This window comes from Nothoprocta perdicaria, unplaced genomic scaffold (genome assembly GCF_003342845.1).
Source record: "Nothoprocta perdicaria isolate Ctin4 unplaced genomic scaffold, notPer1 scaffold_5, whole genome shotgun sequence".
In the NCBI taxonomy this organism is placed as follows: domain Eukaryota; kingdom Metazoa; phylum Chordata; class Aves; order Tinamiformes; family Tinamidae; genus Nothoprocta; species Nothoprocta perdicaria.
The window spans coordinates 1,224,858-1,296,946 of record NW_020455754.1 but is presented as its reverse complement, the minus strand read 5'-3'; the positions used below and the strand labels follow the sequence as shown (position 1 = coordinate 1,296,946).

The window sequence follows — 72,089 nt, the reverse complement described above, 5'->3', positions numbered from 1 at the left end:
GGTAAAACAAGAGGGTGAGGAGGAGGAAGGTCTTGAGGAAAAACAAGAGATAACGCCTTTCCTCCTCTCTAGATGAAATTTGATCAGTTCTAGCAGCTCCTTGGCTTTAAATACATTCATAATTYTTTTCTTTTTTTACTTAAGAGTTTTACTTTCATTTTATGTTCTCATTTTGCTATTTCATTTCAGGCTTTCTRTTTTGTTTAGTGTTCAGAAGTTTGACTTGATTGAAGCTTATTGCTCACATCAGGTCTGTATATATAGTCTATGGATTCATATAATATCTTGAAAACTTTSCATAGTGCAGAGAATTTGTTTGAAGCTGTGAGGCAGATGCCTTTGCAGCAAGAAGGAGCAAAACAGTGCTTTTGTACTCTGATTCCTGAGTCTGTAGAGTTTGATTACATGGATCATTAGTGGTAAAGTGGAGAAAAAAAATCAATTGAATCTTAGCAAGTTAGCACAAGACACTAGCAAATGGGTTCAGGGAGTTCTGCAAAGTGGATTTTGGCACGACCGGTATTTTCCATTTTTCATGTTAGGTTTTATGTCTTACCATTGAGATAGCTGTAGGACTTTACTGCCCACGTGAAGCAGATGGCAAGAGCAGCACTCAGCAGCAGTGAGGTGGGACACAGTGTGCACAGCCACTGGCTGTAGCTAGCCCTGTTCCAGCCGTTGTGTTGTAGGTAGCATGTTGTGTCTCTTTTGCCCCCAGAGCAGTTTCAAATGTTTTGCCCTTGCAAAGGGGCACATGCCTTAGACCAGACTGGTGTTGAGGGTCAGCAAAATGTGTGCGCTTTGCATGAGTGAGCTTGTTACCTGTGCCATGCCTAGTGAGGCCTGAGGTCTTGCTTGGGTTTTGTCAGAGGATTTGCACTTTGTGGGGAATCTTATTCAGTGTATTTTTCCCTTCTAATAAATAAATACTCCTGATTACCAAAGTTATCCCTGTGTGTTTTTTTGGTTGTGGTTTTTTGTGTGTTTTTTTTTTTCCCTAGCATGAGCATGTCACGCAACAGCATCCCTGCCAAAAATACATGAATAAATGCTACTGGTATTCTGGGGTAGCACCATCTCCAAAGATGAGCCAGATGAAAATATCCATCCTTTCCTACTTGCTCTTAGGTAGCAGTGATGTTCTGGGTGCCTGGGAGGTTACTACCAGATGAAGCTGCTCTATTTGGGGGATCGCTGCTCATTTGCCCTGGTTTTACTCTGCCTTTGGAAGGTATTTTGTAACATGTTTAATATTCTGTAATACTGATGTAAGGTTATGTGAAAGCTAACTTGGGAGAATTTTTGTTTCTTTTGGTAAGATAAGCTTTCTTCAAGTAGTATGAAGGAGCAGGTAGAAATTACATCTATTTAGAGCCTCTCATATGATTAGGCATCGTGCTTATCAGCCCAAGATCCTGGGTCACAGAACAGCCTCCCTACTGTGTTCTAGCTGATTGGGGAGGCGGAAAAAAAGGAGGCGGTGTGTGGAGCATCGTGCTCCCTTTTGAGTTTAACTTYAATTACAGATAATGTTGAATACCTAGTGGTTTGGTATTACATYTGATTTACTGGCTTCATTCATTCTCATGGAAGGGTTCTGCTTGTTGGGGTGCTGAGGAGGAGATAGCAATGAGGATTGAAGCAATTTCTCCTTTCATTCCTTATAGCTATTTTTCGTTTATGTGGAGCAGCCACTGGTTTGATGTGAAATATGAGGTTTATTATTATGTATAATTGTCTTTGCATGTGAAGCATTCATGGAGGACATCCTTTTCTGGAGTAGGGCTCGTAGATGAGCTCTTCATTGGCTTGTCCATTTTTCCAACAGTGACAATTGGCATTCTCAGCAATTATTAACTATATGCATAATTCACATGATTGTGAAATTGTGAGGTGGATAACACTCACCAAGTATTATCCTTTTGGCTTTATGTTATAATATGAGAAGAATCATATTTTAAAGCAGCTCTCTGCAATCTGTATACTAGCTTGGTAGCTTTTGCCTTGTTGAGTAAAGTAAACAAATGCTCTTGGGGACTTGAGGATTAATGGTAGGGAATCATGTGACAGCACAACATGTACCTTGAGGGAACAGATCAAGAGGAGTGTCATTCAATCACTGGCACTTAGGCAAGCTGTTAATTAAATCGTGAACATTGACTTGAGTTGTAGATTTTGCTGGAGTTTGGGAGAATTAAGTCCTATCTGATAAATACTGGCTTGTTTTAATGAGGCTTTAGAAAGATTAAATGGTTTTAACTTTATGACTTTGTTTTTAATTATTAATAGCTTTATTTTTAATATAAAATTATAGAGGTTTTACTGAGGCTTAAGAGAGACTGGTGAATACGTAAGGTGGAATCAAGTATGACGCATAAAGTAACCGTGTCTAYGAGCTCCTAAGTACGCTCTTTTCTGGAGACATGCACTAGACATTCATATAGAAGAACATTGGGAAGCAAACAAAGGAGTTGRGGGTTCTTTGTTTTTCTCCCAAAGGGAGAAAACATTTTCAAATGGATGTCCTTCTCAAAAAATAAAAGTATTAACATGCAGACACTGTGTTTGAAATAACGAATCTGGAAAGGTTCCCCTCTGTGTATGGCCAGCTAATATGATGGACCGAAACTCAACAAATATCTTTTCCTCCCTTGCAGTGGATTTGGCCCCAGAGCTCCTACTAGGAACTGTGTTCTTCAAAAAATGGTGCTATTGCTGTGCATGGTCTCTGTATGATTAAAGCAAAAAGGAGGTTTATTGAGGCCTTTAGAATTACTTCATTGTGTTTCATTGTAGGGACTGCCCAATTTTTGTTTCTAGGAATACGTGCCAAACTAACGAGTGTCTCTGTTCTCTGTTCATAATGCTATTTATCGAGTTGGATGTGTGTCCTAGACYGGGAGACTCAGACAAGTAATTAATTTACTCTGCCTCGAATGACCTACTGCACAAGGTTGTGTAGTGCTTCAGAATGGGCTGTGTACCATTTTTTTCAGGCTGACCCCTCGTCTGACACTGAGAACAGTAATGAAATCAGAAGTTAGCTGTGGGAGTACCTCTAATGGGCAACTTTGAAAGGATGGCTCGCTAAAATGGCTCACACAGGAACAGACCTTCAGAACTGATGCTATAATGTGCAGTTTGGTTGGCCKGACCAAGCGGCACGTGAAGTGGTGTAGAGCTGGCACTGCTGGCCAGTGCGCAGCCTTGCTGTGTAGACTGAATGACAGCAGTGACACAGGGGTCCAGCACACACAGATCACAGCGAGCTTTCCATCCCCACAGGTTTGTCTGAAGAGCTCCCCTCATCCTCATGCACAAGTTCTCACCCTGTTGCTGCGGGAAGGCAGTTGCACCCAAACCCAGGGCTCTGCTGGTGGATCATGTTAGAAGGCCGGTGCGTGATGACCCTAGATAGAATAGAGCAATGTGGACATGCCTTTTCTTAACAATGAATGCATTTATATTCATTTTATGTTTTGATCTTTTTGCAGTGTGTAAAAGTCATCGTCCCTTACATCATTTCTGTTGACTTGTTGTTGGGCTTTACTTAAATCATAATGCTAAAAAATTATCTGTTAGATATCTATGTTGTTTCTCAATGCCCAGTGAAAGGTAGAGCCTGTATCCCTCCCAGCTAGGTCTGACAGACCATTTAAAGTGTACCCTGTTTTTTTGATGTCACCAGTTGRTTAAAGCTTGCAATAGAGGTTACTTCATTTAAAACTGGGGTTAAAAAAAAAAAAAAAAAAGTCTGTCCTAAGCTCTGTGGAGACTGCCCTTCTTGATTAGGCAAGTTGTTAGCAATGCAAGAACTGGAATGGCATTGCAATAGTCTTAACTTGGTTTAATTGAACTTGGGAGCAGGCCTTAAGTCAAGAAGCTCAGGGAGCTGTGTTCCCAGCCCTCTGTCAAGCTGGGCAGCACAGGTCCCATAAACCCAGCGTGAGCAGACACTGGAGCCCACTGTTTCCTTTTCTTACGGCTTGATAGTTGGGTTAGAACTAACATCTTGGGAATCAGGTGATGCTGAATTGTTTTATACTGTTATTGCAACTGCATAAAATATAGAACAATATTTCTAGGCAGGAAATAGTCCATGTGCTGGAGTACTTTGTCTGTAAGTGTACCTATCCTTGTTGTGAGGAACCCACTGCAGTGTGAAAATGGTCTAATGTCCAACTCGTGGGACTTGGACCAAGAACCATGGTGGTTAAAATGACAGTTCGGTAGGTGATGTTACTGACTTGATAATGTGTCTCTGAGAAAAGCCATCCATCTCTGGGTTTACTATGAAGCACGAGACATCCTGAAGGCAGAAATCRAAGTGAGCCTTGCAGGAGCCAAGGAGCCGGGGTATTCACGAGAAGAGCCCTGGCTCACGATCCCTGTGTGCGTGGTGGCCGCCGCCTCGCTGGCTGGGGYGGGTGCGTGGGCCGCGTGCCGGGCTGCTCACGGTCGCACCCGGAGGCCCTGCCCGGAGCTCCCTGCTCCGTGCGGTGCTGGTCCCTGGTGCCCGAGCTCCCGCGGGCCTCCCCAGCCGCCCTCCCTCCCCGTCTCTATTACCATGGATATTAAAGAGCTGCTCCAYAGTCAGCTCCAGGTCTGAATGTCAAGCTATTCAAACACCTTGTAATCGCTATTCTGGGGATAACCAACTTCCCTCTGTCCGTACTGGCTGCRGCAAGTTCCTTTTCAAAGTAGTAATACCCATAGGGTGAGTGTGTAAATCATCCCGCTGCAGATGCCGTCTGGTCGAAGCTAAATAACAGATGAATTAACAGGGAGATAAGCATTCAGTTCAGTTCTGCACACTTCAGTCCTCAAAAAACTGTTTTTATTCCTTGTTACTCTGGAGAATATTCAGCTTTACRTTGTTTTTTATCTTACTAATAAAGGAGTTTGGGTTGTTTAACATATTCTCTGGAGTCCATGCTCCAAACTTTGCCCTCCAGTTGGTATTACGGTATCAGTAATTGCTGCCTCATGTTAACATTTATTTAAAGCTGCTGATTTAACATTTAAAAATTCTGAGGTTAATGGATCTGTATTCACAGATCCATTAACCTCAATAAAAACAAATGGGACCTTTAGTGAACTGAAGTAAGTGCAGATCAAGGATACACTTTCACTAATACTTACTGATAGCATTTAGATTGTACTGTTAAAATGTCAGGTCATAAAAAGGGCTAGTAATGTAGTAATATTCAAGGTGAATTTCAGTGTTTCGATCACTTATGTGACCTGAGATAGGATAGTTTAAGATCAAGCAAGCTTCATGTTCAAATTGCAAGAAATTCTTGTATATAAATGGGATATTTGGGGAGTTTAACTGAGTTTACTTGAAAAAAAAAAAAAGTCCTGAATACTTATTTTGTCCCATGAACAAACCTTAATAGTAAAATTAATTGGACATTTATATAGTAATTGAGTCCTCTAGTTWRMARMAMARGARAAARTTTAAAAATGYTTARAAAAMAAAAAAAAAAAAAAAAAAAAAAGGAGGCAACGTATTTCTTTATAATAGAATTGTCTTGCTTTTAATCTTGGTGTTTAATGTAACATTGCCATGAAGGAAGCAGAAACCTAGAATTGCCATTTAGAAAGAAACATCAGTTCCCTAGTTCATCTCCTGCCTCATAAAGCAGCAGATTGGCTTTTACAGTAGGCACGTGCAGGAAGGCGAGGTGTAAACCCTGAGCAGAACCTGGTGCAGATGACCCAGGGTACTGCATGCTGAGTATCTCTCTGCATCTCTCCTCTTSCTCAGCGCTCGTGGATCAGAACTTTCTCTTTCAAGTTCTCATACACGTCCATGTGTACCACATAGAAGCTGAGAGTATTTTAGATTGCTCAGTGGTAACACAACAACATGGACTTAGAGCCAGTTGTTACTTCTGTTTTTTATGAAGGTTGTGAGAGATTAAAATAGCAACCCTGTGTATTTATGTGCTTAAGGAGTTAAGTATTATCATTTGTGCATGCTTATACCTGAGCTTAGACCTGTTCAAATAGTAGATACAATAAAAATATCTTATTGCTATTTTCAGCACAGTGTTATTGCTATTTTCAGCACAGAACTGCAGAGTGCACGGGTCCACATAAATATAATTTAATAAGATGTTCAAGAAAGCCTTTAATGGATGGTTATGAAAAAATGTAATGTTTCTAATGTGGTAACCAACTTAGGCAAAATGTCAAAAAGCACCTCAAAGTTTGGAACCCAAGGTCCTGTTGGAAAACCCATGTGTTTGCTCTATCAGTTCACTGACTTAATGTGGCRTATCAAATAAGGCTGAGAGATACTTTCATACAGAACTACAGCAATAGAGACTTTATTTTTGGAAAAACTGAATTTAAAAATATGAAAAGCATTTAAAAGTTCATCTTTCTTGACATRTGCAATTCTCAAAGTGCATTAGTCCATTGTACTTCAGGTTTCTATTCTTATTACTGCAGACTTKGACAATATTATGTAGATATAAATGTACTTTAAATCAGGCTTGTGTATGAGCAGGCTGCATTTCACAGCCTTTGTTTTCAAAAATGGATGTTGAATACCTTGTGCTGATCACAGCAAACAGCTAAATAATAAAATATAATCAGAAACAAAAATAAATACAGACTGTCACTAGTGGTATKCAGGTGACACAGTGATGGCTTTCAAGGTGTAAGTGCATAACAAACTAAGCTCTAGTTGCCTAACAAAAGAAGGGAACTATAGCTGAATATTGACATTTCCTATGAGTTGTTTATATCTACTGTCATAATATATGTTTTAATAAATCAAGCCCAACACTGTTTAAGAACAGAGACAAATTTTTATCAACTRCTTCTCTATTTAGCAAAATAGACAATGTCAGTTTTCTGCTGCTGCGATTTTGTTTCAACTCTGCTAAACATCAAGTAGATTGGATTCTCATGTTGGAAACCCGAATGCATCGCCGTGCGAATTGAAATGCATTACTCTGTGAATTGGAATGAGTTAGGCACACTCGAGTGCACTGTTGTCCTGTCATATTTCTGCCTTGCTAAAAATGGCTCTTGGAAGAGTTTACTATTAAATCTAGGACAACACTTGAAAAAAAAAAATGTACTGGAGTCTTGCATCTGTTAAATTTCATTACAAGTAATATTAGTTTTTTAATGATGTATATATATTTTCCCATGAAATTGCCCTTCATTCACATCAGCTGAGATGGTCAATGTCTTAAATGAAGAAAACGCCTCCTTTAAGGAGTAGCAGGATGCATTCAAAACTGCAGCTATGGTTTGATCCCTTGGCAGAAGACAGGATTTTTTTTATACCAGCGTTACAACTAGGGCTCTCCAGCCTTTATCCTTGAACCGGCTGGCTAAGAGTGTTTTGAAAAATCTCATCCTATATTTTTAAGTCGGGAAACCATCAGCACAGTTTCCAAATCTATTGTTGGAACTATATTTTCTCTGTTCATTTTTGGAAAAATCACATTGGGTGATGTTTCAATCTTGAAATCAAACCTCATGAAGGTTTACTTGGCAATTAAGATGATTATCTTAAAAATACCTTTTTACTTAATGGCAGGAACTTTTGCACAGACCTCTCGCTCTGCGGTGGAGGCTGATGGCTGGTACATGGCATCCTGGCCCAGGCRGGCACACTGTTCAAAGGGAAATCATAATTATGGCACAGTACTGTCTTGTTTCCTTTTCTGATGTGCATCTAGACTATACCACGTTGATTCTGCTTCATTTTCTAAGAGTGTATCTTCTGTGACCCACATCTGAGGATAACACATGACTTAGGGGTAATACACCCAGGTATATTGCTTWCCATTCTACTCCTATAGTCTTTTATTAATGGGATGTGCTCATGAGAAGACATGTTATTGATTATTGCATGTTGGCCCTGCTTCAACTAAGCACTTCAGCACATTTCTAACTTGAARGGGAAAAGCACAATATGTACTGTTGGAGTCCACTTCAACTGAGGTACATAAGCAGCGTGGCAAGCTGGAGTTTTTATAAATCGAAGAGTGAAAGAACAGACACGGGGTGAGCACATGCTGCTACATCACAAGACAAGTGTTAGTCTTAAATTTTGCTAGTCTTAGTAATTGGGGATTCTTGCTAGATTACCCTAAGCACACTTGGTTTTAAGAACGAAATGAATGCGGTTTCTARTGGTSCTKTGCTTGCCTGTGGCAGTATGTATAAACTTCTGTTTTCATCTTCCTGGCTAAAGTTAAAGACAGGACAAAGTGCAGCAAGCTRTTCAGTGAAATATTTTTATAAGCTTTTAGCCCCRGAATGGTAATAAGYGTCATAATAGTGCTACAGTATTTGTTGTCTATCCTTTTACACATCCATTACTCTTTTTTGTTTTAATCGATTTTTCTTTTTTCCTCACAAATAGGTGGACATTCATCTTAATGTCCGTGGTTTGCCACTGCTTAATACTACCAAGCTCAGGAAGCTACTCTTTTACTTGATTAAACGAAGACTSTGGAACTGTAATAATTCTGATTTGCCAGGGCGATTTGAACCTCTCATGAAGAAATAGGTAGTATGCTTATRAGGGTTAGAAAGATGATACCTATAAAACTTTTAAAATAACATATTGTGTTCACTATGGGCCCCTTTATGAGACTAACTTCATCTTTGTCAGATTCGTAACTCAAAAATGTGTAGAGATCATTATTATATCTGGTGGCATATGATCTATGGATAGATATGTGTATGTTTTCAAATGTAACAGGAGTTGCACGTTAGTCTCCAGCTTGCTTAAAAACTGAGCTTCAGTGTGTGAGTACTGACATCMGGAATATTCCGTTCCTGTTCTGGTGTTGAAGAGGGCAGTGAATTTCCCATTTCTGTTGTGCAAGCATACCATGTAGTCAGAAATCAAATCCAGGGGGATAATTGCCTTGAAAAGCAACTTCATCCTTGAAATGAACCTTTTTCCATTATTTGCATGTAATTTTCAATATATATGTACTAATRAGCTATATAGTGTGCTTGCAAATTCTTGTGCTTGAAACTGAAAACAATTCTGTACATTCAGTCTTATCCACAGTCRGTTACAGAGTGAGCAGCTCTGATAAGCATAATTGCTATTGTATCTATTATTTATTACCAGATCTGATTTTTTTTTGAGCTGGTAGTTGCACACCACATGACCTGTACACATGACTAGGGTGCAGTGATTTGCTACTTTATAAATKCTAAGTATCTACTTGAAAAAACTTGAAAAAATACAAAACACGTTYAGATCTATGTAGATGACAGGTTTATCTTGGTAGAGTTGGTCAGCATGCCAGTGTTGCTGGAGATGTTGAGTGGCCCTTTTTACATGAGGCTTTTTCTGCTGTGTGCTGYGCGTGGAGAAAATAAAGATTGGCAGCCAGAGTCACTGTCATAGATAGACACAATTAATTTATCCATGCTATGAAACTTGAATTTTGAGTCAGCTTTCTCTGACTCGTGTGTAGCAGTTACATGGATAAATCATGGATTTCTCTAGTTCATTTGGTTAGTGCAAGGTGAGGCACTGCTTTAGCATTGTTAGAACTCTTCATTTTTTTTTTTTCTATTTCACCATATAGTGAAGTTGTACAGGTGGAATTTCTGGTATTTCAGTGAATCCCATGGTCTCTGTTCTCGTAGCCTGTAGCTATCAAAATCAGCTTGACTGGAGAATTATGGTTATGTATGGTATAGACCTATCCGAAGATGTAAAAATTGTTTGGATTACCCTGGGGAGTGCCCAGGCACATTGCTATAGTCACACCTCTCGTGGTGCTTGTTGCTGTGTTTTGTCCATTAAGAACATCATTGAAGTATCAGCTTGAAAGTGTGAGATATCTGCTGAATGAGTCGAAAGTATCCAAAAAGGATCCAGATAGAAACAAGGCTACTTTCTCTTTCCTTCTTATTTATTGCTTGGTGAGTTTTCTGAGGAGGTATCTAAAGAAATAAGAAATTGAAGGCTTTGATTTCCTTATATTTATTCGAGTCCTTGATGAAAAAGACTCCTGAAAGGAATCAGATATTTAAGATATGAGACATTTCACAAATCTGATGAATAGTTTGAAATGCATGGAGTGAGGATACAGATCCATTATTCTTTTTACATGATGTAGTGGGGTACAGTTTAGTTAGAGCCTTGAAGATTATATACAAATTGCTACTGCTAGACTGAGAGCTCAAGGGTGAGGCTAGACTCCAATGAGTTTGGCTACTTCTGAGCTTCAGTCTCTGGTATTCATTTATTTCATGTTAAGAATGACAAGACTGAAAGATATATTCCTAAACATGAAAAGAAAAAATATGAAGTTTTTATTTCTTCTCATTAGTTTGGAACCAGGTATACTACAGAAATATCAGCTACTTTTTCTTTCAYGTGGAAACTTAAATGTAGTGGCTTAGAATGTAAAGAATACATTAATATGATGCTAAACAGTTTATTTTCTCTGAAATGTATAAGATAGGTAACATACAGATATAAGTTTATCTGCCTTAAATAGTGTTCTAAGCCTCCAATATTTTGTGAAATTTGTTTTATCCAAAGGAGTACATCTGTTGATCTCCTTGCTTCTCCCTTGATTGATAATCCACTTGGAGATGATGACTGCAGTAGGGTTGAGGAAGTTATCTGAAATTACTTGTTTCCATTTTTCAGTTTCTGTTTCAGTTCAAATTTTGCTATTGAAATAAGTCAAAAATAGTCCTTGATATATGTAGATTGAGCACAGTTGTATAGTTAYCTGTTTCTCCAGCTGCACCTAATTTCTCAAATGGCCTGTGGTTTCTCTTAGAGTTGCCTGTAAGGGGCTGTTCAAGGCACAGCTGTTTAAGTAATTATCTACCTGTTGAAGGTCATTTTTCTTGTTTTTTTTTTTTTTCTTTTTCCTTTTGCCCCTGCTGTAACATGCAGTAGATGACCCAACGAGAGCAGCCTGCTAGCAGGCTCCAAGTTGTCATTTGCCCACCTCTTCTGTGATGCTGCAAACCTGCTGCATGTGGCACAGCAAGGCGGGCATTTCACAGCACATCTTGCAGGGTTTGTCCCAACAGCGATGACTTGGGAACTGGTGATCTCGATGCCTGGAGACCATCTTTCTTGCTGTGTTCATGGGTTCCCTTGTTAGAGTTTTAGATTTCGCTGTGTGAACCTGGGTTGCACAGTGATGATGAGGTCTTTTATTCCGAAAGGTCTGTCTCTAACCATCCCTGTGCCAGGCAGTTCATGGGATTTGGAGCTGCGGTTTGCTATTACTACAACACTGATTTAGAACGTATGTACTTTGTCTAGTCTTGCTTTTATCTGTTGTTTTGGAGTGTAATGACTGAAGCACCTAATTCCAAGAGAGATTATTAAGTAAATTAATCATATTGCATTTCATGATAATATAATCAATATGATATTTCTCTGGTAATATATTACCATTTTATAAATAGTTCACAATACCTGACTGTTTAYGTATATTGGCAAATATTGTAACATTCTGGAAAAGTAACTCAACACGATGATCAATGAGTCTATCTTTTCAAAATTATATAATATAACAATAGCCCAGGATTTTACATAGGTGTATACCGTTCATCGTTCAGTGAAGATGAATGCAGCATAAACAGAGATGGTAAAGCAAAACTCTGTGTTCTTGTAGAAAAATCATCTTTTGATTTTTTTCATATCTGCCTGTGTTGATATTTCACAACTCGGTAAACCTGCCAGGCTTCACTATCTTGTGTAAAGAGAATAACAGCTTATTAGCTTTCTTAAAACCATTCCTTTTTCATGATTTCACAAGCAAATGCAGCAGCCTTCCTTCTCACGCTCTGAAAGCTGTTGTAACTAAATAAAAGTAAACAGAATCATAAAATAGCGAATCATCTTCTCGTGTTGAAAATGCTGAGCAAAATTACCCACATTACTTGTCTGTCTGCCACACAGCATAAGCAAAGCRGAGGTTGGGATGTCTGTAAACTGTTTTCTAATCCACTCCCCAAAAAAGAAATCACAGCCATCCATAATTCAATATTCAATAAAATGGAATCTTGAGATGTTCAGAGTAATTGAATTATGCAAGCACTTGGTTATAGCAGTCACTGTGTAAGTAGCACTTTCCAATAAGCAGATGTTGGCATGCAGCAATAATGGTATCCCTGGTCTGCCTTGGTTATACTGACATAATTACACTGATATTTTAATCTGATAGAGGATATGTGGCTTCAACTTCAGCTGGTATAAATCAGTATAGCTTTTCTAATGTCACCAGAGATGAATTTTCCTTTAAGCAATGGAGCTAAGTATTTGCACCTGCTGCTGATTTGGTCCCCAGGATCTCTTTTCCTTAAATAAGGAGAACACGGCACAGGCTGGAGAGAGGGGAACTGTGGTTTGGAAATGTGCTGCAATTAGTGTTGCCCCTTGTGAATTATAAACTGTGTGAACACCGCTTGTGACAAGGCTTTTGTAACTGGCCTTCCTTGGTAAGCGTTACTAGTAATTTTTCTGCACAGTTGTATTAGGTATTGCACCTGCATTTTGGCGCTTGATGTATATGATGTGGCTAATGTTGAGGATATATCTGCAGCTTGCTTTGGCTGATTGTTTCTCATTGGGTGAACTTCGTAATTGGTTTTCTTAATTAGCAAAATATCTAAACCAAGTTCTGTCTTGGCTGGTTTAAAACTGTGTGGACTTGAGCAAATTTAGATGTTAGTTGAACTTTGTAACAGTCTCTGAGCTCTGTCTGGAAGTATATAACCGAGCATACTTCTGTCTCCAGCACTTGACCCGATATTGATCTTTGCTGCTGCTGCCTTGATTCCTCACAGGTCCTAGACTGTCATTAATGTTAAGGAAGAAAACTTTTATTTGTGTTGTCGTTTGGTCTGAAACAGTGTAGAGCTTGAAGTCAAGTTTGTGGTGCTTTGTAGTCAGCTCTGTGGCTAGGAAGGAGATGCAAAGAAAGTAAATGCACCYAACTTTCATTGTTTCTTTACTGAAGCTATATTCAGTGACCAAAAGGCTTCTATGGGCTTCTGTTAAAGCCCACTTTTGCASTTTTTTATGCTCTTTCATGAACTGCCTTCTGGAGCTACTGGTAGAACCCAGCCTGTGGAAGCATGGCAGAGAGGTGTCCCTTCTGAGGAAAATTCTCTGGAGTGCAAATAAATTAAACTCAATTTTTCTCTTAATTGTTTTAATTTGTTCCCCTAATCCCATCCAACACAGCAGGAGTAGTAACCTGATGGTAAAGCCCTGCTGTCCTGGAAATAGAGCCCTGAAGAAGGCCGAGTATTAGGGCCTGTCTCGTGGATAAGGTATAGTTTTTGTCTCCTCTGAATGATAAACATGAAAATAGTTGGATTTGTGAATCCATATTCCTTTATTAGAGACAGAGTRTAGTCAGATATTGTAGGCCAAACATTGAAAGATATCTCAATATTTGAAATAACACCCAAATAGTTTTTTAAGAAATTGTCAAAGTACAGAAGTGCTAACACCAACAGATACAGATGGAAATTAATGGATGGGAGTTATAAAGATRCTGCTTAGTGCTTATAGACACTAAAATACCCTAAAGAATTCAGTATTATGAGTGGTAGGTTCACTTTCAAGTGGAAGCTAAAGCTTTTAAACTATTTTTTTTTTCAATTTCAATGGCTTTGTATAGTATTTGGAGTTATTATTGCCTTTATAGGAGTCAAAATGAAAAAGGCACCTCATTTTTTTAACAAAAASATTTACAGAGAAAACTGGGGTTTAAAATTCTCTTTTTAAAGACTTTCACTTATTACAAACATGAAAGTAATTGTAGCAATTAAAAACAAAACCAAACAACTCCCCAAAACCTGCAAGACATTCCCTGATGCTTTACAATCTGCATAAAAGTCAGGTACTACTTGATTGTTGTTATTCCAATGCGCACACCTTATGTGCTGTCTCCCTGATGTACTTTGAGCTCTTTGAAAGAAGCTGATGCGAAGCGACCGTTCAATCCATTTTGCTATTACCTTTATGAAAGCTACAGTGCACCTTGAGAAGAGCATGTCTGACCCAATTTGATCTTTCATTTCTAATACCATAGCTTGCTGACTTTCTAAAGGATAGTCAAGAAAGGCTTATTAGCAGATGTTATCGCTGGAATCACCCTTTCTGAAATAAGGCCTGACAAGACCATCTGTTCAGTGTTGCTTGATAACCTGAGCTTCCGTGTTGTCCTGGAAATCCTGCTGATAGATCTATCTCCATGTGGTCACATAGCATTGATCTGTTTGGAGTGGATTTTTGTGGAGCAGAACGGAAAGAGATGGAAAACAGAAACACTGTCTTAACAAGCAGACAGCAAAGACTGCTGTACATTGTGGGAAGAATTTTTGGTAAGCCTAMGTGATTTAGTACAAGGAAGTCCATTGACTAGAAATCAAAGCAAAGCAGAGAGAGTGTGTCCTTGAAAATTGTCCCGTATTGGTTTCTACATCGGAAGAAGGTGAATGGCTCGTTACTTAAGCATTTAAATGCRCCTGATAAATGTATATCAAAACAAGCAATAAGGCTAAGAACTTCTCTGAAAGTACAAAGCAARCACTGAAATCTCTGTGGGAGATGTAACTGACCTTTTTTTAATTGTTAGCTCTAGCAGAGAACGATTTAAGCTTACTAATTTAGCATTCTTTTTAATGAAGCAGGTGTGACATCTTCACTGATAAATATTTAGAGGTGGTTTAAGTGTGAAGTCTAAAGAGTCTATAATGTTTTAATAATGAATCAATAATACACATGCCAAAATTGAAGAAAATGCAGGAAATGTGGTTTGAAATTATTGTGGTGGGTTTTTTAGTCATTCACATCTTTGACCCCCATAGTCATTGATGATGATGTTCCTAAACCAGCAATGMTCTACATGTTTTATACTGTTAACATCAGATGTTGTCTATGCTTTCACCTCTGCAATACTGGTTTCTAGGTATCTTCCTCTACCCAWCTGTGACATACGGCAAGCAGAGGGATGAGAACGTTAGCAATAAGTAAACAAAATATTGTGAGGTTTTAATGCTTGGCCAGTGCTGGGTAGATCCTTACAGAATTATGAATATAAATCACTGAAACTTTAGACACTGTCCATAGTTCAGGATCTCGCTATGTACATAGTGAAAACTCCACAGTTATCCAAAATAGGAGAGCTCTGTATTTTCAATGACTTTGAAGATTACTTCTCTAATAGTCACCAAAGGAATGCTTCCTGACCTGCATTTGAGCAACTGTAGGTTTAACTCTAGCATAAACAACATTGCCTGAATAACATCTCMATTGATTTGTCATTACATTGTTAGAAAATAATTAATCTATTGAGTTGTTAGTCTAGTTTTCTTCCCATTAGTCTAAACAGGGGAAATGAGATGAAGAAGAGTTAAATTTTCTTAATATTATACAGGAATTTGCTTTCTATTTAGGCTTTAAAAAGTGCAATGAAATGTCTGCTTTTTGTTCCTTGCTTACTCTACACTTTCAAATGACCAAACTTAAATGCAACAGTATCTAATAAATATGAACGGCAATGTTGGATGTAGTTTCATAACTACCTRTAGCAATGAGACTCTGCTTGTACAGCTAGAGTGAGAAGGCCAAAATTATAAAGCAGTTGGTGTAAATGTAAGCCGTTACCTTTCTCTGAACGGTCTGTACATCTAATAATAATGCACTCAATTGTACGCATTAACTGTAGATATTCTATAACYAATTACTCATCCTATCAGGGTTTATTTATATGCCTAGGCTTAAAGTATGAAGAATCTCTGCCTGTACTCTTTGAAAATCATGATTGGCAAAGAGGATTTCCACCTTTAAAGTTATAAATTTGTTTGAATTAAAAATCCTTTAATTCAAGAAAGTCTTTAAATAATGTGCAAGTTTCTTGCATTTCAACAGTTAAGATTGTTTGGTTTTATGTCCTATTACTAATACTTTTTATTTGTAAAGATGATGAATGCAAGATAAATTTTTAACAAGTTAATAATTGTGCATAAACAATCATAGTTTGTTTGGACTCCTTAGACACCTCAGGGTTTTTACTTGGTAAGATTAGGGATATAAGTTAAGAAGGCAGAAGGACATTTGGTCACTACTCCCCTGTCTGCTTTGTATTAACGTGGAAAAGTCAAGTACTCGAAGATGTTACGACTTTAAATTATGCCCTCCTCATCAAGTAGAAATTTCTGTTTTGTGCTCTTAGTTCCATGGTGACAGTTTTTTTTTTTTTTTTCCTGCTCTTTTTAGTTTAGGCTTTCTCCTCCTTCAGTTTGCTTGTGTATCCTCGAATTTAATACAGCCATTTCATCTTGAATTTGTGTGGCAATATCAGCTAATAGCATTAGTTAAAAGCRTCAGCAAGTCTATAGCAGATGTATTGGATGTTCTCCTTTAGAAAGAAGGAAGAATATCTCACAACAGCATTTTATATGTACAACATGTGTTTCTCCGGAAAGGCCTGGCATTTGTGACTCGATGGCTTAAAGCCAGATTTACTAGGAATAAAGAAGGTAAGGAAATCCTACTATTTGTAGGAAATAAATTTTCATTACATTTGTATTATAGAAATAATGCCTAAAATCTGTAAGAGGATCCTGTTTGAATATTTTTAAAATGTTTTTTTGTTAAGGTTGAAAGAACTTCTTGGAAATTATGGTCATCTGCAGCATTAAAAGCAGCCATGATAGAAACAAAAATCAAATCTATTGAATTACTCAGACTATTTATTTTTGAAAGCATTCTGATTTCGTTCTGAACTGGGAGACAAAGAAAACGTTTGATTTGTCTAAAATGTTCAGAGATGGGAAGTTTTGTCAGCTTTTAGGTGTCAACTGTATTAATACCGAGCCTCATTTTCCATGTTCACCATGCATAGTGGCCTGGCAGCGAGTGCTGAGGTGAGGAACGTGGCAGGGAGCTTGGGAGTTGATTGCTCTTACTGCATGGTCTCTGCAGAGCTGCTTTGTGCTCAGTTCTGCTGTTTTACTTGGTTCTTGCTGGTTTCTCTAAACTGATGTGGTCTCTGTAAGATACGGAGAACATTGGTGTTAACTCCCATCTTTCAACCTCACATTAAGGTTGACTGATTCCTGCACCTGGTAGGATCAAAGTATATGGGCCATGTGCAACCATTAGGGCCTTGCAGGGCTGAGAATAGAGGGGGAGACAAACACTTGTTCTTTGAGGAAAGGCCCCAAGCTCACACCAGGGTGTTTGTCTGCCTCGTTGCTTCCCTTCCTGTGTGGGCCCACGTCAGGCCAGCACAGGGCCTCTCCAAGACATAGTCTTCCAAGCCCTGTGATGGTGATGGGCTGTGGGGTGGGAGAGCAGCTGTTTTTGGTCTTTACTGCTGATTACATGCGTGYGAGTGACAGAAAGCTGCTGTCCTCCCTGCAGGAACACAAGGATATTTCCTCCTTATCGTGTTATCCTGGCAGAGTAGTGTCTGTCTGCAGCCATGAGCGTGGCGGGCGCCTGCGGGCGCAGGCAGATAGCGGCACGTGGTCGCAGGACGGGGAGCAGCCGCCTTGCTGCTGGGGGCTGATAGCGGCCTGCGTGCACGTTCCCAGCCCGGGGACGTTCGCTGTTCCCATATACTGTTTTCAGCACAAATTGGAGCCTTTCAGTTTTGCCTCAAACCACATGGGCAAAGGCTTAACTGAGTCGGAAATGAACTTCCCAAATGCGGTACCTCGTCATGTCTGCATGTGCAGATAGTTCTGTGTTGTGCCTCTGAGCTTCTCTATTAGTGGTTAAATAACATAAGCCTTGGGTGGGCAACAAGACATCTAATGCATGCAAACAAGAAGTAGATGGTGTTTAATATCTCAGGAATAATATAATCCATTTGTTTTCTGGCATGCAGGGTAAACAGGCAGCCTGTGTACTAGAGAACAGTGCTCTTTTTGGACAGATTGGTAGAAGAATGTTTTTCACTTAAAACTCAGTCTCTTTCTTTTTTTTTYATCAACTTTTTTTTTTTAATTTCTGTCATGATTGATATCTGCAGAAAGAAACCTGTTTAGCCAAAAAAAAAAAAAAAAGTGGAGTGAGGGGGCAGGCGAGCTTTATGACGGAGCATTTCAGGTGGCTGTCAGCTTCCTTACCAGGGAAGCTATAGTTTGAAATCAAAAATAAATAAAAAAAAWTTAGTCTTACCTTAGTAGGAAAAGGTGGGTTATACATTTGTTTCTTAGTAACCTGTTTGCAAAATAGAGGCAGTTTTATATTTAACTCTAGTTTTTCTGTTTGTCTATTCAGCAATAGACAAACAGTAAGCACTTTTTAGTCTAGAGATGAATTCTGTGTGAATGTACAGCAGCTAGGAGAATAGTGTACCAGTTGGTTAGAGGGCTTAGATGCCACTTAGCTGCCTCGAGTCTAGTCCTAAAGAGCCTGATGTTGTACTAATACTGTACACTATTGTTTCTTGTAATCTATTACTGGCCAAAAGGTTTTTGGGAAAAGTTTCCTCTGTACATGGGTTGTGTTAGGAGGCTCACACATTTGCTCATCTATTTTTTGTGTATCTGAGCTTTTGGATTCCTTAAGAGTCTCACAATGATGGAAGAGAGTATCTATGAAACTTAGGGGAAAAGATTTATTTTGCAACCAGCTACCTGGACCATTAAAAACAACTATCTTGTGCAGGCTCCAACCAAATGACTGAAAACATACAGCTGTTGTATCTTCAGGATTAGATATAAGATAAGCAATGCTCTTAATTTATTATCTCATAAGAAAATGTATTCAGGATGAAATCATACCAAAGAGTTTGGGCCGCGTTATTGGCCCATACTTTTTAAGAGCACTAAYTAACACAGAAATCTTTTTAAAACCAGTAAATTGTGCTGTTAATTGACTGACTATGGCGAAGGCATTAGTCTTTTTTTCTTGGCAAATGATACGGTTCTGCTTTCCCTTCTTTGTTATAAATTGCAAGCGCCTTAAATCCGTGCTTGGCAGTGGAGCAGCGCCTGTCGAGGAGAGCATTACAGCACACAGCAAAGGTGAAGAAGACTTCAGAATCATTTTCTTGCTTTTCGCATTTAATTTTTCAGTTGGTGCTTTAAAAGGCATCTCAGACAGGAGGTATTCTCAAGGGCTTATTGGGTTCCTCTGCTGGTTTAATAGTGATCGTGACACTTGCAGAAGTGGGGCACTGAGAGAATTAGTGAACTCATCAGAAGGAAGGAAAGAATGATCAATTATTCACCACACGCCATCAACTACAAGAAGCCTGACTGCTATCTGTCTCTCTCCTTTACTTTCTTCTACACTATCACAAACTCAGCTTATRCTATTTGTGCAATTACATTATTTTCATTCAAACAATCTCTAGAGAAAGCTGTTTATTTGAGTATGCTGGAACATTCATCATTAGAGTATTGTATCAAGTATCCTTGACATTCACTGCTCTATGCCTCCTGCATCTTCCTCTCTAATTATTGTAGTTCTTGGGATAAAACAACAGAAAGATCTGGTTGATTTACCAGAACTCGTGGAGATAGTTATAACTTGAGCTGTTGTGGATGATTTTTTTGTACAATACTTTTTGCTTGCTCTCTAGRCTTTTGCACTTGAATGTATTTTTTAAGGGGAGGTGTTTCAGAAGCTTTCAGGTTTTCACATGTAAGTGAGACTTTATGTTCTTTGTCTCTACTCATAACTCAGAAGGTCATTACATTTTCATTCATTTTGAAATATTATTCCTGTTTGACAGAAACTGACAAAAACTTTTTCACAATAAAAGTTATAAAAAGGAAAACTAGTTAGTCCATTCAAAAATGCTGGTTTACATGCCAGGGGGAATTTGAGGTATTTGAGGTAGGATACCACGTATGCTGTTCTTAATTGAATATCCTAGATATTCAGCGTCTTTTCGATGATCTATCCTAGATGCAGCATCTTTGCAATGATTTTTTTTTTACTGTTAAATCTGATTATCCAAAAAATAAAAATAAAAAATAAAAAAAATGCAAGTTTAAAGAATGCATTGGTTTAGAAATGAATAACTTGCTGAATGTTGCCAACAATTGTAGATTCTGGTCAAGTGAAATCTTTCCTGAGTAACTTAAAAAAGGACACAAGAACCAGGGGCATAATTGTGAAAGAGGTCTGAGTCAGAGGATAGGATTAATACTTCCCTTAATAATGAAACAGAGTTTTGATATAATGGTGACTTCTCCATGGACCTCTTGGACACTTTTGGCCTTTGATCAAACATTGTGGAGCAGTAGTTGTGTAGAAAGAGCAGCGCAGGAGGTGCCATCCTCATGGGCTTTGTGTGTGAATCTGAATAACTGAGGAATTTGAATAGTTCCAACACTTCACTATGSTGTAACACTGCATATAAACACTAGCTGTAACCTATCTTGTGCAAATGCATGTTTTGAGTTATTACTTGAGCTCTACCTGATCCTTTGTGTGTAAAGCAGTCCACGATGACTACGCACACAGCTGCTGTGAGGACGAGCCATGCTGAATTCTCAAGTAGATACCACCTACTGCCAYGCTCAACAGCAGTTCTCGGCTGTCATTTTGCTCGTTGCTCTCAGCATACCCAGCCCCACGAAGTGTTTTAAGCTTCAGCTTTAAACTTGCGCTGTCCAATTTGCTTTTACCAACTTCTATTCTGATATTCTGTTTTATTCATGTGCTTGTGACAGGCAGAACGCGCAGTCTCGGGGTAGCCCTGCCGTGTTGGAAGCTCTGCTGCTCCTTTTCCTGGCATCAGTGTCTCAGCAGGTGGACATGGAGGAAAGATGACAACTGTGGAACCACTGCAAATGTACTAAACTAGTTATAAACCTCAGACTTCACCGGATAAGAGACAAGGATTAAGCACAGCATCTTAGAGCTGGCATTTTGTACTTAAATTATTTGTGGTAATCAGATGGATTTGCAAATGTTTTTTGGAGTGGACTTTGTACCTTTGACATGTGATCTTCCCTAAAGCAAAAGATCCAAGATTCAAGGGATCTAAATGGTCAAGGCAGAAACGAGTGCCTTTTACACTTAGGAAACTTTCTCATGCTATAAATTTTATGTGCATTAGCTGCAGTGGTATCTAGCAACAAAGCCTCCTAGGGTATATTGAATTGGTAGAGGAGTTTGAAACGTAGAGGAGTTGAGATTCTCAACTCAACTGTTGGAGATTCTGGCTGTAATGAGGTTCAAAAGCACTGTCTTGCAGGGTAGGGGAGGAACTGCATGTGCTGTGACTTGAAACTGGCAAAGAGGAATTTATTCCCAGTTTGCACGTTAGCAAAAAGAAGGATAAAGCAAATAACTTGACAGGAAATCTGTAGTGAAACTGGAGAGTAAAACAGTGTTCTCTTGGTTTCTTGTGCTGGATTCTAGATGATGCTCCCACTTYAGAGGGCAGAGACAGTTCTTGAATTGAGGCAAAATACGCCATACATCCACTACAGTGTTTGTTTAAAGGCTATCTGGGAGCAGAGGGGTGTAAATCTGTTGACACATCTTGCCTCCATATATTGCATACAGTGCTACAGGCTGCTTCTGACTTTATGTGAAATTAATTTCTAGCAGTTGCTGACAGCGCAGTGGTTTCCACGACACAATGAAGTGTAGATATTAACAGAAAAGGTTCATTGTAGGATAATRTTCTTAGGCGCCCTGACGACTTGTTACTGCTTAGGACTATTAGTAAGACAATATCAGTTTGAAAAGGGAGAAGCTGGTGTGGTGTGTTTGAGTGCGTGCCATACTTAGGAAGAGCGTCTGTAATAAATTGTTTTTTGAACCCTGATTTGTATGGATCAGTAATTGTTGCTATAAAAGGCCCCAGGTAGTATTTACAGTGCAGAGAAATGCAGACAAACATTGGTGATGTATCAGTATGTGTATGGTACTGCTAGATGACGACTGTGGAATTGCCTTGGAAAAGTGTGTTCTGCAGAAGAGGGCAGAAGGTCATATCCCTTACATGTTAAAACTCCCTGCTCCTTGCTTCCTTTTCTGCATTGTCAGACTAGAATTTATGAGGTACTGGCATTAAGCATGTTAAAAGGGCCCTAGTTACTTTTCTGATATGTGTGTCTGAAACTTTTCTGATATGCCAGTGTGCAAATCTGTGCTATCCCTCAGAAACAAATCAAAGACCTCACACAGTTTCACTAAAATAGAGACCTTCTGATGTAGTTCCCCCCCCCCTTTAAAAATGCCAAGATGTTCTCTTACTGTTAATAGCAATAGCAGAAGGCAGTAAAATGTGCATATTGAACTAAAGCGGTGTTTCTAGGTGGGCCTGGTGCTGAGTGTTGCTGGCCAGTCGGGAACAGCAGTCTGGGGACTTGGCTGATGCTAGAGATCAAGTTGAAGGTAACTGTGAATGTCCAAGTGCAGCAAAAAAAGCCTTTAGAAATAATTTGCAAAGGTTTTAGAAACACAAAAGGATGAATCCATTAGGCAATAAATCCTTTTGGTGCTACCATAGTAGCTAGGAAAATTTAAACCAAATAATATGTTTAGTTTGTTTACGTATTTAACCCCAATTACCCTTTGCTGGGGAATTCTTTTTTGCATTCAATTCCTTGTCTTGCTTTTTAGCTCCTGTAGGCCTTATTTTTCCCCCACTCTGTAAATTGCAGCAGGTGCATAGAATTGAAGACATCACAATTAAATGTAATCAAATATTTTAGGCACTAATGAACAGCTCCAGGAAAACAAGTCAAAGGAGGGAGGGGGGGGGAGGGGAAAAAAAAAAAAGCCTTGAAGTGAGTGGATTTTCAAACACCCAAGGCACCATAGCGCCAATTAAGGGAGTCAGACACCAGGACACATACTGGCATTAATTATCTTAGAGTTCAGGGAAATAAAAAATAAAAGCAACAATTATCATAATACATCTCCACACACTGCTTGTGAGTTGTGCTGATCTACAGCACACCTGGGTTTCGGGGACTTGGGGCATGAAAGGGAATATTCAGTGGGCATAAGAGGCTCCCGGGAGCTGGTGGCCGGGCAGGGGGGCTCACCCCATCCGGACCCCCCTGCAGAGCAGCGAGCCGCTCTCCCACTAGGACAGTACAGAGTCCAGGCCACTAAGGAGGTAATTGCTCCCTGCCTCCCTTCCCTCTCTTGCTCTTATTTTATTATAGGCATAATGAAAATTTTTGCGATGGGAGTATCAGTCTCAATCTATTCTAAATACCTGTGAGTCTCTCTAATTCTTCTCTCTCTGAACTCAGAAGGAATCTGACTGACAGAGCAAATATTTCTTGTGTGCAGTGAGCGTTTTTCAATGTATACATGGAAGAAAAAACAAGACCTAGGAGAAAAAAGTATGGTTATTAAAAATTGATTCTTATCTGACTGATGTTGGACCAGGTGCAGAAACCTGACTGACTGATGTCAGAGAACCAGCTGCAAGCTATTCTCACTGAAATTAAGGGAAAAAGGGGGTAAGGTGTTTTGGGCTGTTGGTTTTATTTTAGCATTAGGTAAAAATGATTCCTGTAAAGGTTTTCCTTGATGCATTCCATGATTTCTGGGGGTTGCATCAGGAGGGCGCATGTCATGTAGTCTAACCTTCACAGATCATGTGCTAGGAAAAAAACCCAGATGACCAGGTTGAGGTTTATCACACCTTCACAGTCTGAAGATTGAAGAAGAAAAAATAACTGTGATTTCCCAGTTTTTTTCTCTATATCAATCAGATTTTCATGCAGAAAATGGAAGTCTTTTGGAGGTGTTTTATATTCAGACAGTCTTTTGCACAGCCAAGATACTAGAAGTGTGTATTTAAGGAGGAATAGGTCAGTGAAAATAAGTTGCGCTCTTTCCCCCAGCAACAGCATGTTAAAGAATATGCTAGTGGGTGTCAGCCTGATCAGCTTTGCACAAGTGATATGAAGACTTAAACTATTATCCTTCTTTTTGGAATCATTTCATTATGTGCCCTCTTAGTTTGCCCTTAGAGGACCTGGGGAGAGGGAAGGAGTAGCCCAGTACTTCACATGCCCCCTATTCTCCATGTGCATCTATCTTTTCCAAGATCCAGAGCCCCCCTAGTCTCCATGTGCATCTATCTTTTCCAAGATCCAGAGCCCCCCTATTCTCCATGTGCATCTATCTTTTCCAAGATCCAGAGCTTTTTCTGGTTTAGTAGCATATTTTTTAATGACTGCTTTCATTGACTTGAGTACAGCTAGAGAAAGAGCTGAGATTAATTGCCAAGTAGGAAAATCTTGGCCTTATTCCAATAAGATGCATTTCTGCAGTCTCTGTATTTTTTTTAATGTAAGTCTTCCCTAACCTAACTTCGGTGTCTGCTTTATGGATGATTTGAAGTACGAAGTGTCCTTTGCAAGTAAAATAATGGGAAGTATTTAAAATACATCTATAATCTTTAAAATTAATTAAAGAGAAGATACACTCTTGATAGGAAACCAATATAGTGGTACTTTGGCACCAAGGACTTTGCTGCGTTTCTTTCCTGAGGCCTTCCAGACTCCTTGGACTCTTGAGCAAGTGTTGCCCCCTATGACACGCTTGGCCCATTTCTKCAGCACCTTCTCTTAAGCAAGCAATGTCTTGCTGCTTTGGGCGAGTACCTCACGGGGTGCCACAACAGGCAAAATGATGATTTTGCCCTTGCAGGGGCTGAGAGGCACTGAGAGGCAATTTTATACATGTAGTAGGGAGAGTAAAAGATGCATCAGACCCCTGTTACCCTCTGCTGCTGAAAACTCAGTATCTGAATATCTTCTTTAATCTGTCTACTATTAGTGCTAGGTTTTGTCATCTTGGTTCTTTACAAAAGGTGTCAGCTAAGTTGAACACAGGAGTGTGCTTGTAAAATATAAATTAGTTCTCCTGATGTTTCATGATTCTGCACTCGCACAAATTACGCTCCATCTGGTATTTAATTGACCAGTTGCTAAATCTGGCTAAACCCCCTTTGAACTCCCCAGAAGATAGTGCTACCTGTACTCTTAAAATTAAGTCTCACCAGTACATCAAATAAAATGTTGATAGACTGCTGGTTGCATTTAGGCACAGTTAAAACTGCGGTGGTTGCTTTCTGTCCTAAAACTACAGATTTTACTACAATTAGATCTTAATTCTTTCCAAGTTATAACTTTAGTAACCATGTTATCTTCTGGATCATTTGTTAAAGTTTCCTTCTTGGACCTTGTGTATCACAGAGATGAGTTTTGATGTGGTGATATTCAGAACTGTTAAAAATGTTGGTGTGTATTTTTAACCATAACTTACATTGCTGTRCGGTGAGCTAAGCTGAGTTAAGAGAAAGTAAAAATGCAAGGGTGGAAGGCATCTGCAGGCTGTTTTCATGGTGGATACTGTATGTTTGGATCAGAGTCACTTTCCAGGAAAGCTTAACTACTACAGCTAATAGCAAAAATAAGTGGCTGAGAACATACATGATTCATTGAGTACCGGTCAGGATTGCACAGAATTACCTGATCTATGGATTTTGAATAATTTAATGGGATGTTATAGAGGTGATGAAAAGGACTTTTTTTCCCCTTTCAGAAGCTGTGTATCAGGTTTAGGGTGGCAAATTATTCCAACTTGATGGTTGGTGATGAAAAACTATCCTCTCCAAAACTGCCTTAGAGCCTGGAAAGTGGCAGCCCCACTTAGTGCAGGTTTACAAGATGAAATGGCTTTTCTGCTGCCTTTTGATGCCAATGCCAGACTGTGTTTCAGGGCAGGTTTCAAAGGATTCTGCCYACTGCTGCAGGTGGCTCAGGAGCGGCAGGGAAGGGCTACTTGTGCTGCCCTTTGTGCAGAGGGTGGCTCATGTGTCTAACTGGAGGCCATTTACTGTGCACGTTGGAAGGATCTATAATCCTGCTCTTTCTCAGCTGGAAGAGTTATGTCTCTATCTCTCAATGCTAACATTTTATCTTGACAATTATGCAACAATATTAAGGTTCAGGCAGTTGAGTAACCAGCTGCACAAAAAGAGAAGGATATGCCAGGAAAATTATAGTAAAATAAGGGGTATGAATAAATGATACCGATCCTCTGTTTTCTGCTTCCCTAGTTCTTGCTGTGACTCCTGTTGCTTGTCACATTTTCATTCTGCAGACTTACCTTATTCCTTCACCCTTTTCCTACTTTTGTGGCAAAGAAATATTTCCTTTTTTTCCCCTCCTTATTATCTCAGCACTAATAATCATAACTTTGAGAGACTCCCCTAAACTTCAGCAAAATAATCAGGCTGAGCCTCTGAGCTTGGTCAGCTTCCAGCACATTGTCAGAGAGGCAGAGAAGCTGTGTTCCTTGCAAGATTGACACCAAAATAGAGATCCCTGGTCCTGGGCCCATAATTAACTCTGTGCCTCTTGTTATTCACCATATGGGAGATATACTGGCCTGTCTATAGGAAAAAGCTTGAGGAGTAATAACTGGAAAAGAGACATGGAGATGTCCTTAGCCTGATAATGGAAAACTCAGTCCCTCTGACAGCTACTAGTAAGTGTAGTTAAGAGCGGAGTCTATGCGAGGAAGTATTCAGATCTTAGTGGGATTTGCTTAATCACATTCTAAATGAACTGTTTTCTTTAGAAAATGTCGAAGCATCGCTTTGATATTTTCAAGATGAGGTATTTAGAAAAGATGTATTACATTTAAGAATTAAATTAAAAATGACTTGAGAGAAATGAAAGGTTAAATGTCTGGAAAAAAAAAAGTGTGGAACAAGTATGAGATCAGTGATTTGAAAAGTCTAGTTTCTGATTCAGTTAGACAAACTGAAGAATCTCCAATTGAGCTAACTCTCATCTTCAACTTAAGAGACATTTGGAAGATAYTGATAGATGTATTTGATGTTTTTGGAATATAAAACAATTTGCACTTTGGCTTTAGGTTAAATTGGTGTTGAAAAATGGTTTTAATTCTGCCACTACGTAAGTTCAAGGTAGATGYTTGTCCCTTTTGTTAAAATACCAATTCTTGTTAACATACAGTAAGAAAAACTTGTTATTTAGGAAAGTAATAGACTTATATTCAAGGACAAAACACAGGCAGTACTTGGAAAACTTGAGAGAGAAAAGAAACAATACCATATATTCAACCAAGAAACATTTTCATCCTTAAAACACAGTTGTAATAGAAGGAGAGCTAGAGTRTGGGTAAGGAAGTGTCTGCAGGGACATTAACAGTTGACTTAATTCTAAGGAACGAATTGATGTATATCTAAAGGATTTCTGAAAACCAGGAATGTGTTGATTTGTTCATGTGTGTGACGGCTGTGGGAAGGAGTGCACTGAGGACAGCAGCCTGTCTTGGTCAGGGCCTTTGCATCCTGCAGTATTGATGCCACCAAAGCCTCTGTGCGAGAAGCCTAGGGCAGGATGGCACTTGGAGCCTTTGGTCTGTAGGCATTGGGGGGTTCACCATGGTTGTCTTTTCCAGCTCTGTCTCCAGCTGCCTTGGTGCAACACTGTCAGCTCAGGAGAGTATTGCTTTCCCTTGAGCACACACCACACGCCAACGATGCATCGGCTGCTTTTGAGGTGYCTTTGGTTTTAAATGCAGCAATTGCATGTGGTAGGGCGGGTACTGCTCATTCATGTCCCCTCTGGTAGCTGGCACGTGGCTGTGGTGTCCTGGGCTAGGCCAACGTGTTCACAGGTTGTGGCTGAGAGCTGGGCCCTCCAGCTGCACGGTGCAGGCGAGGCTCGGGCTCAAAGATCCTGCTCCATTGCGAGAGTGCTTGAGCAAGGGCCTGCTGAGGTGTTCAGCTAAGCTAGGGTCATTCTAGGTCATAATTTCGCTGCATGTAGTTGTTAGTTCAGACAGACTGTGGTTGAATTTCGGGAGAGTTCTCTTGGAACCGTCATGTGGGATACAAGTCCACACAGGTCCTTAACAGCTCGAACGCCTGAGTCATGCCAAATGGCARTGCTTCCTCAGCTTTTCTGGAGTTTGCCTTTCCCTTCTTGCTAAACAGCTTTTTCTACCAACTATTTAGAGTTTTTATTAGAACTATTTTTCTAAAGCCTAATATTTATTATTGTATTAGTTGCTTGTACCTCCCTCATCTATTTGTTTGGGAGCAGAGGGTCTCTTGGAACAGTGAACAAGTACCTGCTGGTATAGATAGAGACACTCAACTACCTTTAAGGTGTCCTAGACCTGATAACTTTGTCCTGCTGTTGTTGATTCTTACTTGTATTTATTTTCTCATGAGCCATTGTCAGCTTGGGTGTGTTTCCCACAGTACTTAAACTAGGATAAATTAGTTGCAAGTGTTGGAAGGTATTGAGGTATATTGTGTGTACAGTCAYGATGGGAATTTTTCTCACCTCAGTCATAAAACAATATGAATAAATGACCCTGACTTGGCATCTTCGTAACACATTAAGGCCTTTTTCTGTCATAATGTAGCTACTTGAAGAAATTCAAATGTAAAAGAAGCAAGAAAAATATTTTGTCTTTTCTCTGGAAAGGTTAATTGCTGTATTCTCCTCTGCCTCCTAGTTTTTTTCTCAAAATCTGCTTGTGTCTTGATGTGAGCAAGGGAAGGTATTGCAATCACAGTGTTTGTATGAAGCCCTGTTGGGAAAATCCTTTTCTGTTTAGTCTAACATGCCTCAGTTTTCTGGAGGATTTATCTTCTAGTGTTTGCAAGACTTCCCAAAACAATATATGATCCTTTCTTGTTGCATTCATGCCAATTATGTAGGTATACGTGTCATAAAAGACGAGCCTTCTTCAAACTGTAGGTAATCATCCTTAGACCATATAGAATAGGAAATACYGGAGATAAAGATCATGAAACCTTTAGTGTCAAAAATGCTACCTTTTCAGAGCTGTCCAACACCATGGAGACATTGCTTTTAGGTGTGCAACTGCTCTGGGTATTTGATAGACGTATTTCATTGCATCTGTGATGTTTTAATTATCGACTTAGGTGGAGGTGTGTGCGATTACAGACAAAATGAGAGCCAAGCTTAGAAATCATTGACATTGCATTTCGTCTGCAGCCTTTTACAGTGTTGGGTGAGTTTTCCTATAGTATTTATTAACTGAAATGAATTTTTCAGAGGAATTTTTAAAGCTCCTTTCTTTTTTTTGGATCTTGTGTTAGTGTAACACAAAGAACAAGGTACCATTGTCTGTCTTTATCCTCAACTATTAATTTTAAGAATATATTAGTGTGGCTTTAAGGGTCTCAAAAATTGATTGCATTGATCACTGGACCCAGAACTGAAGGAAAGATCCATGTCCAAATGAAGCAGTCTGAGAGGTGAAGCCTTCATTTTGGAAGGACAAGCCTGGTCTGAGCTATTTAATGCCAACGCAGATCGGTGAGGTACTAATGGATTCTAATTGCCACTATTTCAAGTTCTAATATTTTTACCTTCAGTTAAAGTGGCACTTAATTTTTCCTCATTTCATTCATTTTAAGTGAATTGCTTCCAGCCTTATTCTTCTTAACAACTGCTCATTGATCAGTATACATGTGACAGAAACAGCTTCCATTAATAGGAAATATGTTTCAAAGGACTTTGAATACATGGTATATCGTAACTTCTCATTATTAAGCTCAGAGCTTATRTTGTTCATTTCCAGTACCAAACTGGAAAAGATTTCCCCCCTCCTCACAACTAAATCAAATTAAAAACTGGGATGTGAATATTTAAACACCATGTACTGTAGCCTCAGATGTATATTTTAAAACGCATGTATGTCATTTTCATAACACAAGAAACATGTCTGTTTATTACACATACTTTAGACTATTTATAAATTATCCTCTTTTCCCCAAAGATTATAAAGGTAATTATTTTTGGAACTGCCTCAACATTTTATTTTYAAAAGGTTTGCTTCATCCATGAATATTTATCAATATGAAATTTCCTTTCACTTAACTTGGAAGCTTCCACTTCTCTTTGAATGCCATTTTGAGCAGGATAAAAGAGAGATCACATCAGCACCAGATCAGCATGCGAGTTTCATATCTGTGGATTTGGCCTACAGACTGCAGAGATGTTGGGTAGCTTCTACCTTCTGAAGTGTTCAGGAAAGATTCTTGAGGAAGAACTGCTTGTCCAATAAACGGTAGAAAAAGAAAATAAATGTAATGAGGGTTTGGATGTGTTTTCTGGAGCCTATCACATCTAGACTTCTTCCAGATATTTCCATTCTTTGCTAACAAGATCAGTGTTGTGTCCAGCACCTGATCCTGCTTCAGCAGTACTTATGTTCTTTGCAAGCAATAAAAGATTTTATAAGAATTAAATATTCATTATGCCTGAAGAAATTGAGTTCTGTGAACAATTTCAAGGAAGAGCACAAAGATTAAAAAGGAAACTTGAGGTTTTTAAAGAGACTTGATGTTTTTCCTTTAAAGCTTGAAAAAAGCAACAAGGTTTTGTGTTGGTACAAAAACAGAGCTTAGTTCTGCCCTTCATATGCTCCTTAAAAATTAACAGGGTAAATAATATTGAGCTTATYAAAAGATAGCTGAAATTAACTAAATGGTTCTTAAAATTCATATCTTGGATCTAGTGCACTTGACATTGGGAGTCAGAATTAACGTTTTAGTGGGATTTGTACATGCTTGTAGGACTTGGCTTGCTTTCCACTCCTATACAGGCTGATTTTTAAAATAAAAAGAAAAAAAAAAAAAGACAAAAAAATACTATGGAGGAAATTTTTGATAGTTCTACAATAAGTCATTATCAAATAAGAGCCCATAAGCTTTTTRTATGCAGATGTAAGAATATAAGCACTGTTTTATTGGTGATAGCATTAATGTTTGAGAGCTGCTATTGATGGACATGATGTTGCTGAGGATTTACTGTGGAGAAATCTTTATTAATAGTGTATCCAAACATAATGAAAAATCATGAACTTGGCTTCTTGTGCTGTTTGCTTTCATCTAGATCTCTGCAAAGCTTGAGCAAAGTTTTTATGCTCGAGCAAACAAAGTTCCTCAGAGCGGCTTTTTCCAAGAGCGAAGCAGCAGCTCAGGAAGGGACCTTTTCATTTAATGATGAACTCTGTTCTTTTCACGCTCTTTGACATATGCTTTCTTATAATAAAACGCTCCCGCGTCTTGGCTGGTGATTTCACTACGGATCTCTGCTCTAACGAGAACCTGCTTTGGAGGGAGAGTCCCTTTGTTCCCATCAACAATTACGGGCTCCGGCGGCCGCTGACATTTGAGAGGTGCTCTAATAACGAAAGGAATTAAGATGGTTCTCCCCTAGGAACTCACCCATTGTGCACGTGTAGACTACGTGCGTGGTGCTTGTTTGGTTTAAGGGTGATAAAAGCCTTCCTTGCTCACAACTTGCTTAGTAGTTAAGTTTTGTGAAATGTGGCTTGCTTTTTCCCAACTAGCTGCCTTTTTTGAAAGCAAGGATGTGACCAATTAACCTTGGTGGCTTTAATTTTTGCTCCTGTATTCAGATAGTTGTTGCCCTGTGGCAGGGATGAGGAGGAGGTGAGGCACATCTGTGTTGRGGCAGTCTGAGGCAGAGGAGCTCGGGGGAGATGGCGCTGTGCAGCACATTTTCCCCCCTAATTCTTTGAATATCTATTAGCTGCAGAAAAGTGTGCTTGATGGAATCATGCTGTACCTCTTACTCCCCTGCTGATATGGCAAAATAATTTATTTTGCATTCACAGTCCTGAGAATGCTTTTGATCCTGCTTTTAATAAGAACTGTTTAGGGTTTAATGGGGAGCTGGGATCAAAGACGTTGTGTGTGGGAAATGCATTGCACTTACTAAATTAGAATTTCCACCTGAAAACATCTAAGCCCGTAGAAAACTGGGCATGAAACTTCCATAGATCTAAACTCCATATCCAGAGTTGAATGCATAATAAACTGTATGTAAACTCAGGCCTACTCTGACTTTAGGACCATTCAATGAAATGGGTTTTTTTTCAGATAAAGACAATGCAATAGATAGATGAAAAGCTTCTTTTCACTTCCACAAGTGGTATTCCCACTTAAAAGTGTTTTCACAGTTATTTACAGCTTGGTCTGTAGCAGCCTGAGTAGTGCATGGCATATATTAAAGTTGTTTTAAACCAGAAGTTATATAGAGGAGAAGGCAAGTTATTGAAATACACTTAGAATTCATTCTAATAAAATGAGAATTCAGATTGTAGAAAAGGGCAGAAGAGAACAGAAAGGTCTGGCAAATAACAGAATAAATGCAATCTTAATTTTTTTATGAAACTGCAGTTAGTTTTTTTAAATAACTGTCTCCAAGCATCCTCTTAAAATATCACCAACTGCCAAAATCGAATACTGTCATTTTATTGTCGTAACCATAGGTTGCTGATTTCGTAATTGGCTTGGTGAGAGAGCTCACCTGTAGGGATTTAACCACAAGCCGAATTTATCAATTTTTTAATAAATCCTAGAGATTGAGAACAGTAAATAATAAATGATACAGTGCTTGGTAAGTCAATATTTAATTTGATATAGATTCAGGGAAACTAATGTTTTACATGTACATATTACTGTGGTCCTTCTATGAGAGAAAGGGTAGGTTTTGTTTACAAATAGGAAAAGGTAAAAATTGGTAGGGTAATTCTTGTACAATTTAGTTCATCTTAGTGCTTTATAATTTCAGGCTAAAAGAGTATTTGGAGTGGCTGATTGACTGCAGAATACCTGTGTGCGTGTGTGTGTATATATGTGTGTATATTCTTGCTAATTGAAGCTTTTTTGGTCATGCTTCAGTCTGCCCACCCGGTGTGATTTGCTAAGGATGTACAGTTTGGTGCAATTCCACAGTAGAGCTTGGAAGTTCGCAGTGGAACTTCTGGCGATTTTGAGCGTGTGCTTAATTTGTCTGCCAAATAGATACTAACTTACGATGTGCATCAGATGAAGTAGAAATGATCTGAAGAACAGTTTTGCTGAACTGATAATCTAAGCTAAACAGACTCAAGAAATTGGTTTAAGCCCAAACTGAGATATTATTCCAACAAAATATTTAATTCCTCTTTCACCAGAAATTTAAAAAGCTTTTGTTACAAGCACGGTTATTTAAAACTCTGTATATTGAGTTGTACGCATGTGCAATACTTTGCTAGTCACAAGCCCAGAACTGAGAAGGGTGAGTGAGAAAATAGTTCTGTAAATTCTGTAATGCTCCAGCTGGCTGGGTTATGAAAAGGCCAGTGGTCACYACTGTTAAACATCTGACCAAAGCCAGGGAAGGGGTTTTGCTTGTGTGCTGAAAAAACTTACTTCAAATTACATCTGTTCTGTAGCTTCAAATTTATTTATTGCTATGATGACCTGTCTGGGAGTTTTGCTCAAATTTTGCAATATCCTAAGGAATATTAGTACTTGTTTTCCATCATGCTGTGGATGGGTGCAGATGAAAGCATGGGTGCCACCATGATAACATGTGGTCATTTCCCAGTAATATTTTTCAAGTTCTTTGATGCTTCTACAGTTAACCAACAATATTTAAAACACCTAATCTCAGAAGCTTCTCTTATCAATTTTCAGTCCATGTTGCTATTACCTGTTGCTCAAAATTTAGTTATTCCACCCACAATTCCTGTTTTTTTCCTATCTTTATTCAACTTAAGTCTGGTACAGATTAGTTAAGTTTGCTTTTGTGTTATTATGTATTACTTAGTATGAGTAACTGGAAGAATTCAAGGGAAGGAAAAGACAAAATGAATGAAAAAACTATACCAAGGGTATGGGCTGGAGAGCTGACATCTTGTAGTAGAGATTTATGTGGTCTATCACAAAAATGTAGCTTTTCTACACAGTTATTAATCAGCTAGCTCTGATCCTAATGCTTGCGTGTGGTGCTGCTGTCCATCCGCCAAAGCTGCTCCAGATGAAAAAGGGTRGTTTTATACTAGTTAGAAAATGAACTAGGAGGTGAACCAGGTTAACTTGCATAAGTTGCAATGTTCTTATTGAGAGGTATTTTCTGAARAGCTGTTTTTCAAAATAGGAGGAATAGACAATTTTTATTATTTTTTTCAAAGAGGTGGTTGTGATGGTAATTAAAAAAAAAAAAAAAAGCAATTTTAGGGAAGACTTTTTGGAAGAGTGGCGTTTTGTGACATTTAGAAAATATTTATTTTACTATTTAATTTGCTCTGTATATCCTGCTAAATCAGAGGAGTTCCACATAGAAAATCAGATCACGTTACAGGATCTGAGCTAAGGGTTTTCTTTAGTATTCGACGAAACCTAGCAAATATGCGTGCTGACTTCTGTGAATGCTGTCTTAGAACACAGATAACCAAAACATGTCTAAAAGATAAAAATGCATTAAGCAATCTCTCTAGACGTTCTCTCAGAAGGAAGAATATTTTAAAGAAAGTTTTTAAGTTTGCTTGTGCAACTTGCCCTTTATTGTCTACATGTTCTTTTCACTTCATGATAACATCAAGGCTTTTAAAAAGTCTCCATTTTGTTGATTTCTGAAGTGGTCTCATTGGTATTACTCTTTAACAGTCTTTACCTTTATCATTATTAAAAACATCAGTTTTTCTTGTTTATGTAGAAAAGTATTCTTTCTATCTGTATGTTTATTCTTAAAATTCCCATTTGCATTTATTTCCCTACTTAAAATCTCAATAACTCCTCCATTCCCCCCCCATTTTTCTGACATCCATTTGATGAAAAAGATTGCACTGCTRTTGTCCTTTCTTTGTGCAATATGAGTTATCCCATTTCAGTTAGCTGTTATGATTGTATATTATCTATGATATGAATAAAGAACAGCAATATYGTGGTAAGCTTTCACTCAGTATAGCCAGTTGCTTGGAGCTTTTCATTCCCAAATCAGAGTGTTATAAGGGATTGGGAATGACAGTGTTATAAGGGATTCAGGTACCTGATTCTAGGGAAGCATTTCACTATGAGAAGAACTTTGAGTACATGATTAAGACAACGTTGTTTTCATGAGCTAATGAAAAGGTGTCTTGGTTGTTACAAGCACTGGAAAGTATGTATCTCTAGGTTTTTTTATTTGCATCTCCATTGAGAAGATTTCTACSCACAGCCTTCAGTGACTTGAGGGTAACTTAGTCCATCTAACTAGCTTCAAGCTAGTTGAATTTTTTTACATTTTGTAGTTCCAAAATATCATGTGGTGTGTAATTATTAATCAGTGTCTGAAAAAAACCTTGAAGTATTTGTGATCAGAACCTTTCTGACCAGCTTGTTAAACTTTCAGGAACATCTTMAATGACCTCAATAAAGCTAATGGCATGTGTAGGACAATTAGCCATGATTTCTGTTTAATATTATTACGGTGAATGCCTCAAGTGCTATTAAGGTGAAAAATCACCCCGATTACAGAAGGGCTTGAAAAGCATTTCTCTTGAGGCATCAGCCACAACGCCGGATGCGACAGGTCTTTGCACTGAGCAGCTTGTGATGGGCAGGATGGGGGGACACGCCTCAGAGGCGAAGCCAAGCTTTTGGTGTCTGTCTAATGGAAGTTTTAACAGTGTGATAGCCCAGCCGATTAGACTGATAGTCTCCTTAGAATAATAAATATTTATAGTCTGTAGTAAAATAGAAAGACCTCAATAATATACTTGAGAAGGTTTACAGAAAACCTCTAGTATCTGTGTCCTCCTCTTCGGTGTGATGCCTGTGCAGRGTATGAGGCTTGGCAGGTGCAGCAGTGGGTAGGAAGGGGCTATGAAGAGTTGTCAGCATTTTAGGAGATGGGTGGGTGATGATAGTGGCAGAGGTTTATTTCTCCTCTCTTTTGGGAGCTCTGTGCTGCTAATAGTTTCCTCCTCCTCCTTATTCTTAGAGTCATATTAGGCTTGTTGTTATCCTATGTAATACGGTTGAGTTTTTTCTGTCTGTTRGTTCCACTGCTCAGGCTTTTTACTCCCTTGGTTATCTCTAAAACTCATTTTATCTGAATAATGCAACATCCTACTCTTGGACAAGCCATTAGTTGACCATCCTGATTGGTATTTACATGGTGGATCGTGTGATACCTCTTTRTACTCTTCCACAGGACAGTTGTGCTACCGGCTACAAAATCTTTCCGATRTGTAGGAGTACACTTTTTTTTTTTCTTGGTTTTCTATAGAATCATGGAGCCAAATGCTTATGTGAAGGCTGTTAATTCTAGGAGATAAGCGTCAGCTCGGGCACTGCTCTTGATAAGAATCTGGCAAACTTTGAAGTCTTAAATGGTAACTGCTGTTGTATTATAAAGCCCGAAAATAGCTAGGGTTATGAAAATCTTTTGAGATGTTCATTGCAATGTCATTTGAGCTGYTACACTCTGGATAGCTCATATCTAGGAGTTGAATTCTTGGAAAGATAAGCTATTATGTTTAATTCCTACATGACAAGGGCTATGCTTCAGCATAAGATGAAGTCTAACTTTCCCATTTTTAGTTGCSTAAGTGCAGTTGGTCTATCCCAAACCTTAAGACATGGCAAGGTGACATTACTCAAATCTTTTCATCTTTTTTTTTTTTTTCTTTTCCTTGCAGATCCCTGAAACACTRTTATTAAGCACTGGGAGGTGAAGATATCCAATATAATAGCAGGCAGCACTGAAGTCCTTCRGGAGGTTTCAGTCTGCAGGAGACCTTGCATGGCTACAATCACCTGCAGCAAAAGCTTTTACTCACAACAGGTAAGTCTGTCAACTCACTTTATGCAGGGTTAACCAACATCCTTCAACTAAGTGTTATAATACCATSTTGAAAAAGAAAGAAAATCAGAACAGAGTTAAATATAGATGTTAGGGTAAAATTTCCTTTAGATATTGGACAAAGCAGAACATAGAATTCCTGCCCYGTCTGTAAGAACGAAAATATTTGATGTGGTATTCCCTTTTTGTCTTAGGTGTTTGTTCATACCCAAAGTATGCCAACTGTTTTCTAATTCAAAGCAATTGCAACACGGTAAAATTTACACAGGGCCCAAGTAATTGCCCTTTAGAAAGGGAGTGTACCTGAAACCTGGAGAACTGAAAGAACTCCCAGCACATACAAGCCAAGACACTTGGCATGTCTCTAAGGCTCTGTGTGTCAACCTTTCTATTTTAGTTAAGGAGGCATTTCCTACACCCCCTRTATCTGGCCTATGCAGCTGTAAGTTGGAAGTAAAATGTTAGTGAACATCTCAGGTGGTGTGCAGATTGTTACAAAGACAATTTCTTTTCTGATAAGAAGTCAAAAGTATCAAATATGGCTATGTTGATGAACCGTTAYGACAACTCAGTTTTAATAAATTACCTTTACAAATGCTTTCTTTAAGCTCTTACTAGAATTTCCTTCTAGGATTTTTTATAATTTACTTTCAGTATTTATATCACAGGAATGATCTGTCTTTGTTTTGGTCTTAGTACATGTTTCTTAGCTTGTAGGAAAAGGAGTATGATTACTACCATGTCCTCATTTGCATTCTGAATTCTGTTGTAATATGTGTGTGGAATTAGAAGAGCCTTGTGCTTAGGAGGAAAGGATGAATGATGAGAAGGGGTATCTCAGTATTTATATTGGAGTTGGAAACTGTTACTAATTGTKTTCTCTAGTGTGTTAACCAGTAGAATCAAGTCACAGGGCTTGCCTCAACTTCCTTGGCACTTGATGGCTTCTCAGTCAGGTACAATGCAGCTGAAGGGTGGCGTTACATCTGGAATAGAATTTTCACTTTGGACAAGGTTACAACATCATGGCACCACAACACAGAGTGCTGACATAAACTTAGAAAATCTAAGCTGCTGTATTCCTGAGACAAGAGGTAACCATCTGTGGATGGGCTGCAGAGCAGCAGTCCTGCTGAGGAGGAGGGCTTTCTGCAGTATCTAATTGGAAATAGTACAGACTGTGCCCTAAAGTTTCTTCTCTTAGGACACAGTATGACTCAAATGGGGAGGAAATGTCCATGCCTCAAAGACACTGACTCTTCAGTGGAAAGTACAGCAGCCCAAATCCATTCCTTTCCTGGGTTTGTGTTGCTCTAATTAGTAGGACATCTTGAAATTGCCTGGTGATCCACTTTCAAGGAGATGGTACTTGAGGAAAGCCCATCAGCCAGCTGTTAGGATGCTGGCAGGGAAGTATGARAAGGGGATATGAGCTTGTCCAGAGGGATGGGACTGAGCTGAATGGCTGCATGTGCTAGGCAAAAGGTTGGTTTTACTGGTCTCTGAGATGTCTCCCACTTGCATCTCCAGCTGAATTTCTGAATAGAAACGGTCCAAASTGTCCTATGGTACATACAGCATATCCTAGAGGTGAGCAAAAGGCTTGCCAGCAGTTTCCAGCTTCTTAAAGGAGACCCAAGCACAGCTATCATGTGGATTTTTATTTATTTTTTTAAGTGCAGGAGTAAGGTAAGCGTCATAATATGTTCTGGGTTTAAGCAAAAGCAGRAATATTGATGTCTCCGGACTTTTTGCTGGGGAAGGCTTGTACATAACTGGGTTCAGAYATATGCAGGCTTAGATGTTTGGGATGAAATGGGTAGGCGCTTCAGACCATGTTTCACCTACCAAAATCAGGGTATTGGTTTAGCCTCAGAGTATGTAAAAAAAGTTGTTGCAATGAAGTTGCAGACAAGAATAGAATGAGTCARTTGTTGAATACATAAAATCTGCTTTCACTTTTCATCTGCTTTACAGTCAGACTTAACAAAGCAGTTCTCAGTGAGCAATGTATTTCCAAGTGGCAAACTCAATTATGTCAAATTATTAGAAGTGGAAGAGGGGGGCAAGTTTTGCAGAGATATTGGCACTCCATGTGTAACTTAGTGTAAAAAAAAAAAAAAAAAAAAAGAGTGTTCTTTATTAAAAGAACATCACAAATACAAGTTGCAACATAATGTAGAAGCGAGGATGATCTTTTTAAAAAGCGGTGTTGTAAGGCTGAGGTTTGGTGGGTTTTTTTTTCATACCTTTGTGTTTAATGTTAAAAATGTGTTCCTCTTGAAGTGATAATTATCAATACATAGGCTTGCTGTCAGAACAAGCTGCAGTGTTACTGGAGCTTTTCATGAATCCTTTCTCCTTGAACTTTCATGGCAAGTGCTGGATGAAAAACTGTAAAATGCCATAAACCCTTAGTATCCCAGAGAAATCATCTTACTGAACAACTTTAATTTTGTGTGTGTTTATCTTGTTCTTATTTTTTTTTATCCCCACTCTCAGCCTTGATAMAATTTAACAGTGCTATTTTATTTACTTTATATATTCAAAGGGCAAATTTTTCATTTCACTACTTCCTGAAGGGAAAGACACTCTAGACCAACGCAGTTTTATCACTGGCCTGAGGGTGGAAGACTTTATTTCAGCCAATTAAAATAACAATTACTGCTAGAGACACTAATAGTAACACCCTGATTAGTGCCACAACCCAGATGGTATGATTAAAACCCCTCAGCCTCAAATTATTGAATTGTACTGGCTGCACCTTTCCCCAAAGAATATTTACAACAATATTGTATAACACTGCATTTACATGATGGTTTTCACAGTTTGCTTGCCGAAAAACAATATGCTAGTACATATGTAGGCTGGAATGGAGTGCTATTCCCCTTCCTTGGCTACATTTTTAATGCAAAATAAGCTAAAGGTGTTTGATCTATTGGGATCCCAGGTAATTATCTAAGTATTCATAATATATGCAAAAATGAGTCTTGATGGGTCATGGGTGACTACATTTTAAAGGCTGAATAGGAAAAACAACATATTTGTTCAATGTCATTGGAGTTTTGCAGATCCTTTAGTGTAAAAGCTTTATARAAGTAGTGTCACGATCTAACTATTGCTGCATGTCTTTTTGAGGCGTTAATTTGGCTATCTTATTGGACCACAAGTCCTAGCTATTGTTTGTCTATCGCCCTTGCAGTTGTGGAGGGATTTGGTTATGTTTAAGCCAGCCAGGGTKCTGTGAAGAGCCAGGGAGAAAAATAGTTTTTTTAAGGTTCTGACWTACACTAGTGATATTAGTAACATCTTGAAGAAGGAGGGAAGATATCTTTGTCTTGCTTCTTCACCTGAGTGAGTCTGAGCTTCTGGAGGATGAGGATGATGCCGAGCAGTGTGCGCGCTCCTGCTCGCTATCTGCAGGGCTGTGCGAGTGCTCCAGAGAGAAACCTGGAGGGTTTCCCACTATCCTGATGCTTTCTCTACTTTACTTGCTTTCCCTCTGTAAAAGCAGGTGTCAGGGTTTTAGATGGTTGGCCTCACTACTGTTCTGCTTTGAGTGCTTTAACTGTACTTACTTTAAGAGACTTAAAACAGACAAACTCAAAACACTCTTCATTTGTYCGTACAGCTGTGCTAGGGGTTCAATCCTGTGATCATTAATAAATTATGCTTTAGTTCTGCTTCCTGAAAAAACAATGTGTTTTTTCAGGAAGCAAAATCACATTTCACTGTCGGATTCCTGGAACCCAGGAGTTCTCATTCCCAGTTTTCTCTTGTTTGTGCTTTGCTTGCTCTCTTGATGTAAGCCAAGGCCATTCTGGATCTGTGCTTCACAGCTTAGAAAGGCTATCGTAGTCCTGCTACTAGTGCAAAGGTTGGGAAAGCTCTCATTCCTGTGCTAATATGTAGGCTGTTGGTAGTCKCTTAAATTCTGTTATTACTTAACAGACACCTTGACTCAGAGTCTCTCGTCAATCTTCTGTTCCCAGAGGAGATTTAGAAGCTTTTCTCAAATAGCCTTTGGTCTCTTAATGTTAGGGCTAATATTTTTCTTCGTCTCTTTAAATGACTTTGGTGTTCATGTAGTGCTCTATATAAAAGCTTATCTAATTCCAGTAGACTTGAAATTCTTGACCATTGTGACTTAACTCTTATTTGCTTCTGACTGTCTAACATACCAGAACAGAGAAGAGGCTAAATTGTGAATTCTGAGTTGCTTGACTGTAAAGGTAGAGTCATTCAATTCCTATCAGTGCAGATAAAGTCACACCTAGGTAACCAGCAGCGTGCTTGTGTCTTTCTGACATAAATGTTTCTGTTTCAACTGAAAACAAATTCACTCAAATTSACTATTCAACTGCGGTTCCACCAGACTTTTCATGAACCTCCTGTAATTCACAGCCACAAGATCTCACTAATGCTTTTGTTAGGAAAAGTAGAAAGTGAGAAGAATCTATGCTTAACATGGCAGATCTGCCAGCAACTTGGCATGGGTATRGCTTTAATAGGTTTTGTGGAAAAGCCCACAGTGATTGCTGGCTTGGGAGTATTCTTGTCTCCATTTATCTTAGTTGAAACTGGTGTTGCTGCCAGTTCTTTTTAGCAATACCTATTTTAAATGAATTAAAAGTATTATTCTCTCTCTCTCTCTCATACCCTTTTAGACATAAAATAAACTAAGCATTGCCTTCAAATCTTTTGAGCAAATGAAGAAATGATTAGGTAGTCTGAGCATTGCTATTTGATATACCCTTGGGTTAGACAGGAAGTACTTCCTAACATGCATGATGATCGTGAAGTGTTTGTCAAATACTGTGAAATGTAGGTAGACATGAATGTGTCTTTTTCTGCTAAATTTTACTTGGTAACCCAACACAAGTCAGTGTTGGCTTCTTWTATGAACCTTGTACTTAGCTCTTGTTCTGCAGAGAGGTGCTACTCACCTTGAGACATTGCAAGGGCCTTGTGTCCATAGCTTGCTTGTAAGTAGGGTCTAAATTTAGTAGATGTGTGAGAGAGAAGACTTCCCTACATGTATTTGATGTGTATAATTCAGTTCATACAAACAGTTCATGCAGAAACAATTCAGTCAAAGCCAGATGGACCAGTAGTCAACCTCCATAAACATTCATACCGTTGTTTTTAGYTTCAGCAGTCAAGGCTATAGCAAAAGAGTAGTGGCCTTGGGAGCTGCTGGAGAGCACAACACACCTGCCGAGAAGGGAATCGCTGTGCGCTGCCTTCCTGTTCAGCTGAAATCCCTTGCTAATTCTGCAGGAGTTTTTGCACTATATGTTGCTGCAAAAGAGCATTGCTGAGGTCTAAGATGATTTTCTCACCACAGAGAGGCTGGATAAGCAATACGGGTGGGAGGAAGGGAATGATCTGGGAATTAAAATAAAGAAGGGGCAGATGTGATGGTCTAATTAGCCTTGTCCTGCTTTCACCAAGCTGTTCTTAGATCTCCACCATCTGCTGAATAATTCGAATCACCTCCTTGTTACTGGACTGAGTTTGGAAAAACAAACCATTTCTTAGGACCTTTATTTCCTATTGGTTGGTGTCATTTGCAGCTTGTCATTTGAGTGCTGCTGAAGCTCCCTAACCATCCGTGCTTAGGGTGAATTTCTTACAGTGGCTGTAGCTTTTTGTCCAGTCGATGCTGTTGAATTAGCCCTGATGTGTTCCAAATGATCTCCCATATAAATTGGAATTTTCAAAATGATAATTCTTGAAAGATGGTTAAGCTGATCAAGTTAGCATCTTGCATACCACAGCTATGGGATTTTCCTTAACTTGTTTCTTTCCAGTCTGCAATGTTTCTTTGATGAAAACACAATTTTGATTTTAAAACATATCAAGTGTTTGTATCACACCACTGAATAAGCTGCTGCACTGGTTAAGTCCAGCTTTCACTAGTAAAAATGTTACTGTTCCTAGTCTGAGAACTGAGGTATTTCAAAACTCATCTTTGTGGTAAAGATCCCAGGACTGTGGTCAGGACCTGATGCCTGGCATAGAAAACAGCTTGGTGCTGATGAGGACCTGCCCAGAGTTGGACAGTAGCTCTTCAGCATGAGTAAATKTGCAGGGATTTTTGTGTTATTTCCTTGCTGAATTGTAGTTGTCCTGTTTCAGGTGGCAGATAGGCAGCCTTGAGACCTAGGCTCTCTTAAATGTAGTCATCCACTTCTTTCCTTTTTTATTAGAAGAAAAGGAAGTGTTCTCTCTTTTCAGACAATGTTGACTAAACTTTAGCTATGGACCACAACCTCCCAGCCTTCCCAAGCAAAGGCTCTTTGCTTGGGATGTTTACTCTGTCAGCTTCAGCCTGGTGGATCTTAATATACTTTTATTGAATTTGGAATGCTTCCAAAGTGGAGAGCTTTTATTCTTGGTTGATCTATAATCTGGTACTCAAAGGAAYGGCTACTGAAATACAAGGGGAGAATTAGGAGTTAGTTAATTCTGGTGATAACCTTGAAAAAATGCTAATGCCAGTTTGGGGTTGCTCAAGTTTGTACATATGAGAAGTTGTAAACTGCTCACCATTTCATTTTTTTTTAAATGGTACTTTTCTGTAGATGGTACTTTTCTGACAGAATTAAGATGATGGAGACAGGTGTGTTGCCATGTAGTTTCATTTCTGGATAAACCTAGATATGCAGCAATCTGTTGTCCCTATAATTGGAAGTCTGTTTTTGCCTATTGCTGTTATAAAATGGAAACCATTCTCCAAGTGTGTAGTCTTTTGGGATCTCTTTCTATTCCCATGAAGGAAAAGGTTTCATTCAGCACCAGTTTTGGCTATCTAATAGAGACCAGAGAACTATTATTGCCTTTTTTTTAATAGTTTATTTATCTGATCAGTTATTGACATGACATCTGTTACAGATATTTTTATTTAGAAAGAGGATCACTGGTAGAATACAAATTGTTTTGATTTTACATGAAAGCTACTGCTCCAAAGATATATGGTAGTAATCAACTTTGTATCTGTCATCCCAGAAAAGCTAAGTGATCATTGAAAGTGCAGAGGTTAGTGTTTAGAAGGGTTGCAAAAATTAATAGCGGGCATCATAGTAATAATGCTGTTCCGAAATAGATTATTTCTATTTGCTAAAATCTTGTTTAGTCTTCATTCTGTCTGTCAGTTGAAATTTTATGTAGTATCCTTTGGGAAGTTCTACGTGGTAGTTCTTTTCCTAGCTCTATCAACAGAAATTTTTGAATTCCTTGTTTGAGGTTGAGGGTTTTTTCTGCTTGTTATTTTTTTTTTAGTTGAATATTTAAAAGTACTTCTGACCCAGCAGATTTGGATATCTTTTTTTTTGTTGTTGTTTCTGAAGTTTCTTGAGTCTTTTGAGGCTGTGTGTGAAGCTCCGTCATAATGCTTATATTCCAAATAATTGACAGTATATTCTTAGCAGAAAATATACCATGCAATTCAGAATTTACCTCAAGTAGACCTTGAACTTTTTATGGTGAATTAGATGGTGAGTTAGATTTTATAACTTACTACGTGAAAATTCATGCAATATGAAATAATTGTAAAACATGACAGTTGGGCTTTCCAGGGAAGCACATAAATTACAGGAAGAAAAGGTCATGGATCACCTGATACAAATATACTTACTTTTTTTGGAGTAGCTATACATAAGAAATGTATGTTTATGATGTTCATCTGTATTAAAAGAAAAAAAAAGTGGTGCACTGTATGAAGCTGTGGTATGTTATAAGAGACTAAATTACTCAGAGGATGAGTTCTCCTCCCTGCAATGGTAGGGTGTGGTATCAATGTATCTGTGGCGTTGGTGGATTCAGTTATTCATATTTGTTGAATGTATATGTCTTAACTAAGACATATATGTTCACTAGATTGTGCTGACAGAGGTTGTAGTGGATGCTTCTCTGCMGTATRGATGCTACATTACTAATTTAAGCTRATTTTATTGTAGATGGATATTGTGTAATATGTGCTTTAAATAACACAGTAGTACTAAGAGTATACATCTGTGTATTTGCTAGGTTACTATTGCCTGAGAAACATTTTTTTTATAAATTGTGGCTTAGAAGAGAATATTTACATCTGAAGAACAATGGGGGATTCCACAGAAGTTCTGTGAGAAGCTTTTCCTTTATGAGCATATAAGCCACAATAGATCAGAAGTGAAATGTTGACCCTATTAGAAGAACAGGTTCATTTGTAATGGGTCTCAGCAAGGCCATATATTTTAGCAATTAAGAAAGACATTTGCATATACTATTATCAAGAAAGTGTGTGAGGTATTTAATTTTTCTTATGGCATGTTTGCTGTGACTCTAACTTTTTTGATTTTTGAAGAAAAAAAATCAAAAAGAACATAAAAACAAATATACCGCTTTTATAGCTTGGTTATTTTTTGTCTTTTCATTTAGATGTAATCACTGTAACAACAGACTGAGGGCAAAAGAAATTAAAGCAGTTGGGTGAATTAGCTCAGCAAGTGACGGTTCACAGGAGAGTCTTTATCTACTCCTTCCACAGACTGTGTGCATAATTGCAGGTAAGTGCACTGGCTACGTTTTCTTCAATAGAACAATTATAATAGAAATTATAATTAAAGGTCTGATATTATACTCATGACTAGATATTTGGGTCAAAATTGTACRTGCAGTAGCTTGAAGCCTGTTCTAAAAATGTCTTTGATTAAATGTATATTTTATTGCATGCCTTCAGGAGTATGATTATGAAGCYAAAATGACTCAGTTAACTTGAAAATGGTGCTTGTAGAAGACAGCCATTTTTGTCAAGGATTTTGGACTGTTTTTATTTTTAGGTATTGTCCCAAGGAAGTTTCATATGCGTACATCTCTGCATATTACAGTACTGTGAATATAATAAGTTGCATACATTATTGGGAAAAAAAACCCAAGACGGTAAATATGCGGTTTCTAATACCTTCTAAAAGTTCGTGGCAGAATCAAGTATGTAATTGCTCTCTGTGACTACAGCAATCTCTAATAAATGTCTCGATGCAGTTCACAAAGTTGGAATCAAGACATCTATTTGTCCTCATAAAATCTTGTATCAGGTTTCCTAAGAATTGTTACAAAATCTGATAAGTTTCTGCTGAGAATAATAGGGAGGGAAAGACTAAAGCCTTTGTAAAGTACTAAGCATCTCTTGGTAAGYAGAGCATAAAGTGAGAGAGTCAAAAGGATGTGTAAAGATGCGTTTCCTGATGGTGTAATATGGTTCCCCAAAGGATAAATTCTGAAGAATATATTGCTTGCAGAAATGAAATACATGTGAGGATATATGTAAGCAGTATAGTCAGCAATAGGGCTGCGTCTCTGCTGAAACATGTTTGCAAGTCCTTTGATTCTGAAAAGAAAATGAAAGCACAAGAAGAAATACTTCCCAAGTGAAAAAGTACAAGACCTAAACAAACGTTTCCCACATGGAGTTAACGCTGCATGTGGCCATATATCCTGGTAGGCAACTAGTTTGTTAATAGTGTAGGGGATGTCCGTGTGTGTGAGGAGCAGGGTAGCATCCCAGCTGAAACACCAACACACTGACTTGTTTCCTTAATGGCTGTGCGTTGCGTTCAAGTCATGATTTGCAGTCTGCCACTCTAGCACTGGATGCTATTTTTCTATGTTKGTTTTCTGAGTGTTTAATACATATCTAGTAGCTTGAGATGCTTTTCTTCAGGGCCCATCGGGGGGAAAAAATGAACGTAGGGATACAAAGATGAGAAGGACTGTCTATAAGCAGATGAAAAAAATGCTCAAGTCTTCTGTTCATCATCAGATTTCTCTGTTTTGATGGAACTAAAGCCGTTTAGCTGTTTTGGAATGAAATGCTTAAAATGTTTGAGAAAAAACTGCAAAGGTTTTTGTGCTGCCAAGGTTCTCTTTCTACAGACCTATATTGTGATCAGTTTGGTACTCTTCATGTCATCAATGGAGCAAAATGCATGTACTTTATAGATAAGGGAGACAGTTATTTTTATTGTTAATAGTACTTGTAAGACTGGTATGCTACCACTACCATTSGTAAATAGTGCTCTAATTCTCACTAAGAACTATGTTTAAATTTCTTAAAAATAAAGTGGTTATTTTCCAAAGACTAAGGYTTTTATGACTGAATGATATGGGAAACTTTGTAAGTATAAGTGTGACACAATTTATGAAGTAGGTTTGCAAAAYGGGTGAAATGCTACCTCTGTGTTTGGGGGTGTGTATATATGTATTTGACTTTTGCTATACAGTGTGTTCAAGTGGAATTGCATTCATAACACTAGTCAGCTCCATTGTCTCATTATTCAGTGAGTAGATGTTTCTCAAAAAATATATRTATTTATCTCTTTAGCTTTTCAGAACTAATATCAAAATCTTCAGTAGCTACATTTTCATTAGCTCACACTTTAAAGAACGTTATTGTAACTCATTMAGTAAGGGAGACTGGAAACTAGAACTGAGGGATGAATGGGAAGAAAATTAGGGTTCTAATGACCTAGATTCTGCAGATAGTTCTGYATGCCGACTCCTCTGGTCACAAGTGGAAGACGAATGTCTAGGTTCACTGAATTCACTCCCACTGAATTCAAATTATCTTTCTAAACCTGATATCAAGTGACTTGAGCATCATTAAATGTCTTTAGTGCAGAATTTCTTTGCCAGTTTCAATACAATTATTTTGCATTTACTTTCTCTTAGTAACAATAGGACTCGGGCCACAGAATTGATTGGTAGATAGAAATGGAATGTGACTTTGCATTTTTGAAGCAGAAATTTTACAGAGGATTCCTCTTGAAATATGTTTGTGATATGAAGAAATAATATTTGTCTCCCTGTGCCTTGCTTAGATTGTTTGCAGCTCTGTCAACCATTACTGCAGAGTCTGACTTAAAATGCAGAGGGAGCAATGTGTCTATATATTAGTAAGTCCTTTCATTAAATCTTTACTTTTAAAAATAATTGGTTCTTTTAATCTATAATGGAACATGGACCTACAGGCTGCTTGTGATGAAAATTAAACCTTATTTGTCTTTTAATATGGTGCTATGTTCATCTGTAATTGAGTGGGGATCGATGCCAGCCCTGTGATGGGCAGTAAGCTTATCCAACATGACGGAGATAGATTTCAGGGAAGACAGACTTTGCTGTTTCTGTGTACAAGTGGGATGAGTAGACCATATCAGCAACATTTAATTATTTTGTAGGTAATTATTCATTTGAGGGACACAAGTTTCAGAGCAGTATTGGAGTAGAAAGAAGACCAATACAATTACCATTTGGCTAAGTACACTGTTTGCACTGGTAGCAGGAAAGTCATAATGAGCTTTTCATTACATTTGCATACAGTAATGYTTTATTTAATAATACAGTTCAGTTTAAGCTTAAGCTTTGTCTGTTATTACAATGCAGACTTGAGGGAGGGCCAGAAAGAAGAACAAGTGGGAAAATGAGGGGCCTGTGGTTGCTTCAGTCTTTCTTCTTTAGCTTATTGAAGATTGAGATGCTGTTTTATTTTTTTTTCCCCTCACTGACTAGAAGCTGATCAGGAACCTCCCCTGATTGCCAGGGCCTGTCCAAGCTGTTGGAGAGCAGCCTGAGAGTGCCAGCTCCTTCAGTACACTCACATATGTATTGTGGTCCCGTGACCTTATGTATATAAGGTGACCTTAAAATCTGGCTTCTTCTATTCTGAATACTGGTTCACACTGAGAGAAAAGATTGCCAGCACTTGAAATACTGGAAGAAAATAACTGAGTCCTCTCAGAAGTTATGCAGCATTTCATAATGAATATATTTCCATTCAGCTTGAGCAGTCTTACTTGAAAATGTGGTTTTGTATATGAACTATTATTCATGAAAACTAGATTTCTTTTCCTGCATTGTCCGTGTCCCCTGTACTGTAAACAATTGTTAGCTTCATGCTGGTTCTTAAACTATAAATTTTAATATAATATCAAAGATGCTAAGAGGAAAAACTCAGTTTTAGTAGCAGTATCTGTGAACTGGAAGGACTGGGACAAAAGCAGGCATTATTCAACTGTTAACATTTACATCTCTTAATTCTGGAGAGCAAGTACTGTTGAATTTCTCTATGCCTTTCTAGTGAGTAGTTTGTATAGCTGGAGTGTGCAAGCTCTTAAAAATAAATGTTTCTTATTGTCTTGGCTTGGGCAGATTATTCTTGCATAGAGTTTCAGTTTTCTGTTGACTTATTTCTGAGTACCCTTCTAGCACACAGTACCAAATAATTTTCTGATTGTGTCCTACCTGAATAGCCATTAAGATAATGTACATCATGTACATTAGTATAACATGGTATTTGATCTTCATAACTTTTTACACTGTCTTAGATGAGACCACTGTTCCCTTAAAAAACAAAAATAACCAGATTTTTTTTTAATTATTTTAATTCTTTGTGAGTGCCCCTGATAAGTAGTAGCAATAATGATATTGCTTTTTTGGGGGGGGGGGCAGGGGGGGAGGGGGAGGGAGAAGGTATTGTTAGTAAGATATGCAATTTATTTTATTTTGGTCAAACAGGACTGGTGAATAGAATCAATACAAAAATGGTTGTTGCGTAACAAACCTGTAAGAAAATTTCCGTTGTTGTTATGAAATCAAAAACTGCTGCTTCACAAAGCAGTGGCTTAGATGCTCTAATGTGCTAGCTGCGAATGCAAAAGAACATTTCAATAGCAGATATATTATCAGTATATATGATGCCTCACCCAGGGAAATGGATTCAGCAGTTTCTAAAACGTTATGCATTCATCTTTCAATCCTGTTCAATCAATCTTTCCTTACCCATCTGAGGCCCTTTTGAAAATCTTGCCTGATGTTTTGTCATACAGCCCTGTAACCTAAAACAGTAGTGTCAACATAATAAATCTGGTTTAAGTAATCAATSAAGAAATATGTTTTTAATAAGTCTCAATGAACATGCTTTACAGTTTCAGTTCTCCTGAACCTATATGACAATAATACAATTCTCTTGTTAATGGTTCACAGTTTATATGTTGTAYATTTTAGTTTGTCTAGAGATTTGAACATAGTTTCATTTCATGTTCTTGGTTTAGTTTCTTATGGAGTGTAGATATGCCAGAAGAATTTAGGTATGTAAGCAGCTGCCACCAGAATTTATTGCCATTGGGTTGTTATTGAAATTAGCCTGTACCATCTGATGTTCAGAGTATGCAGAAAACTTAATTCTGTATAACCTTATGAAGTGAATTTCTTACTTGATATTCTTGCACAGGTCCCCCTTAAAAGAGCTGGGTCTTATCTAAAAATCTAGATCTTTTTCACAATATCTAGTTTTGTGGTGTCCTGTGCTTTCTGCCTTGGGGCAAATTATTGGTACCTCTTAGCGTGCTTCCAGCTGTAAGATTTTGTCAATATCTGCTTCACTTAACTAATGATAACTGATTAAATTTTGAAAACACCTTGAAGATTAKTCTTTTTTTCTAAATTATTACTAAGTATCATCAAGATAGCAGCTCACTTAAGAGCTCTAGTGCACAATCCTAGGACACGCATGCTGTCTGTTGTACCAGTTGGTAGTGGTTAGCAAAAAGAAGCTGGCTCTAGGTGCAAATACTTTATAAGAGGACATTTCTGAAATAGCTAGGCAAGTTTTGACACAAAGGCAACTGCCTGAAAAAATGCTGGAGATGTCTCCCGAAATGCAGTAATCCCCATTAAATGCAAGTGAACAGTTGTTTCCCTTAAAACACTAACTGCCGTTTTATGAAAGCAGAAGGGCACTCTAAGCAGTGCATTTTTAGAGGATTATTGCACTTCTCTAATGGTTCAGCTCCTGCACCTTTGGGTTTCTGTTCCCCAGAACACTTGAGGAATGCAGCAAAAAAATGTGCAGAAATGCGCTGGAGTGTTTGTCACTTAGTATTCATCAATTCTGGTCATGCAAATTTACTTATTCATGCAGTTACCATAACATCCAAGTGATAAGTTGCCCATAATTTACACAGATAAATTACACACAGCTGTGACTCATAAACCCTTTAGGTTTGGGGCAGTTCTGCTAAGTTGTAGCTTGAGTTTTGATAATGGAAGTTCTAAATATTTTCTCACATTTTCATTCATATGTTATATAGAATGAGCATTCTAACAAAATAACGAATTTGAAATCATAATTAATGCAGAAAAGTTATAGTGATGTAGGTATTGGTGAATATTCACGGTCCATAACATGTAAAAAGCAGTCATAGTGAATTGCTTAGGAAGTTTTAAAACCAAGTTACATGGTGGATTAGCAAATTGAGATGTCCCTAAATGCCAGTAACATCTGGAGTATATTATAGGGACAAAGTAGTTGAGAATCACTTCAATGTACTAATTCTTTTGATGACCATGAAGTTATAATGACCATATTATAATCAGAGGTAAAAGAATTTACAAATTCCTGTATTCACACAATTTTAGAATTTCTAACTGTTTTTGTTTTTTATGAACATGTTAATTTCATCAAAAGAATTAGTAGCAAGTGTTTGTCATGGCAAAAACTCTAGGGGAAAAAAATCATTAAGCTCCTAGTCCATAGTCAGAATCTTTAAATTCTTCAGTCAATTGAATAAACAAGCCATTAAAAAAAAAAAAAAAAAAAAAAAAGGAAAAAATAATTCTATCATATGAGAATTAATAATGTTACAAATAAAAGAAAAAAAAATACTTAATGTTGAGAAGTTGCTGTTTCTTTCAAGAACTAGGGGTTGGTCTAAACCAACATGATATTCCTGTAGTGTATTTATATCTCAGAGAACTGGAATAATGAAGTGGTCATAATACTACCAAATTATTTTTTCCTTCAGGGATGCAAATATGGAATTCAGGTTTTTAAGGTTTTTTTCCAAGTCTTGCAAGATCCTAAAGCAAAGTACTATTCTTACCAGCAGTAACACACTCTTGTAAGCCAACGGTGTTGGCAAAGGAAACTTAGATTTTTCACTAAGAGTTTTAGTCCTAGGGGAGGTTGCACTATGTCGTACAGCCAAATATTTTTCTGAGGAAAGTGGATCCAATTGGCCCCTTGCAGGGCCCCTTGCAGGGCACCGATTACTGAGCAAATACTGTGACTGGTAGACGGGTTGGTTACGTGTTTCTTGTGGCCTTTTTAAAGTTCACARTAGCACCTTCTTTCCCCAAAACTTCATTATTATGTTAACAGAAATGCAGAGAGGAAGGAGGGGGGCTGCATAGGATCATAATGACTTATCATGATGGGAAAACATAAAGTTTGGGTGTTTTCACTCTCCAAACAGCTGCAGTGCCTTTGGCAGTGCCAGTGGCTGTGTTATTTATTTAATAGCTGGGACTTGCAGGGTGGAAGGCAGGGTGAATGCCCAGCGAGGAGTGACTTAGATACCTGACAGACTTGTGGATACTCCACTAATACTAAAATCAAGATGGTGATTTTGCTTTAGACCCTCCGGGCATAGTTGAGGTTGAGGGCACATCAGCTTTTTTCTTTCYTCCTCTCCAAGGTCTTCAGTTTCCTATCAGCAAGGGTAGATTTTTCTACGCAATAAATCACTTGAAACTACTGAATAGTGAATCTTATAACTTGCAGCATATTCGATTGTGTTTACGTATGGTGATATGCTGCACTAAAAAAAAAAAAGCTTTTCTCTTATCAAGGATGATAAAGATAAATACACTCCATAAGGTTTCTTTTAATCCCAATGTCTTTAGCCATTCATTAACAACACTGTAGAGAAAACAGATTTGTCTTTTGCATCCTTCTTGCTGCATAACTTTAACAAAACATGACCAGCCTCTCCCACCACTATAAAAATTAATCATTACTGATTAGTCATATGGTTAGTGTGCAACCTTTTAAAACAGAATTTTTTTGAAATTAAATATAAATTTTTAATCTCAGTTAAAAGTTTTTTTCATAGCATTTTTATCTTATTTTTAGCTTCCTGTTCATTTTTTTCAACTAGATCTATCTTCAAGGCAAATCCAGGTACTTTAGTTGAGATAGTCTTACATATGAGGAACTGTAAATGATCCTAAACTTGGGTCCTTCAGACTTTTGCTCTGTTATCACACAAGCATAAAGGTGTTGGTAAGTGCAGTGTGAAGTTTTCTAGAAAACTAAATGCCTTGTTCTTTACCCAAATTTCTTTAGTTTTGCCAGTGCTAAGTGTTTTATAGGCTTGCTTACAGTATTTAGCTTGCTATGAGGAAGTACTATTTTTGGGTACTTTTTTCTGTCAAAGGTAAATAATCTTAGGTATATTATTTCCAAGGCTAGTAGAACTTGATTAAACTTGATGCAAATAGTACTCAAAATGTTATCAATGACTTCAAGGTTAGATCCTATTGTTTCTAGGATTTCAAAATAAGGTATCTCACCCTGTTGAGAAGTGTTGTATCTAGGACAATATGGTTCTTACGATTTTTTGCTCTTCCTTTCCTTTTATAATTGCAGATGCCTATTGCAATGTTTTGCAGGTGGAGTAATAAGAAATTTGATTTAGTTGTTGAATATCCTATTTGTCTGCCCGTGAGTGTCTCCCTAATATGTYTGAGGTATTGTTACAAAAGGACTGCTATTTCCTAGCATTTTCATTAACATGAGGCTTTTCCTTCATTTTACTTCAAGATTTTAATCACTTATAGGAAACAGTTGTGGAATCATAGATGTTGTATTCAGAAGTGAAAGGGACAAAAACTCAGAGTGAGATTTATGATTATCTAAATGTTGTGATGGATGTTCAGGGCCTTGCTTTGACAAAACATTCTCAGACAAGAAATATTGCAGGTAAAATTTAGAGAGGATATGACTAGCACAGATGAAATTCTCACACAAAGCAGACGCTTAATTAAACAGGGAGGCATGGTATGTGCTACCTGAGCAGCGGGATGCAGATATTTATCTCCAGCTGTTATAATGTGCATTCATTACAATGTACTTGTGAATAATAAAATGCAGGTATGAAATCAGATTTGCAGCTTAATTACTATAGTGAAATCCTAAAGACTCAAGTTAAAATCTCCCTACCTGGACAATGTCTCCTTAAACTTGCTGTAGCCCCTGAGAGCACCCAGCTAGCAGGGAATACCTGGCATTTGGGATGCTGGATGGCATTTTCTCCCTTGTGGTCATTATGGTCCATACATTTTGGTAGGAGACAGCTCTGTGCTCAGTAGCAGTCCTTCACTTTGCCTAGAAGTAAATGAAAGCAGCCCTGAACTCACTCCCCTAATGACCTTTGATCCATCATCCATAGTGATGTAAATGCTGGTATTCTTCCTTGGAGACAGTCTCCTAATCTCCAAAACAATATGGAAAGCAGTTGCTAAGTAATGACCACATATTAATGCCTTTGCATCAGGTTTTTTTTTTTTTTTTTTAAAGGAAGGAAGCCAGGGAAAGCAATCATTCTTGAGGCAATAATTTTGTAATAAGAATCAATAATTTTGTAATAAGAATCTATAGGCTGAAATGAAAAACTGCAGCCCTGCCTCCAAGCAGCAGTGTTTGAGGGAACCTCAAGACAAGGACACTAGCGTTGTGCGCCGGGGCAAGCTTTCCATTTGGTTGTTTCTTGGACATGCCCATGGTGCTATTGTAACCTGTAATAATTTGTGAAACAAAAGAACACTGAAATGCCTGTAGATGATGCAAGAAACTTCCAGATTCACTTAAATACTTCAGGCATTAGTTCCCAAGTTTTCCCCAAATTTATAACTCCTTATTTGCTCATAACAGTAATTTAACTTTAGACCCTTCAGTAAATTTAAACTGAGAATGCAACTGGCATTATTTTTTTTTGTTGTTGTGAACTTGAATGTTAAGAGTTAGTTGAAGAGAAATGGTTAACCCTTACTACAGAAGCAACAATTTGTTTAGTGTATTTTTTACAGAAACTCGTTAACTCCCGTTCAGTACATTACAAAAAAAAAATTCAGTTTCAAACTACTTGTATTTATAATTATTACAGGAATATGTGAATGCATAATATTGTCAAGTTGATACTTACACAGAAGTAGTTAAAATAAATAGTCTCTTGGAAATTTGTGGACTTAACATTAGAGTCACTTTAAATCCCAGAAATTCTTAAGTTTTTCAAGCCCTTAAAAACACCTATTCATTTTATGCTCCTATGAGAACACTGATGGTTTTGCATGATTTTTCTGTTTGTTTGAGGTTGGTCTGCCAGTTGTTTTCCTAAACTGTGACTCTGCTGCTTTGATTGAAAGATGGGTAACTGTCTGCCTCATAGTAGGTGTTCACATGGGTCTGCAAAAAACAATTTAGGGGTTAGAAAGATTGACATAGTGAAGAAAGGCTGTTGTTGCTTTGTTTTTTCTAAAAGCATTTATGTATCAGTGCTACATATCTGGATGCAAGTGTTAGTGTTAAACTGATGGAAACAAAACATATTTGAGTATATTGCAACACAACGAGATAAGTCACTGAAGCCTTTATGCACGTTTTCATCCTATGAGATCAGGTAGGCTTGGTATGAATGGCAGAGGGAAGAGGAAACAAGGAAAAAAGAATTAGGAGAAAAGAAAGCAGCAGCTGTGCAGCTTTTTAGAAAATAAGTGCTATTAAAATGAACTTGTGATGTTGAATCTGACCAAGCACACAGGTTTCCAGATTCAGCGTCATAACACTGACTGTGATGCTCCCCTCTGATGAAGTGCACGTGCATTCAAACRGAGAAGTGTTCAAGTGCCTTAGGACACCTAATGCCAGAAAGCAAACAGAATACTGCCTTATTACTCAACCACATATCAATATACTGACTCTGAGCAGATAAAACACATTTTAAGCTTGAGCAACAGTTTGCTGGACCCACAACTTCAAGATAAGCAAAGATGGACAGGTTGATTTCTCATGTATGGTCTAGGTAACAGATGAGACCCATTGCATTAGCAGCTCCTGGAAATGGACTGCTGCTGGTGGTTCAGCTTGCTGAACCAAATGGTGGTTCAGCAGCTGACCAAATTGATGAGTAAGATCAATACATGTTATCTGTTTTATCCCTGATTATTTATCTCTTCCTAATTATTCTTTTCTTGACTATTGTTGTCTTGATGTATCCTTGTGTGATTGAGACAGAGAGGAACTGACATGAAATGCAAATCTGTTCACCTTTTATGTGGTTCATATCTCCATTTTCTACAGATAAGATTTTTAAGGAATTGCATGTAGTTATCACTATTTCTAGTTCTTCAAATATTTAGGCTTCTGTTTTATATTTTTTCTTTAACACCTGATTTTCTTCTTTCTGAAGCCATGTTAAGCATGGTTTTATAAGCTATCTATAGTTTTATGCTTCTATGCATGTAAATGCTATAGACTTTTAATTTTTAAAACTATACCAGACATCCCATAAAAWCATAAAATAGTTATTTGGAGAGAATCTCTGAAGGTCATCTGTTCTGAYTTGCATTCTGAAACAGGACTGTTTGCTAATACTGCTTGACGACCTGTTGTGAATTTGGTCTTGTGAAAGTTGATTAAGTACCCTTTAAAACTTGATCTTAAAAAATCTGAACAGATTTTTCAAAGGAATTTTCCTTGGTTAAGAAGAAAAAGTCTTTTTGAGTGCAGGATGAATTTCCTAATTAATTTGCTATTTYTCTATTGTTATTTCCTTTGTGACTAGGAATACTGCCTTTATTAATATAAAAAGGAAGACTGACTAACATTAACTGTTGTGTACTGTGTTCTTATGTTGTATAGCATAGAATTAAAGTACGCCAGTTTTAAGCATATCTTGAACTATTTGCTGGATTTTGCAAGTGCTCCATATTTTGTGAATACTGAGCTGACTTAGTGYCAAAAATATGGTTGCTTCTCAAGTCACTTGAGTACCTAACAAAAGTAAGATGCTGCAGGCAAGATTATCAGCATGAGAATGAATGAGGTAGCAAGCAGTAATAAACCTGGATACAAAAATACTCAATGTTTTATGCATCGTTTATGTATGTGTCAGTGCTGAAGGYTGAGGCAGTAGCTTTTTAATTCTGCATGCTAAGGACAGGAGGAACTATTTGTGCYTCTGGAACTCATTGAGTTTTGCTGTTGATTTTTTACAGGTGTAGGTATACAGTCATGAAATGAAAGAGAAATAATACTGTAGCAAACACTATGCTTGTGACACAGGTAAAATTATTTTTGTCATTTGAGGTCAAGTAGCTTGCTATTTGAACATGTGAAAATGTTTTGGATTTCTTGATGTTAGAAAGACTAGGACAATGACAGAGTGAGGATGTGCACATATTGCCCAGTTTGCCCTGCTGGGCTCCTCGTGTGTCATGCCGAGCTCAGGAATTGGAACGGTCAAGTTCAGGCTTGGGCAAGAACTGCYACCAGTCCTCCCGCTCCCATGGAGCAAGAACTGCAGGGAAGGGGGCATCTCTCCCTTGCTCCCGAGTGCTGACAGAGGGGCTGCTTTAGTGATTAACATAAAGTAGCAGCTTGTGAACCCTTGTCTTTGCTTAGAAGTCTTTCTCTGCGTCTTTCCGCATGTTTCCTTTTACTGAGYTTCTCTTTCTCATTTTGCTATATTTCACACGCAGGATGATGTGCATAGTCAATGACTTGAAGTGTGCTCGCTCAGGCCATAGAGAATGAATTGTAGGCTCACCTAGAGGTCTTTCAATACGAAGCATTCAGTGGAAAGGGTCCTCTGCATTTGCAGTGTTCCCAAGCAAAATGCCTACAGAGAGCCAATACTGACCATTTCTGAACCCCTTGTTGCCCTCAGGAATGATGCAAAATACCTGTCTGTAAGCCAAAATCCATTTGGCTTATGCTCATCCAATACATGGCCAGATCCTCTAACACTATGTTACAAGATGCAGCTTAAATGTAAGAAATAATAATAATGTCTCAGATACTCCAAAGTGTTTAAAATAAGTAAGTTTGAGTGAGTAGTGATCAGATTCATGCATGCTGCAGTCTTCTCACAGCTGTTGTCTGAGCAGAGCAAGAGGAAAATTTGTGGAGGAAATTATTCACTGTGAATTATTTGTTTAGTTCTAATGATGGGATTATCATCCAATTGAGTATTTTGAGTTCATGTCAGAACAGCATCATTTGCTTAATCCATGCTTTTTTCTACTGATAAATAATGGAGTAGAAAATGCTTTTTATTTAAATACAGAATGTGGTGGGTCAATCCTTGCACAGTGATGTATGTTCTAGGCTGGACCAAATAAAGTTGCCCTTTGAGCTGGGATAAATCCTACTGTTTTAATGTGAAAACATAAATTATAAACTTACCTGCTACACAAATTATTTTATGGCATTTTATGGTAGGTCAGCAAATATATATGCACTTACATCTCTTGTTTCCCAAACCAAGTTTGAATGCTAATACGTATCAAATGCCAATACACTGAGGTGCTCGTCCTTAAAGATCTGGTTAGCACAAGACCAGAAAGGTAGCCAAAAGGGATGCCACGGGGGCCAATATAATTGGGTGCGTGTTGCTGTAACTTGGTCACTGTCAGCATCTAAGTTGTTAAACATAAACCAGGTCTTGTGGTCCGTTTTGTAGACTGTAATCACAATAATTTCTCCTAAGTTCCTGGGCACAGTCCTCAGCTGCTCAATAAGGAAAATGTTTTCCTATGCGTGTTGTAGGTATGAGCTATGCTTTTCTTTTTCTGTTTTGTTTATTTTTAATAATACTGAGTACTTGAATGCTGAACTTGTGTGAAACGCTTGGCTTAGAAATAAGAATTGTCAAAACATAGGCACTGAACTCATTTTGGGTCAGAGTATAAGACATATCTTGAATCTCACTTTTTCTCTTTTATTAAGCTGCGTGTTCTTGTTTTGTGCAGAGCAAGCAGTGCAAGGCTTTTGAGCAATAAAACAAGTTAAGATTTTCTGCTGTGCGGAAGGCTCAAGGCCTTTGGGTGGCTCTTCTCTTACTCTGTAACAAAATGCATGCAGGACTGTAAAAAGCTTGGTTATTTTTGAAACAAGAGCTAAGGTTAAGAGTTAAGAGCTGCCGAGCATTTAACTGTGTCCTTCCCTCTTTGGTCTTGTGGAGATTTTGTTGTTTTGTTGTTGCTGTTTTTATTTTCCCTCCACCTCCAGGGATTTCTCAAATTTGGTCATGGAAGCAGGAGTGTATTCTTTGTTCTTCACTGAATGTAATGTTTAAACATTTATTATATATGAATTAAACTTACATTTTTAACTCAACCAGAGACATACTGTAGTGCCCTATAGTTTTGTACTTTAAGAATTGGTCTAGGAAAGTTGTGCAAATTGATTTAAAATAAGGAATTACTTGTTCCGAACTAATTGTAATTGTTGGCAGCTTGGAAATTTTTACATGCTCTCATTAGCAATCAGATGATCAATCTGATTGCTCTAATGGTTACAAAGGTAATTAACTGACTCGTTGTTAGTTGTGGTTCTCTCTTGCTCTGAAGTTACCTTGTCTTAGGCCTCAAGCATGTTTCCATAGTCTGGTTGTAGCAGAAAGCTGCCTTGTTTCCACGGTAAGSACTGCAGAGCAGCTTGTGTCTTACTGACATTTCTAGGAACAAAACTTTCAGAAAAAAGCCAAACTCGTATCCTTGTCCTTGGAAGCGTAGACAGAGATCCAGCTGCAGTGTCTACATGAAATCACTGTTATTGTCCCTAASAGTTAACAAGTACTTCTATTATGTGTTAGATAGCTTTGGGTGCATGCATGTATGTTTAATACATGTATCTATATAAGTGATCAGTGTGTGACCAGTTTTGCCACTACCTGTGCGTGTTCTTAGCTATGGAGCTACTAGTCTCTTCCTGATTCACTTCTCTCCAGTCTTGTGATTCTCATGACTTTTAGCCAATCCATGTAGTTTGTACAGTTTTCTGGATCTGCGGTGATATTTCACATTGAATGGAGACATAAGACACACTTTGCACCTTTGAAAAATTGCATACTATGCAAATTTGCAGCTACAGTAACTTGAGAAATGGGAGCTTGAGCCATTGGCATGAAATAGCTGCATGCCAGATCAAGTATTAGGCATCTGCGGTAGGGCTGGGATGAAGATAGAATGATCTCCACTGTAAGTGTTGTACCAACCCTGTTAGCTAAATTTAAGAGGTCTGAAAGGAAGAGTGCATTTTAGAACTGACCTTTCCCAGATTAATTACCAACTTCTGAACTTGATTATGTTTCATATGCCATTCTCCAGTATTAATTCCCTGTACTACATGGTTGAATGCATATGTACTTGTCACTCTTATTTTGTAGGAATTAATTAATAGGAGATGCATGTATGAATTTTAACATTTTTTGCCMCTAATTCCCATCTTTCTCTTTGTACAAAGCAATTCTTTCCTAGAATGCCTTTGTTAGTCCATATATAATAGTGTATTTTCTCATCTATTTAAATTAGATATACTTTGCATCTATACACATATGAAAATAAAAGAGGAAGAATTAAAATGTAACACTTCTCTTATTAGTAATGTTACACAAGAGGGTTTTTTAATTATTTTTCAAGATAAGTTGGGTTCAAATTAAATGTCAAATACAGTTTGGTGTAAGAAGATTGAAATATGTGCCAGTCTKCGGAGAAACTCTCTAAGTACTTAGATCTCCTAGCCAAATGGTTATTTGCATAATAGTGAGCTATAAGGTTATATATCACTCGATGGCAGAATGCCAGACCATAATCTGTGCAGTAAAGCTACAGAAAACTTCGATCTGAAAAGCATTCATCTTAGGAAGGGGTTTGCCTCTTCTATGAAATACAAAGCATATTGACTTTTTTGTTCTTGAGCAAACCCAGAATACTAAAATGTCTTTCCAGCATTCTTATAGTTTAGCTGTGCAATACACAAATGCAAAATGAATGTTGACGTATTTGTTTAACATCCCTGCACAGATTAAACTGCTTTAGAACTTCTTCAGTAATCAATCCTGAAAAATATAAACTAGCATTTGCATCCCTGGATAGATGAAATTGTTTCACAAGTTCTTCATTGGTGAGGTAAGAAACATGTTTCTGAAAAAATAGCAGCAAGTTCAATGCACATATTCTGAATTTATTTTCAGATAAAAATAAATAATTTGACCAGCTAGTGTCATTCTTGTTATATATACACAATTAAACCACCATTAAAAATTATCTTAAGAGAAAAGGTGGATTAATTTCATAACATGCTGAAAAGGGATCTCCTAGTGAACCTACTCGCAGAGAACATGAATGATGATAAGGTGTAGAGTTTTTTTCCTTTTTATGCTTTGTTCCTGTTGTCAGTCTTGCACAACCTGCACTGGCATTGGCCTCCATATAGTTTTATCCCAGTGTATGTCTCAGAGAATATAGGTCTAAAAGTTATCACTAGGGTGTGATTAGCACTGCTGGTTAGACCAGGGCTCAGGAAAGGGGCAGATTCCTTGCAAACAAAGCGAAAATAATACCAGAAGATATTGCAGTTCTTGGTAATGTAAAAGAAAGCTTTTTATAAAACCGAAGATGGTAGCAATTTGTTATTTAGAAATACTCAGTAAAAACAGGCTACCTTGATGCTGTCTTAATCTTAGTATGTTCCTAGTTTTCTATATACAAAATGACAGAGGGAAATTTTCCGCAGTGCTGAAAGCAAAAGATTATTTAAAAAACTTTTGTGAAAAAACTTAAGGTTTGCCTACAGTGGATTGATACAACACTGAGTGATATCCAAAGGCAATCTGAACTCTTTGCTGAACAGCAGCACTGCTGAGGTGTGTAAAATAGGCAGTGACTTTACATGAGATCATTCGGTATGTTGGGAAGTTCCAGTATCAAGTATATCAGGCTGGATGTCTGTCTTCAGAGGTCATTTAAGTCATTTTATTAAAAATAATTTATATAAAGATTTATGCATTGTTAAGCTCTTAAAATGATTTAAACTGATCTTCTTCAAAGTCTGAGTCAAAAACTAATTTTACCTACATTTCATGACAGTAAAAATGCCAAAAAAAAAGCCAAACAAGCAAGAAACTGTGTAAAATATTATAGAATATAATTATATTCCAGGAGATACCACAGTAGGTTACTTGAATAAGTTTAATGGAATTTTCTGTTTATTATCGCCTTGAGCTTAAGTTTTAGAAGTTTGTGCTGATGCCAACTACTTTTAAGCACTGTTTATTGCTTAACACATTCACTTGGATAAGTGTAATAGCATTATAATCAAAACCTAAATTTGATGAATAGAAGAATTAGAAGTAAAAATGAAAGACTTGTATTAGTAAAAATTAATGATGCTCTGAGATCTTCTAAATACTAATAAAGTCATTCAGAGAGGGAAATAGATGCACTCCTGTGTCTTTTGCAGAAAAAGATGCATGCAAACCTTGCTAGGGAAGTTTGTTGTTCCCTGGGACTACCAAAAAGCAATGGCACTGGTCTGCACTGCCAGGCCAGTCATTTCTAATATTAGGAGCATGATGATATCTCATAATTTTTTAGTGATTTCTTTTTCAGCCTCAGGGTCCTGAAGCGGTTTATCATGTTTATATAATAGTTTGTAAATGGTGTATAAATACATTAAGGCAGCCACCTTTGAACTGCTGGAGAAGACAGCAAATTAGATTAGGAAGGAGAAACAACATGTTAATAAGATAAGCTAAATGAGTGGACGTAGGAAATGACTAAGCTAAATGAGTGGACGTAGGAAATGACTTTGTGAGAGAAGGCAGATGAAAGTGAAGGTAATTGGAACTGGGCTTGGCAACACCCACCCCGAACATGTGCGAGATCTATAGAGCTACACACGCTCCTCTGTTGGTTAAAAGAAAAGCCATGGTCTATAGAATGCCTTCTTTGGAGTAGTTTAAGGTAAAATTCTGTTAAAATAATATTTTTCAAGACACTTTTTGTAGACAACTGGACTAAATAGGCTTTGAGCAGCTTTTTCTTGCACACAGTAGAATTCCTGGTTGCTCTCTACTGTTTTCTCTGCTCATTTTATGGTATTGCTTACATAAAGCTAACACTTGGAAGTGCTTTTGTGCGTTTGTGATTAGGAGTTCGAAATACCAATTTCCTACCTTTCTCTATAGTCTGAACATAAGAAATTGTTTATTTTTGACTCAAGCAGTCCATTTTGAATAACATTAAATGTATGTGCAAACTTATATATATTTCCGCAATACACACAAATGCTATTCAGCAAAGGAGTAAGGTGCTTAGCTGAGGGTGCAAACACAAAATGCTGCTCTGTTAAATACTGCCAGTAATGCAGAGGCAAAGTGCTCAAACCTGACTCGGCCTCGGGTGAACGTTTCTTTTGGGAGCTCGGGATGATGTTTGTGCTTGGTTTATGTTGTGCAGTATATCCTTAGACGTGAACATGGCTTAACAAGTTAGCAGTGCGCCCTTACGAGGTGCCGGGTTCCTGGATTCCCTTTGCTGGATGTGGCCCATGGACACCCTGTGTGGAGCACAATTTTGATCTGGTTTGGGAGGAAAACGGATAATATCAGGCAAGCTGTTGGCCTCAGAGCAGGGAGCATTAGTGCCACAAGGGAGGTATCCCCTGGACTGCCGYGTATAGTTTGGGTCACCTGGAGGCTGCAGTCCACCTGAGAGACCAGCTCTGCTTGCCRGGGTCCTGTCTCTCCTCATCCTCCTTGTCTTCCTCCTCTGAACATTACAGGGTCGTGGTCCTCTGCGAGAAAGACGTGGGCTGTCTGAGAAGCATGTGGCTGGGGAGCGCTGCTGGGAGGCAGCGCTGGCTTTCTATGCAGTTACTGTGTTCCTGAATTAAAGGGAAATGATTTACATACAACTTCTATAGCTAAGAAAATAGTATTCAATACCTAATTGCTAATTAGTAAAGTTGGCTTCTCTGATATTACTTTTCTTCTAGATGAATGTCTGAGTCGGTTATGTAACCTTTACACTTCTGTAAACCGTTTTTCAATAATCAGCTCTAATCCTGTAGACTTAAAGCACCTGTCCTATTGGATCTAAATTAAATGTGCTTTTGTGAACCTTAATGAAAAACTTTCCTGTTACTTCCCTCCTTCTTGGAGGTAGCACTAGGACCTGGATCTTCACTGTCTCTATATTTCCATCTTTTCACTTGCATTTTTTCTACAGTAAGAACATATACTAACAAGTACAGTTAACCAGCTCAAATCCCAACATTTCTAATATATGCTGCCCCAGGAGGACTTTTTTTCTTTGAGTTTCTAATTAAAAACCTTTTAATGAAAAACAGCTTGAGCCTGAAACTGTTAGGGCTCCCCTTGACCTTGATTCATACTAGGGAAAAACAAGGCAGGGAAAAGTGTGGATTTACTTTAAAAGAAGCTCTGGTTTTCCAAGCCATTTGTATTCAGGTATTACTCTCTCTTTCTCACGGGAGCACAGCTCTCCTCTTCAAATGAAAAAGAAATAATAAAACACATCAGGAACAGTGGACCTCAGACCTACTCTTTCTGTCCTTGTCTAGGAATGTTATTTCCATATAGAAAGCTACTCTAATGGGACACTTGTAAATGGCAGGGAATTTAGCCCATGTGGAGACTTCTCCAGAAATTGGATTTTTGCTTAAGCAAACAGCAAACCATGCAGCAGGGAAAAAGCTATTTATTTGGCTGCCTGTTGAAGAACCTTACAAAAATACAATTGAGTCTGCAAAATACAATTGAGTAAAGTTAGGATAGTATGTATGGAAAAAAATAATCATTTTGCTGCAACTAGGTGTTGAACCAGGCTTATAAGTGCAGTATTAAATAAATACAGTATTAAATAAATAGATTTAAAAATTTGCCTGTAAGAAGAATCATTCAGTGTAGAATTTCAGAAATGACTGTCACTTGTTATATATTCATTTTCTATTTGGGCTTCCCAGATATCTGTCTCATTTAGTGAGAAACTAAGGAGCAAAAGAAATCCTAAGACTATCAGGATATCTTATTTCCACATATTCTTGTGTGTGTGTGTGTGTGTGTGTGTTTCAAAGATATTAATTGGAAAGAGGCAGTCTATGAACTCTGTGCCTCTTTGCCATGCACACTTTGTGCCCTTTTCACTGATGCTTATTAGTTGATTTGTAATAAAAGCTTGTTATGATTTCTTTTTGAAAATAGATCTTCACGATTCTGAATGAGTTTTGTCAGCTAAACGGGAGCTCACTGATGATTGCAGGCTATTTTCAGAAAAAGATCTGAATCTGGTTGATTTTGTTTCTCTAAATTTCTCTAAATTTCTTGTGTAGTGATGCAATCTGCATGTTAGAGTTTTCCCAGAGAAAAGGGTCCTCTGGCAGCATCAGGAGCCCTGACTAGTGATCTGCTCCAGCTTTGGCGTCTGAATTTCAAGATTCAACCTTGATCTAGGTATAATTATTCATTAGATGAGACTTAAACTCTACATGAAAGTACATTACTCTGTGTTTTATTAGAGTTTCTTTAAGTTTTGCATAATTTGGACTTGGAAAAGCAGTTTTTGTGTCTCTTGGGATGAGATTCATGCAAAGCAGGCTTTCTTCCCAAAGAATGCAGAGCAGATGTAGGAACAAAACTGTGTTTCTCCAGTGCTTTCCTATATAAACGAGTTCTTCTGCAACTCATAATTTCTGTTTTGATGTGGTATCACKTGTTTCTCTGCATATTTTTGTGTATGAAAACTGTTGGAGATAGGATGTATATTATGCATTACATTAATTGTGCATCTTATACATTAAATAATACAATGAATTGTACATGCTATACAGTACATTAAGATCAAATTTTGCTATTTCTATTATAAAAACAGAGCAAATAGTTTCATCCTTTGCAGATTAGTGATTTTTACCCATGGTTCAAGACTTACCTAGGCTTGTGGTTGTGAATAGATTCCATTACAAAGTAATTCTTTACAAATGGTAGCTTACAATTATTGTTCGTCTTGGTACTTGGGGAAAAAAGAAACTCAATGAAAAAAAAAAATGCGGGTTGTCAAGTAATGAGAAATTTTTAGAGAATTAAGGTTTATTTTTGAGATTTTATCTCATTTGAAATCTTATCTTAAATCACTGTAATGATATCTTCAGCTTCAGGTATTAATTTTTCTGGCAGATCGTTGCCCCATTGAATGTGCACCTCTTATGTGGTGAATTCCTGCAGACTGAGATCCATGTTCTTATTTTCTTCAGATTGCTCTAGCTCTTGCCTGAAGGTGGAATTTTCTTCAGATACTTGTGTATTTCATTCATTCCTGTGTATTTGAACAATTCATAAATGTGAATCACTCTTTCTGACACTTCTGTGAAGTAATATGATCCCCATTTTATTAATGATGATGTTAGGCAGGGGACTGAAGTTGCATTTGGCATCCAATAATTCATTTTGCCTAATACTCTATATAAGACTTGGTGTGTACAAAACATATTTTCTTGCCATAAGTTGTAGTTTTTTTCAAATTAGATTGTAGGTTCACTGGTTCTTTGCAAACATATGAAGCACATAATTAATTTTAACATGACTAACACAGCCAGCATTGCTTGGGACTAAAATGTAGCTGTGCAGAGCAATATTTATTTTCCTTAATCTTATTTTCTCTGCCTGTATTATGTTATACAGTCTGTAGTGATGGTGTTTTTATAGTGAGGTGCTTATTTCTATTCTTAAGCAGAGTGGTTTAAGGGACTTTTTTTCAGAAAAAGGTACAGCTATTTTATTAAACAGCATGTCCTAACCAGCACACAGAATTGGAGTATGCTTTCAGCTGAACAGAGGAAAGGTTGACTTGTACACACATGAAGATAACAAGTGATTTTCACGCAATCATCTAAATAGGTATTTCATTGTTATTAGGCCCACAGTCAGAAAAATATCTTCGTCAAACTAAACCATAATTTTTTCTTTTGGTAGCTTGATTAGTCAAAGCTTGTCCTTTTAGCTTGAATAACTTAATTTCATTTGAAATTTCCTTCATCCTCTGTATTCTGTGATACTTCCTTTTTCATTTAGATTTTTTTTCTAAGCTTAAACTCATTTTGCTGGGTGCTGTGGTTTGTTAGAAGTTCTCTGGTATATTTCTCAGAAATTCAGTTGTTCCTGTAAAATTTCACTTGTGAAAACAGTATAAAAAATATTTCCCTTTTCCTTGCTCTGTAATAAGCCTTCCCTGTGAATATACATGTGGTATTTCAGAAGAGTAGTGAAAATGATGACAAAATCTCATTCCAGTTGTCTCCCTTCCCTGTATTCCTGATTTCCACCCAGAGATGTTGCCGCTACAGTAAAAACCCATGACAAGCATTATGCTGTCATGTGTTCTGCTTTATTTTTTAAAGCAAAAACTAATTCTCTGATGAGGGAGGGTACTGCAAAGTGATGGGGACAGCAGATTTTTCTGAGTGAATAGTTCTATTGTGATATTGAAGTGCTGCTTCCATTAGGACTGAGTGAATACACACAACAAGGCAGCCTGGCCTTTATAGTTTTAACTGGGAGGCAGGTGATGATTAATTCTTTGGCATCTTTCTATTCAGCTAGATAGAGAATTGACTCAAGTGCATTATAGAAGATGAAATAGCTCAATGAATTTTACTACTTCTCCATTATGGACTGAAAAAAATGACATTAACAAAACTCCAGAGTGAAAGTCATGGTATTGGAGAGTTCTCTAAGCACTCAGTTCATGATCATGCAGGAATTATTCACAGGCAAGGGCTGAACACGTCCACTAAATTGTGGTTTTGAAACTTCTAAGCAGTGTGTGATTTCACGATGTTATTTTTCAATTGCATGCAATACAATGGAAGTGAACTCTCAACTTCACCTTTGTGACRTGCTTCACGTAAATTAAAATGTTCAAAATGACATGCACTATTTTATTTTACTATTTCTTTACGTGCTGTGTTGTACTTGCTAATATACTTGCTTGGTTCTTTTTCTTACTACTAGATCATTTAGGCCAGGTCTGTATTGAATGAGGAAACATGGTGGCCCGACTCCTGCCTGAGGCTGGTGGTTTTGAATGCCAAATTTCCATGTTTGTTGTTGTGGGAGTTGTTTGTTTGTTTTGACACTGAGGTCTAGCTCTTCCAGTCCTCCCACAGGTTGTGAGTTCTGCTTGTTCAATACAGGTGGTTTTTTTTTGGAGTAAGACCTTTTGCAAATCTGTTGAAACAATATGTGTAACACAGTAATAGGTTTTCATATTATCTGAAATATTTATTTTTAATATTCATAAAATGCTTTAGAAAAAAAGGCATTTGAATAATAAATACTACTGGGATTGTAAAGGTATTAATTCTAGTGGAACKGCAGGGTGAATTGTTTTGAATTACACTGGAACATTCAGATATTAGCAAGATAAGAAAGCTGTGAGAACCAGTGTTCTTTAGAATACAATAGGCTCTCGTAAAACTAGAAGCAAAGTTCTTTTACTATAAACAAAAGGAACTGTATGCATCAAATGCAATTTTCCTGTTTCTGTGCAAAACTGTATGATCTATTTGTGATATGTCTTTATATACAGGCATATATAAAAATTGCATAATGAAAAAGGCATTATCTTTTAACGGTGTTTTTAATTAACATTTTCAGATAGTTGAAACATTTCCTGTACTCATGCCAGATAGCTTTTTATGTTAATACCAGAAGATTTTATTCTAATAACACTAACTATAATTGAGAGCGAATGCATATAAATCCTCAATGGCACTGGGGGGAAAAAATGCTCCAAAGGCACAGTAAATGTATGCATTTTGTGTTTTAGGGAACATCAGTGCAATTACTGTGTAACCCTACACTTAGCAACCATTTTAACCTCAATTTAATGTCTGCGGCAGTTCTCCCAGAATGACCTTGATGTGGTGCTGAACGCTTTGCATTTTTTAACAGGCTCGAATACATACAAGGAAATGTAATCCAGTTAATAGGATATTATAGCCAAACCTGATTTAACATTTTATAAACTATATTTATAGAAAATGTCCATCTATTTGCAGTATATTACATGAAATCCCCTTAGTCAGATTAGAGCACTTCTTGTTTTGCACTGAGCATCTGATCAGTTATTAGTTTGTAGTGGAGAGATGCTATTTAAAGACCTACAGACTCCCTTGAAGTAAACTGTACCCTCCAGCTAAAACCTGGCACAGTGCAAATAATACACATGCTATTCGGGATAGTCCTCAGCGGCAGGTTGCTGTTTTTGAGATCCCTCAGAGGCATCTCGATCCTCGGTTGTATGAGCCAAACTTTTGTGAATTGGTGCCTTTGAAAACTTCAGATGCTGTACAATGCTATCAGGGCAGTGGAGGAGCTGATCTCAAAGTCCACTATTAAAACTTCCCTCAAGGACATTTTCATTAGAACTTTGTACATGGACAGTTCAAAAGACCCAGCTATTGATTTTTGCTCAGAAGTCCTCTCTCTCTTCTCACATTGTTCAACATTTTGACAGAATTTCAAAAACCACAAACTGTGGCAGCAGAAGATTCCAGCTAGAATTTTATGCTGTTCATTTGATTTCTTGGGGCCGCATCCTTCCTGTGTCCTTGTCAACACTACAAGGAGAGAAGCCCTCTTGGAAGACTTGCTAAAAAGCAGAAGCAATTTCACCGCAATCTAAAAAAAATCTGACCTTTCCACATACAGAAAATCTCTCTTAAGTAAATAACCTTTTTAGTTGTAAAATTTTGCTGAGACATTCATTTATCAAAAACATAGATAAAAATCACTGCGTGTTTATCTCTCTTCACCATTCAAAAATTGCATTAAAAGGGAAGTGCCGCTAATGCACATGGATTGTAATAAATTGCTGCTAGCAAACAAGATGATTTTGTTTTAAAATAGAACTGTTGATTTAAAGTTTGTAATACTGGAAGCTGAGCAATTAATTATTAGCATCTACACTTCCTATCCTTGCTCCTATTATCGTTTTCATGGACACCATGTAATGAGGTTCATTTAGTCTCAACTGCGTATACAGGATATAGCAGTTCAATATTAATAGAATTTATGAAGAAGTTAATGACTGAGCAGTATAATTATTTCTGTTTAAAGAAAAGCATAATCTACTTGATCTTTATGAACGACATATTGCAGGTCTTTTAATTGCTAGGCGCTTACATATTGCACTGGTGGCTGACAAGGCTGGCATTTTCTCCCTTTTTGCTTGATTTCACTGAACACATCTTCAAATAAGGAATTTGGAGAGAAATACCCTCTTAAAGTGGKCTAGCCATATCTGCTTTTGAGAGAAGAGCCTTTTGAAAGCCTTTTTATCTTCTCGTATATTCTAGTCTATTCCATTTTATTTTATTCATGGTCCCTCCTTTATATGTCTTTTGAATTCCTAGGCATTGAGACTTCAGAAGAACCTTTAAATGGGTACTTATCATCAAAAAAAAAAAATTATTAGGGCTATCACTTCTTGAGCAAGAAGATAAGCACATTAAATTTCCAAAATGTACTAAATCTTTACAACTGAGGCAGGGGCATTGCCACAGATGCATGAGTTGGCCATGACAGAACTACTGACAGTACTCTTTGGTCTATATGTCTTAAGACATCTTTCTAATTAATAAGATGATGTGGGGGGAAGATGAGCAGGAGGAGCTTGACTGTGACTATCACATCATTTCAGAGGTGATATTAGAACCATTCTGTATAGAGGAAGGCATCACCTCTAACAATGGTGTTGGAGTGAGCAGCATACCAGGACTGCTGCACTACAGTTCTGCACAGAAATATTTTGCTTGGGTAGTAGTCAGCTTTGGCTGAATTGATACAGTTTTACTACTATGTAAATGAGTACTCTTCATGGTCCTATTCGGTGGTGTATGTCTGTGCTAGTGGTGCGATTGGATAAGTTAGAATTATCTTTGTCTTAAAGTAGGAGACAATGGAAACACTATTAAGGTAAGAAAGGAGTTAATATAAGCCAAAGCTCTGTGCGTACTGACCCGACATCCTGCCTGTGTACATGTACAATGGAGAGGGCTGGTTGCTTTTTGCTAATTTCCTAGCATACTTTTAAGGTTACTAGGATGGAAACATCATATTTGTGCTCTCAGTAGATGATTTGTGTTCTGTTTGCTCATTCCTGGATGATGGCAAAAGTATAAAACTACCTCAGGTTGGCACCAGCTATTTCAGGCTGGTAAAAGACTCTTTCTTGTGCCTAAGCTCACTAAATGCAGTGAGTTCCTTGGATTTTTCCAGTGTCTTTGCACCAAAGCTGCCTAGAGAGCTGCTTCTCTGCCTCCCGGAACAATATCTTCCAAGGCTTGTACCATTTTGTGCCTCCTCTTACTCTCTCCGGGCTCTGTCTTCTCTAGGCCTCGGTAGCCAGGCTGTGCATTGCTCCTCCTCAGGTTATCCTGAAGCACTTGCTCTTTTACCTGCACTGTCATGATTTAATTTGGAAAGGCTCAAGGGAATCAGGGTTAATCATTCATTTAATCATTAATATGCTTAATTTTATTGAAATGGGAAGCTGTGGGTTCTTAAGCCAAGTAGGTAGATATTGAGTTATAGTATTGAGGTGATCACTGAATTGAGAGTAAATGACATGGAATTTTTGGTTTGATGAGGTGTGGGGGGGAAGACTTCTTTATAACAAAAGCATTCTTTTAATAAAGTAAGTTTGAGTCATCCCAGAATGAAATCACATCTTAACCAAAGCAAATTTTTGCAATGTGAGATTGAATAACCTGGTTGCGGTATAGTCTTTTTTGATTTATTTACTCCCATTTCTAATTGAGAAGAAGCAAAATGAATTTTGAAACATCAAAATCTTTGACCATTTTCAGAACAAAAGAGCACTTCCTGAAAAATCAAGCATTTATTAAAAAAAAAAAAAATAGCCCCAGTAACTTTGCCCAATATAGACAGCTTAAAAATTTTGGATTTCATGCTTTCAGTTTTGGATTTCATGCTTTCAGTTTTGGATTTCGTGCTTTCAGTTTTGGATTTTCAAGTCAATGTGCTGTTGGAGTTAAAGGATTGCCTACCTACCTGAAGCTGTATCCGTTTATTCAGAATTTTCTGGATTTGAGTTTTAAATTTTCTCTCTATAAAGTATTTCATGAGTGTCCTCTGTGACACAGTTTTTCCTGTGTGTTTTTTTTTTATATATTGCTGTTAAGAAACAAACAAGCTTTCTCCCTAAAAAGAGAAAAATAAATAAGTAGTACTCGTAGTGCTAAGGGACTCAGTCTGCATGGAGCTACAGTTCCTCTGGTCTCAGCCAGGCTATAATCCTTCGAGCACAACAGCAGTGTATAAAAAGAGGAATCTTCAGCCCCAGGRACGGTACCAAGGTTATTTTGCCAAGGCTGAAAGAGGAGATCAAGAGACACTGAGTTGTTAAAAGACAGGCCCAGCATAAATTGATGTATTTGTACAGTGAGAGGTGGCAGCTTATGATATGGTAGTGAACAAAACAGCAAGGCAGGATGTCTGATGGAGCAGCAG

General features: G+C 37.8%; 1 long non-coding RNA gene across 2 annotated transcripts; it reads left to right on the top strand.

Annotated features, from left to right (window-relative positions):
• The first annotated feature begins 36,498 nt into the window (after positions 1-36,498).
• Positions 36,499-48,833, top strand: LOC112954438. 2 transcript variants are annotated; one of them, XR_003250703.1, is made up of 4 exons: positions 36,499-36,642; positions 45,082-45,209; positions 47,520-47,594; positions 48,208-48,833. It is a non-coding gene; the product is annotated as an uncharacterized LOC112954438 (long non-coding RNA). The 2 variants fall into 2 exon arrangements; XR_003250704.1 differs by lacking the exons at positions 47,520-47,594; positions 48,208-48,833 and adding an exon at positions 45,383-45,698.
• The last annotated feature ends 23,256 nt before the right edge of the window (positions 48,834-72,089 follow it).